Raw genomic sequence first — 72,089 nt, 5'->3', positions numbered from 1 at the left:
CTCTCCAAGCCTCCACGTGAGTCCTGCATCCAAAACAGGCCACGTGGGGACTCCTGGGAGGGGTGGGGTGGGGTGGCAGGAGCGGGGCCAGCCAGGAGTGGGATTTGGGGGTCTCCGAACTGCACAGAAACTTAGCTAGGGGCTCTCCCAAACCCCTGCGAACCCTCAGCAGCCCACTCCTGGCCTTATGGCTTTCCAGAAAGATGGTTTCTTTATCAGGGCAGAGGATCCCCTAGTAGAACAGAACCCATATGTCTTCCTTCTGATTCAAGCAGCTAAAAAGCCCAGGAGAAACCTTGATTAAAAGGAAGCATTCTTTTTGTTTGTTTGTATCTCTTTCTTCATTCTTTAAGTGAAAAAAAACAAAACAAGGCACATTCCTCAGGATCTTCTTAGACAAACAGACATCCTACTCCATCTTCATTAGATGGTTAGATGATGCAGTAAGCTTCTTTAGTCTTCAGTTCCAGTTTGCTAGGAGTTTCTTTGATAGGGGTTTCTTTGTTCACAACCAAAATTGACTTAAGTCAATAACAAAAGGTTTGATATAGTTGTCCTAGTAGTACTGTGACTCTCTTTGCTGTTCTTTGTAGCTCTGTATGAGAGATGAGAATACAGTACGACAGAATGTTTTGAATTTTTAAATCTATTTTTAAGTTATGGAATAATACTTCACACTTTATTTTTTTAAAAAATTAATTGTAATTAAGTTTAATTTTATCTTATTATGAAAAATAAAAATCAATTAATTTATTTTAATTATGGTTTTCTACCACAGATATTTTAGTATAATTTGTTAACGTTATAATCTTTCAAGAATCTTTTAACTGTGGTGGGTTGAAATCAAATCCATATATACAAATAAAAGAGTAGGGGAAAATCTGTTCAAAATTTCCCTGAATTATTCTAGATTCAGGCTTTGCCTTCAGGTGGAGCACAATCTAGTTTGTGCAATCATGATCAGCTGATCTATTTTGAAATTTATCTTTAGGACATCAGGATTTAATCTCTCGCTGTGTGATTCCTTTCTTGCCTTGTGTACTGAAAATGGTAAAGGTGATAGATTTTCATAATCAGAAAGACATTTTACTCGGGTCTGACACCAAATTATCCCATTATACTATATCTACTCTGACAGGAAATAGGTATATCGAATGTCTGATATGAGTTAAATGATCAGTTGATCATTTTAAATAGAAATGATAAGGACTGAACTTGGAGTCCATTGCATGGAAATTATATGTTCTCTCATCCTTCCTTCATGTGTTCAGAATCTGTTTCCCATTTTTTATAGCTGCATTGAAAAATCAGCATCCATGAAATAGACACTCAATTATTATCAAATTTCTTCAGTCATGCACTTTCTGTGGCACTCTCTTCAACCATTTCAAGTTGATCGTGTTTTGCTTTCTTTGATGACTATACTGGTGTAATTGCATTTCCAAAGAGTTATAGCCTGTCACAAAGGCGTTTGCCTTCCAACACTATCTATCTCAAGTATAAAATGAGAAACCATTTTTGCAGTGAAATGTGTACTAAGAATGTACTATAATAGCCCATCTCTCTAGCAAAGTTGCTAAATGTAAAAGAATTGTTAAGATTACTAGTAAACTTTTATCTGCAGCAAAATACCTTTCCTGGGTGGTCAGTGTTTTTCTCTTGCTTTATCTCATCTACAGAAAAAGTTATTGCTTCAGATTTACATGCACTGGCACCGGCTTTTCTGTTTACAACATGGAAATGAACAAGAATTAAGCTCCATGTCATAGTTTATTTACCCAGAAACGAACCAGGTAAGAGCTAACCATGTAGGGTGAGGATGTGGGGGGTGGTGGTGAACCAAAGTGTTTGTTTTAATATGGGTTTAATACTGAAAGCAACAATCCCATGTGGAGCTCTTTCTCCTTCTACTGTTATATTTAGTTAGTTACTATCCCAATGTGCTACATTTGGAATTTCAAAACTTCCAATCATCAGACTTAGAATTCAGAATCATACGACCCCAATCCATGTGAATGACTCCTGGGCTAGACTTTCTAAATGTCAGCTTTCCAGGTAATCCAGGTCAGAGAGGACTATTGGAACCCAAGTTTATTGTTATGGTACAGGGGTCTCCAAACTTGGCAACTTTAAGACTTGTGGACTTCAACTCCCAGAATTCCTCAGCCAGCTATGCTGACTGAGGAATCAGCTGGCTGAGGAATTCTGGGAGTTGAAGTCCACAAATCTTAAAGTTGCCAAGTTTGGAGACTTCTATCATGGTATAAAATAATAAGATTCCCCAGAGCCTGACAGAGTTTCTGCCTCCCTTTTCTTATGCACATCTTTCTTACTATCCTCTCATTCAGTTGACATAAGCTGGTCTAAGGTGGTAGTCACGTAACTGCCCTTGCATTCTTTTGTCAAGGAGGTCAACAGTCCCTTGGCAACCATTCTTAGGTAAATGTTTTGTCATTATAGCTACATATTGCTTCATTGGGAAGATAGTCTCACATGGAGGTTCTTTCTTTCCGTAGCAGCATATATAACAGAATACTAAATTTTTGAATTACAGAAAATAATTGGAGACCTACATAAAATGCCTTGGACTTGTGCCTGTTGTGTATGGCAAAAGTAGAAAACCTGAGGTCTGAGAGCTTTATGTGGTTCCTAACCTCATCCTTTTCCTCCTTCTAAGGAGGCATGGCGGCGCACTGATTGGAATGCATTATTGCAGGCTAATTCTGCTGACTGCCAGCAGTTCGATCCTGACTGGCTCAAGGTTGACTCAGCCTTCAATTCTTCCAAGGTTGGTAAAATGAGGACCCAGATTGTTGGGGGCAACATGCTGACCCTGTAAACCACTTAGAGAATGCTGTATATCACTGTGAACCAGTATATAAGTCTGAGTGCTATTGCCTTCTACAGTATAATTACTCAAATCATTAAAAAGTTGTGGCTCAGTTTTATATTATTTTTATGTGAAAAACACTTCAAAACTATACAGCTGGTCCTAAAACAAACTCAGCATGGATTAAAAATCAAAGAACAAACCCTAAACTCTTCCCTTCCAGCCATAGGTAATCACAGAACATTCTGATTATATCCCATATGCATGATATCATCATGCCTACTGAGGGACTCACCCTCTTTAAAGTTGTTGAGTGTTCTCCCAGCCATAAAATGTTTCCCCCCTGATGTATGAGGTTGGGGTTAAAGAGCAAGAGCAGGTCCTGCAATTTCTTCTGGGCATAACTGTTGGAACATTTAATTGTCTTCTGGGGCTGCTCAAAGTCTTCTGGACTGGGCAGCTATAATGATACATTTGCATCTTCATCATCAATCTTCTTCTTCATCATCATCCTTAGACTACCCTCCAGCAATCTGGACTTTTCTCCACATAGTGTGCTAATTAAGCCACACATCCCTGTACATGAGACAGCAGCACCCAGACATCAAGCCAAATGAAAAAAAAAAAAAATAGAATGGGTTTCTTACCTGTTTTTCTTAAACATTTAAATGTAATTTCTTTCAAAATATTTTCTTTCATAGCTAGCCAGCACATATGCTGGCCTTGGTATGACATCTTTGCAGAGTGTTTCCATGTTGAAGCTCTCCAGACATTAAGCATGTACATTTGACTTAGGGCAAGGCTCTGCTCCATGGCCTTTCTTCTGAGCAAAGCATGAGATTTATCTTACTTGGGGATTGATACTGCCAAATGACCTTTGAACCCATACTAACCCCTGGAGCCTAAAAATTAGAATTGAGCCCTCATGGGCCCACAATTTGACAGATGATCTGTTATTTTTATCTTAAGCAGAAGCAAAGGACTATAGGCAAGATGACATTTGAAAGCTAATAATTCTTGCACTCTGGGTTTGTGTGTGTGTGTTTGTATGTGTGTGTGTGTGCTATGCCCTTTATCATTGCTCTAAATCTGAACTTTCCTTTGTGTTAAATTTAGTACCCCTCTTTTTTTCCTGTAATAGACAATGGTGCTCCAAGTTCAGAGGATGCTACCAGTGGTGGGCTACCATTTACTACAGGTAGTAGCACTACCCTTTTCTCTGTCCTCTCCTTTGCATTGTTCAATTGCTCCAACTATAAAGCCTCCCCATCATGTCCTATAATTCTCCTCTAAATATAATCTCTAGTTCCCTCATATTTAAGTAAAATATAAATAGATGAGTTGTAATTTCATAATGGTGAGGAAGACCCTGCTCAGCCAGCTGTCCAGTCTGATATTAACTGTTGGATAACTTCAAAGCCTGTCTTGGCTTTTCTTATTGATCTTTGTTTTCACAACAGACTTTGACTTCACAGTCTTTCAAATAAATTAGATGTCCTTCTAATACAAGGGTCCCCAAACTTGGCAACTTTAAGACTTGTGGACTTCAATCCTATGCTGGCTGGAAAATTCTGGGAGCTGAAGTCCACAAGTCTTAAAGTTACCAAGTTTGGAGACCTCTGTTCTAATAGATCGCTATTCCTTAGGGAAAAAATAGCACCTACATTTTAATATTATGACCTATATAAAAGTTCTGAATATTGTGGGTTTATCATCCTTAGGAAATACACTTAGCAGCAGGTGATCAATATTTTTCTGCTGTTAGGTATATTTCCTAAGGATAAAACTTTCTCAAATAAATGTGTCATGATTCCAACTTCTAAAAAAATGAGACATGTAATCTGAATTGCTAACCCAAGTTACTAGAAGTAAATTCTATTAATCTGAATTGCATGCCCGAATCAACAAATAAGGGGCTGAGTTGGATGTGTTTCAAATGCTGTCATTGCATTTTGCCTGTGGGCTGACACTGGCTTCTTGAAAAACATTTGCATTCAGTGGAGGTTTTCTGTAGGCCTCTATATGAACTCCCTATATAGTACATGCTGTAGTCAAAACAAAACAGTATACAACAGGATGGGATAGGTTGGTTTTCCTGGAGCTATTTAGGATTTATGCTCCAATGTGCTAAGATAAACTATGCCTTGAATGAGTAACAATGGGATCTGGAAATACAGCAACAACTCACCTCTTCAAAGAAACTTGCTGCTGAAATAATCCTGATTATAAAAATACTTGGCAGGCAGTGATCACTTTGGGGTAGTGTATAATCCCATAAACTTCTTTTTGTTAATCTCCCTAGATCAGCACTTGAAAGGAGGCATCTTCATTGAAACCCCCTACCCCAAAGGGACGTTACCATAGAAACATCTTCCTTACTAGTTCAAGCAGCTAAAAAAACCAGGAGAAACTTTGATTCAAAGGAAACAGTAGACATTTTAATGGCCAGCTTTGTTTTCCGTAGTTTACAGTAGTTGGAAGCAATAAAAGAACACAATAAATGTTTATTTTACAGCTAACATTCCTGTTGTTCTCTCAGCACATACACTAGAGGCCACGCAGAATTTGAAGCTCAGTGTTTATTGGCACAGTATCTGAGAGAAATATAATTGACATGCAAAGGAGAAACAGGAAAAAAAATAGTCCTTTCTTGAATAAACTCCCAACCCATGATGCTAACAAGTAAAAGTAGCCTTCAACTTATGACCACAACTGAGCCCAGAATTAATATTGCTAAGTGATACATTTGTTAAGTGAGTTTTGCCCAATTTTATAACTTTTCTTGCCACATTTGTTATGTGAATCACAGTAGTTGTTAAATTAGTAACACGGTTAAGTGAATCTGGCTTCCCCATTGACTTTGCTTGTCAGAGGGTCACAAAAGGTGATCACATGACCTCAGGACACTGCAAACATCATAAATATGAACCAGCTGTCAAGCATCCAAATGTAAATCACATGACCATGGGGATGATGCGGTCATAAGTATGACAAATGGCCATAAGTCACTTTTTTCAGTGCCATCGTAACTTCAACCAATCACTAAATGAACTTTTATAAGTCAATGACTAACTATACTGAGGAAAAGAAAAGCAGCCTGAGTTAAAATAAAAAAATGAATATAGTAAACAGGTTCATATCAATCTAATTCGCATCTTTCTTCACCATTGTAGCAATACGTACGGTAGAAGTCTGAAGGCCATCTCTGAAATGGGAATGAGCGGGTGCTTTCTAACTCAGATCCATTTTCTATGCTACAGAGCAGAGCTATGCTGGCTGGAGAATTCTGGGAGTTGAAGTCCACGAGTCTTAAAGTTGCCAAATTTTGGGACTTCTGTTACAGAGTAGATAGGAAACCTCTTGAAGTATGTAAATGTGGTACAGTGATTAACGTGTTGAGTTAGAGCAGAGATGGAGAAGGATGCCCCCCTTATCACTTGTGGAGTTCAACTCCCAGAATTGTGAGAGTTGAAGTCCACAAGTCATAAAAGGGTCATCCTTCCCCACCCCCGGGGCTAGAAATAGGAAGACTCAAGCTGAAGACTATCTTCATTCACCAAAACTAAGTGACTTTGACCATCAGACTCTCTTAGCCTAACACATTCTACAAGATTGTTGTAGGAGAAAATCATGCCCACCAAGCTATGTCACGCCCACCAAACCATGCCCACAGAACCGGTAGTAAAAAAAAAAACTTAAATCCCCTAAGAGGTGAAACTGTGCTGGTATATTGCCTAAAGACTGGCTTCTCAGTTATGTCTCAGTTAAGAATAATCAGTAGAAACTTGCATGAATATTGCATGAAAAGCCTCTCACAGCCCCAGGATTGTTGTTGTCCCTAGTGCTATCAATGTAGTTTTAAAAAATGGTTATTTGAATCAGGCCAACTCCTAGTGATTTGGTGGACAAACATTTACTGTCCCACTTTTCCTTCAGTGATTACCTGTAGCTGTCCCAAAATACAGTGATATTCTTGAGTTAATCTTTGTCTATTGTCTCCCTGTTCTTCTACCTCTTTTATTGCCATGAAGTATGTGATCTTCTGCTTCCTTTTCATCACTTCAAAAAAAAAAAAAGAAGTCTTTATTTGGATTGGTTCTTCTTGCAGACCCAGTATTCTTAATCACTATCTACCAATCTATAGGTCAAGGATATTTTGTTGCTCTTTCTCAGCGACAACTTTCACAGCTGAAATTTAACTGGTAAAATATTTGCTTTAACTGGGCTAATCTTTGTGGTCAGAAATATTATTTTAATTAAATCTTTCACTGACTTCCCTTCCTCAATTTTCCAGTTTACTGTCCCTCTCTATTTTTTAACCCAAGAAAAACCCACCTACCATCTTTATTTCTTTGCTCTCAGTTGTAAGTTTAGAATCCTGGTTGACCTTGTCTTTCAATATTTAATGTTAAGCTGGATTTTTTTTACCATCCATGTTTTACTTTTGTGATTTATTGTTCATCGATTGTGCTTATATACATGCTGCTAAATTACTAGAGACTTCTGGTGATTTACAGTAATAAAAACAACCATATACAACTATACAAACAGAAAATCCCTAAAATCACCTGAAACAATAGAACACTCAACAAGAAACAATAATAGGTGTTTATACAAATGGTATCCCTCAAAGTCCCTATAAAATATTCAGTTTTAATGGCCTTCTAGAAAACCACCAGGGAAGATCATCAAGGAAAAGGAATTCTACTGTGTGGCTTGCATCACAGAAAGTGTTGCCTCTGGGTTCCTACCCATGTCACCTAATACAAACTTGTAACATGAAATTTTCCCATTAGGGATGAATGCAGAAGAAGAATCCTGCAGATACTTAATTTTTCTATGTCTTCTTTAACTTCAACTACCCAGTTGGTGTTATATTCATAATTCAAACTGTCAATGTTATCCACTTCTGATTTCTAGTTACCATCTCTTCCAGTCCTACCTTTTTGATAATACAGGTAGTCCTTGCCTCACAACCACAATGGAGCCCAAAATGTTTCTTGCTAAGACAGTTGTTAGGTGAATTTTGCTCCATTTCACAATCCTTCTTGCCACAGTTGTTAAGTGAATCACTGAGGTTGTTAAGTTAGTAACACCGTTGTTAAGTAAATCTGGCTTTTCCCTTGACTTTGGTTGTCAGAATGTAGCAAAGGTTGGTCATATGAGCTCTGGCAATTGTCATAACTACAAGTCAGTTGCTAGGTGTCTGAATTTTTATCACGTGATCCTACAATGGTCATAATTGTGAAAAACAGTCTTAAGTCACTTTTTTCAGTAGCATTGTAACTTCAAACAGTCACTATATTAACTGTTATAAGTTGAGGACTATATGTATATTTGCTATACAAATTAAACCAATGTGGGGACAATATGAATATTTATCCCATCTCTATTCTCAATTATTCTGCTTCTCCGATCTCAGTTCTTACTTGTTCATTGTTTCTCACTGTTTCTCAATCTTGGTAACTTTAAGATGTGAGGACCAACTCCCAGAATTCTCCAGCCAAGAGGCTGACTGGAGAATTCTGGGAGTTGAAATACACAGAACTTAAAGTTGCCAAAGTTGTGAAACACTGGTACAAACTATTTAAAAGAATAATCAGGGACTCTGGTGTACCTTCTCCATTTTTTGTGATGGGCGGTAACAATAATCTTGGAAGATAGGAGGAAAAGCCACAGTGTAGATAACTTACTCTAACTCCAGTTGAAGAAGTGAGGAAGGCTAAACTTTGAACAACTAATTGAAATAATCATCTAAATATGTTTCTGAATGCCTCTAAGCTTCTCATCACTTGTGAGAAGTGTAATCTTTTCATTCTAAGATCATGAGTTCCTGTGGATATGTTGAAAAATGTTGAAAAACATTTGTGATTAGGAAGCTTCTGTCAGGCTTCTATGCTGTAAGCTGATGGCTTGTTGACATTGCACTACCCTTGGATATCCAAAGTCAAGCCAGAAGAAAAAGACTAGCAATTCCCAAAATAATTTCAGCCATGTGCAAATCCTTTCACAACGTGGTACCTAACCCTTGCCTGTACCTGTCAGACATTAAAGGTATAGATAAGGTCTGGAATAGTTTGAATGTCAATTTGGGAATGATAAGAGAAATGATAGCAGAAAAGAAAAGAAAGCTCCTGCCAAACCTGCAAATTAAATTTCACGTATCAAAATACAACATTAATGTATTTGTTATTTTTAAAATGTATTTATTTATTTATATTTCCAATTTCTTAACTACTTACCTCTTTAGAAAAGGGCCTTGATGGCCTACAATTTAATCAATATATAAACAACATTATATAAAGTTAATATTCATCATTCATCATCATTCTAGCCATAATCTATCCTCTGCAGGATGAAGGCCTCTTCTGCATGTTTCCAACCAGTACGGTCCTGAGCTTTCTTTTGCCAATTGGTCCCATAATACTGGCTGATGTTGTTGATCCATCTTGTTATAGAGACCTAAAGTTAATATTAAAATGAAGATTATTTGTTTAAAACAATTATAAAATATGACATTATACGTTTTCAAAAAATTCCAAGATAGATATTTAGCAATATATTAGCAATGTTAATATAGGTTTGGACATTCTCATGGGTCCAGCCAGCCCCATGGTTGTATGGTCCCCCTGTTCTCCCATGCAAGGCTGAAGAGCTAATTTTTTCTCCCTTTACGGAAGGCCAGGAAAGTGGGGTCAACCTGTGATGACCTGAGCCTGGCACAAAGGCAACACAGTCAGATAATCAATAAGAGTCACCTTATTAGCTCTAACTTTGCCCCCAATGTCCAGGTTACCTTCTGGCTGGAGAAAAACTTTCCCAGGAACAGCCTTTGACTGCAGAGAATTAAGTCCAAAACATGGTCAATACAAACTGTAACTTTAAGTCCAATCAAGCCAAACTGAGGTAAATAGTTTGGCAGGGCAAGAGCAACAATTACACATGTGAAGGCATGGCAAAACTCACATGGTTGGGAAAACGCCAGGTTGGGAAGACGCCAGGAACACAGATAAGCAATGACAACACAGGATAAAGTCACCTTTACTCCAAGCAGCTGCCGCAGTCAGCATTCAGTTCTTATAAACTTTCATTCCCAGGTATGGTTAATGAAGGGAATCAGGGCCCTTTCCTCTCCCATAAGCCACACACAACCCACGTTGCTCTCTTCTCTGTTCCTCCCTAGGATGAAGAGGAAGTGGGTCTGGGTCTTCTTCTGAACTCGCTCTCCCTTGTTCTATCTCTCCCTTGCTCTGCCCAGCAGACTTTGCTCTTCCCCAGCCTCCTCCACAGCCAACAGAGCCACACTCCCATTCCCTGTCAGCTGTTCGTCCCGGATTCAGACTCTGACAGGGGCGTGACACCACTTCACCTTTGAGGACAAGACATTCCAAAATGCATGGGCAACCACAGAGAGGATTGTCTTCCTAGACCCTACCAGTTGAAATTCTTTGACTGATATGCTTTTCAGTTAAAAGAAAAGAAACATCCAGTAAAGCTATATGGAATGAATACAATCATTAAATACAACATAGCTCTTGCCATCTTGCCCAGCTGCAGCAAGGACCGGAAGAGGTTTGTTTTTTTTCATAAAAACATTCTTGCTTTTTCCAAATTAGAGTCACTTTGCTTACAGCAATTCTGAAAGTTAAATAGCAGTTACGCAAAGCACACTAAAAATCCCTTTGCACAAACTCTAACACATACTCAGATTTCAAAGAGAGCACAGACTGATAGATTAGAAATAAAAAAAGAGCAATGTGAGTCATATTAATTGTGGTGCTATCAAAAATCCATGGTCTTTAATAAGGCAGGCTGGAACAAAAACATTGTATTAGGGCTGTGCCAAATTATGAAGTGTTGCTTTGCTTTAAAAAAAAGCTCTGATATAATCAACTTTTTTTGGAGCTACCTCCTGAAGCAGCCTGTCCCTCTCTTTTTAGAAGTAATGCTGCCACTTATTATCATGTTAAGCCTCTCATTTGGCAGTACTGGAGATACCAGACAAAACATGAAGGGCAACATGAAGCACATCATCAAGAAAAGTCATGTCACCACCGCAATGAAAACAGTCTCATAAAAGCTAAGAATAACTCTTCACAAATACGGAGGTAAGTTGGGCTACTTCTGAGGAAAAGAATATCTTGATTGAGCAGGCATTTTAAATCAGGGGAGTAGGCAATAATTTGTTGGTAGAATCCATGTTTGCAGGTGAATTTTTTTTTTAAATAAAAAAATGTCATATTCTTTTTCTTTGGGAAAAAAAAAGCCCCTGCAATAACATAAAAAATAAAATAATAAGATAAAGTAAAATAGTTTTTGACTAAAGGAGTCATCTTTCTGCTGTTTAGATTTGAGATTATCAATGGAGATTTGAAAAATGGTCCTGTTTGTTTTTAGCCTTTAATGGAGAAGTGATCTGTAGAAATAAATGGGATAGGTTTTTCAAGAGCATGGAGATAAAAATTATCTTCTGCTAATTGTCACAGTTCAACAGTTTCTAAAGACATGGCAATATTACCCAGAAATCAGCCTTGCTTTGAGGAGACCAGACATATTTATCTTCTGCAGAAAAGAAAAGAAAATTACTTCGGTGTCTTTGGGTTGTTTTATCTCTGTTTGGCAATATGTGTAGAAGAGAGTTGAAGAGCAAAATTGTTTCTATCCAGTCTTCATCAATTTCAGAACAATTCTGTATAATACACATTGTAGTGAGAAAGAAAGAAAAAGTCCACAGAAACTGTTCATTTCAATTCTGATTATTAAAAGGCTACATTGAACAACATTTGGTTCATCTTAGTAAGTTATAGGAAAGTCATGTTATTTACAGGTGTATATTAATTTTTAAAAAAAACAAACAAACTTTACTCAGACGCGTTGACATCTGTAATTATTTCAGTCTAAAAAGCCTTGAGTAACCTGATTTTTGCATAAATCAGAATTGGACCACCTGGCTACATGATCAGTAAGTGTAATCTTTAAAACCTAGATACAAGTGCTTAGGACAATAGATGATAAAACATGTAATTATTAGATGGAAAGAGAGGAGATAGATGTTACAGGATTGGGATCAAAATCATTAGATGAGAATATTGTGCTGGAAGTTGACAAGGTGGAATGTGTAAGCCATTCAAGTTTTCTTACAAACTTTTCAAGAGGTGATTGAATAATGTCCTTTTCCTTTTATTTCCTTCACTCTATAATATACCTATACATGGTCAAGCCCTCTCTTCATTTCCAGAAATTGTGTGACATTGAGATCTATCTTCTCAAACTATCCCAAGGAGCACATTTTATATCTTTGGTGTGAATTTTTGTAGCTCTTGAACTAGTTCATTTTGGATCCCACCAGCAATTTGCATCTGCTGTTTTTGATTGCTTCTAACTTTATCAGATCTTAATTTAATGACTCAGTTCCGTTGGTTTGATTTGCTTTTCATCATCATTCACATCCACCCTCAGCTCTAGCTGTTCAACAAATATCACAATTTTTCTATCACCCTTTGTATATCTTAGCTTTCTTATAGTCTTCCAAGTGGGATTTTTTTTTTTTCTCATAACACAGTTAAACCTAATTGGAGAACTCACATCCAGGCTTTAGACGCATTATTGTTGATTTGGTACACAGTAAAATTTTCTGATTCTTGGTCAGATTTTTCTGATACGTGCCCTAATGTTGCTTATAGGTAGTATAACCTCTTTGTTCTATGAATTACAAGGCATGTTCAATAAGTAAAAACACAAATTTAACATTTGGATGTGCAGGACAGCCAGGATAAGTATGAATGGGATCTTATCTCTGCAGCAGTCTTCCACTTTAGGAATAAAACATTTGATGTCTTGTTCTTTTGAACGAGTTTTCAAAAAGCCCCACTGTGATTTAAGTGTTTCCATTTGAAAGGAAATGCACAGGAAGGGCAGCCCTTTTGATGCACATAAATCTAGGGAGGGTTCTGAATGATAACCAGGTAGTGGTTTCAACCTGTAATGTTTTGCTTCACGCAATATCTAATGTAGCCTTAAAACTACACTAGATAGTTTTATGATTGTCTTTTCCTCTGGAAATATACATTCTTTCTCATATTTTCTTTCAGAATAACTGTGTCTCTTTGGTCTTAAATAATTAGTAATCACCTTCATCAATATATTTTTAACAAAGCAGGATACATGTCTGTTGCTTTCATATCAGCATAGCAGCCTGACCACTCCCTCCCTTTCACCTTATGAAAAGTAGAACTTCATCTTAAATCTATTAAATAAACCACTACTAGCCATAAAGTTGATATTATGGTTACTGTACTTTCTGTTTATATATTTGCAAAGATCTATAGCCTTAGCTTGTATCACAAGTAAGCTAATTGAAATGAGGTGTTGAATTTGGACTTCTGTCCAACATGTTAGTAAATTTTCCATCTCAAGGAGTGGAATATTAAATTATTGTTATTAATTTTAAAAATACCAAATTTCTCTCTTTTATTGTTATTCATATCATAATCAATCACAATAATGGGTGAAGCCACTTCCTGTTCAAAATAAGAAAGATGTTGTCCTCTTTCATACTTTATTATTGACATGTTCTGCAGGTTGGCCCTACATTCTTGCTATGACTTGATTGCTTTTCATTCATTATTACAGTGCAATTTACATATAAAGTAACATAAGCATTGCAGGATAAAGTAAATAGCAATGGATGATTCAGAGAGGAATACTTCCATGCACAGACTATTTTGTGTTATAGACTAATGCACTTTTTATACAACATTTTAGATATGTTTAATGAAAACATTTACAAGAAGTTATAATGACAACAACTACAAATGGACATAAGATGTATTAAAAACAAGGAGAAACTGAAATAGTTCAATAATTTATCTTCCTTGGATCAAAAGTTGTTCAAGATGTCAATTCTACACCCGATATCAAATACAGGATAACCTTAAGCCACATTGCAATGGTTAACAAGAATAAGATCTGGAAAAACAGAGATACAAAAAGCAGGCTACTTAGAGCAATAGTCTTCCCTATAATGATGTATGGTTATGAAAGTTGGACACTATGAATGGGTGATCAAAGAAGAATGGAGTCCTTTGAACTGTGGCAGTGCTGTAAATTATTGAATATACCACAGACAGCCAGAACAACCAACAGAAAGGTGCTGAATTGTATAAAACCAGAAACCTCACTAGAAGCCAAAATCACAACACTTCATCTTGTTCACTTTGGCCATGTCATGCATGCAAATTCATTGGAGAAGTCAATGACGCTAGGAATGGTTAGTGGATCAACAAGAAGGGGCAAGCAAAGACCTCACTGTCTTGTTACCATGAAAGCTGGTACAAAGATGGACATCCAACATCTGAAAGAAGCTGTGCTTGACAAGGTAGCATGGAGATCACTTGTCTATAAAGTCATCAAGAGTTGGACCCAACTGAATGGTTAAAACTAATTATTATATACCTCAGATCATACATAACCCACACATTGGCTTTATTCTTTATGGGAGTATATTGTGTGGTTATATTCTTATGGAACTATTCAAGAGTTACACATTAAAATATACTTGTAGCTGATGGACGTTTCTTTTAATGCAATAACTGTGCATATTGGAAATGCACCTAAAAGTGCAACTGGGAATGATGTGATGATATCCTATACTTCCCAGCATGAATGCACAAACAAAACATAATTCTTGTAATGGATTTATGGAGACAGACATGTTTTTTTCCACATACAATATCTCTGGAAGTACTCTCTGTGGGAGCTGCATGTAGAATTAGTAGATTTACTGCTGGCTGTAGGGGTATCTATTAGACCTGGCTTTTCATGTATAGAATTTTGAATTTCATTTATTTAAAATATTTATAGCCTTCTTCACTATCCAGAGCATTTATAATATTTCGATCCCACCCACTATCCGGAGGATTTAAAATATTTATAGCCTACCCACCATGCAGAGAACTAAAGGTCTTCAAACTGCAGATAGACAATCACATTCTGTAATGTTTGCCTATACTAAGCACATTTTGCAAACAAAAGATTAGTGCATAATGCAAACGTCTGGGGTACAATCTTTCTCCCCTAACTTTTATTTTTCTGATTTTTGGAAAGTATTATTTTTTATGTGGGGAAGCAGATTAAAAGTTATTTAATTGGCATGTAATATAAAGTGGCAGAATTTATTCAATCATATTACCAGTTTATCACCTCATGTCATGTATAAATCCATGGTTTGGCTCCAGGAATATTTGCCTGAATATTTATAAATAAAACAACTATAAGCAAGCATGCATTCATCCAAAGGAAGCAACGCTTTGCATTGCTGTCTCTGGAATTAGAATTAGTAACACTAGTGGGGAGTGAGTAATAATATCTTCATTTGCAATTTATCATTTATAAATATTTCCTGAGTCTTCTTATGTGTTAGAAATGGGATATTATCATGGTGTGTTTCCAATGTAACTGGCATTCCTTCCTCTAACTTATCACAAGTTTTTATAACTAAGTAACTTAGTCTTTGCTGATGGATGACAGACACTGAATCCAAGTATCCAACTTTTTTTAAAAAAAATTAAGAACCATTTTCCTGGTTAATATGGAAGGTGACTTTTGTAGTGTCCCTGTTGATTCCTTCCCCATGGTTATCTTTGCTTAGAGAGACTACTTTTGACATAAACCTGGAAAGCACTTCAAAGCTGCATTGTTGAAACACAAATCCATCCCTTTTGTACTTTGGAACTAGGTAATGTAACAGTTGAGAGGTGAAGGGTACTGAAGCTCTTGTTTATTTCACCAGGAGTCAAGAGATGGGAAACATCTGCCACTTACACGCTATGTAAGTCTTGAAAACAAAGAAACCTCAACTGTAGTCCGGCTGAATAAGCACTGGCATAAAAGCTAACGACAGGCTGCTTATTTAAAAAGATCATAATGCAGAACAGTCATGTAGGGAGTCCAAGAGGACCTGCAAATGGAATGGAAGGGAGGAAGGAATAGAAGGGAGGACCCCGGATTGTATTTCATGATTTCTTGTTTGGGGTCAAATCTGATCTCACTTATGCCGATGTGCATTTTTCATGCAATGTCCCCCAGGAGAGGGGACCAGGCAACAGCTGCAACACCCATAGGATTCATCACAGTCTTTTGTCCTTAGTACTGTTGAAAGAAATATCCTTCTGGGTTCAGTTCCAAGTGGGGAAAGAGACACTGGAAACATGGAGGCTATTTGGAAAGATGGTTTAGTGGTGGACAGCAGGACCACCTGGCTTGGAGCTCCAAAGTGAAAAAGAAAGGATGATCACATACTTCAAGGTGAGAAGGTCAAGAAGGGAAGACCAAGATGCTGAGAGACTTTTATATAACTCTGTTGGGCCCCACCTTAGTGTTTCCTGTTCCTGAGTAAGAAATGTATCCCATTGGCTGTCAGGCTCCCAGGGGCAGCGGTCTTAGCTAACTTTGTAGGCTTTGTCTGGACCACATGGCTTCACCTGAGTGTTGGCTGATACAATCTTCATTTGCAATTTATACAAACTCTGGCCTAGGCCTTAATGGTCCTTTAGCAAAGGTGGGGGGGCTGAGTTTCTGCTTCTCTGAGTTTCTACTTTACTCTTTTTAGGGGAAATATTCTGCCTTTTTAATATTTCCCAGAATATTTCATTTTTCTAGGAGAGGGGTGGGTGCTAACTTCCTATAGTACTACACTGATGTTCAGAAGATGAGTTTAGATAAAATCAAATATTTTCAAATGAATATTTATGACTACAAATACATGCAAACATAAAATGTGATCGCTGTGTAGCCTTTAATTCGTATGAAGCGGTCAGTTTGAAAAATACCCAGCTGTTTATTATTTCCTTTACTACAAGGTCAAATTCAAAATGTGAAGTGAAAAACTGTTTTTTTAAAAAAATTATTTATTACTTTACTTCACTCTGGGCCTTACTTTCATAGTTTTGTGAAGTATGTTTCTGCTAAATATCAAGCTCACAAGCTTCTTAGAAGAACTAATAGATATAATAAAATAAAAGAATAAAAGAATAAAAGAAAGAGATTCTGAGTTCCTTACCCATCATCTCTATTTTTCTATTAGGGTCTAAATCAACTGTTTCTCAACTTGGGAAATTTTATGATGTGTGGACTTAATTTTTGGGCATTATTAATAATTCCCAGCATAGAGTTAAAAAGTTTACACATCTTAAAGTTGCTGATCTAAGTAACAGTGGCCTAAGTTATGGTCTATATGTGTTTGTATATGTGTGAGAGAGATTGAGAGACAGGGAGAAAGACAGAAATAGATAAGGCAATTGGTTGTTTGAAGGATCCAGTGATAAATAGTAGTCTGAAAAAGGAGCACCCTATAAATCTAATGCAGGAATGCCACTTCTTTTAGGAGAGCTTTTATTATATACTACTTCTTTGCAAGTAGACAGATTTATAACAAAGGCATATCCAAAGGAAATAAACTTTTAAACTATGGTAAACTAGGAAATTAAACCTCATGAAGCTATAGCTGGACTTCTCATTTATAAAAAAGGTGAGCATCTAATCATATTCTTTTTCAGAATTTTTGCAGAGAGAAAAAACATTCGAGAACTTTATCTGGAATCATCCTCAAAGCTTAACCTCTGATATGCTTGGATTTGAAGGAGCTAATTTTGCAGGTTTTGCCCATTTGTCAGATATTCTAAACAATTAATATACAGAGTACTTGGCCTTCAAAGGAGTGAACATTTGAAGGCCAAACGATGAAATTAAGGACCATTGCAAATAAGTCTTAGGGTTATACTATACTTTTAAATAAAATCATAACACGGGGCATTTTCTCTATCTGATAGATTGAGGATTATTGTAAACATGGTGCAATTTGCACATATCATTCATACTGACATTACTTACTAATTCCTAAATTTTTAAATTAATGGTATGATTTCAACAATCATAGAAAGGTTGTGGCAAGGAAGATTGTTAGATATCAGCATGGATATTTGATCAAAGAGGATGCTATTGTTGCCTGCTATGCAAAATAACAGGGGCACAATTGATCTTCACATTTCACCTGAAGTTTTTCCTATTTGAATTCGGCTTCTTTAGGGCAATTAGATCATCTGAATGGGTTCCGGTTCAAGTTATATTTTAATATGCCACCCACAATATTATTAAAATATCCTGTCTCTTAAGTCTGGGGTCATTTATGGTAAAGGAAAATACTTAGCCACATGCTTTACAATTGGTCTTGCCATCTAAACATTTATTGGAATTTTGTGATGCTGAGAAATTCAGAAGGAACAAAATAGACTGGAGAAAAATATTTCTTCCTGAATTGTATCCATTTACCTTTGTACTTAAAAATACTATTAGGAACAGTGCCCTTTATCCACTTTCCCTCTTGCAAGAATAGAATAGAATAGAATAGAATAGAATAGAATAGAATAGAATAGAATAGAATAGAATAGAACAGAACAGAATAGCAGAGTTGGAAGGGATCTTTGACGTCTTCTAGTCCAACCCCTGCTCAGCCAGGAAACCCTATACAATTTCAGACAATCTCTTTTTTAAAAAATCCCAGTGTTGGATAATTCACAACTACTGGAGGCAAGTTATTCCACTGGTTAATTGTTCTGTCAGGAAATTTCTTCTTCGTTCTAGGTTGCTTCTATCATTGGTTAGTTTCCATCCATTGCTTCTTGTCCTGCCCATCCATTATAACAATAGTTATAATGCTCTAAATAGACCCTCCCAGTGCTACTTTGTGTTCCATTTTTGATAGTTCTCATTTAGGAATGGCCCTGGTGAAGAACAAGGTGAAGAACAAGGAGCTTTAAGTAGGAGATAAGAGGTTAGAAAGCTCTGTTTTCCAGTTATAGAAGTCCATTTGCCAATTGTATGCGATGGGGATCCAGAAATTGTTAAGGGAACAAATCATATAAAGTGAAACTGTATTCTAGCTGTAACTACAATCCAGAGAGGGATGATGGGAAATATTCTGCTCATAGATATGAATTAATAGGTAGGAACAAAACAGAAATAGAGAAAAAGAGATTGAACTATTCAGAGATCCAAGAATGATTAAGAAAAATAATGGTTTGGTGAGTATATTCTTGGAAAAAAGTTTGTTTTGAATATGTAATTTAAGCATAAATCTATCTGTATGTTCCCATGGCAATAGAATAAATCTAAAAGTATGCTTGTTTTGATTCCTTAAGATGGAATATTGAAAGACTTAATGAAGGTGATAAAAGGATTTTTTCTGACTGTGTCAGAGTGGAGAATAAACATGGAAGAAAAGGACAGAATGAATGAAATGATAATGATAGTAGAAAGCAAATAGCACAGCCTGTATAAAAAGTATGAAAAGAATGATTAATTTCACTGGAGAATAGAAAGTATAATTGAAGAGAATAAAAAGCATTGTTATCCAAGTTGCCACATAAATACAGTATATGGAGTTATACTAATAAGAAAGTATAAACCATGGGTGAGGAAAATGAACATTAAAATATATTTGCTGCAAAGAAAAAAAGGAGGATAAAAGATATTGCATAATATGTAGACAGAGAAGAAGGCAGTTGTACAGAATTAGTTAAAAAGTATGGAAACTGCAGAACAATTGTAATATAATTAAACACATTTTGTAAAGGATTGAAGAAATCTAAACAAAAAGCCTCACAAAGTGAATGCAATTCAGAATAAAAAGAGTAGAATTGCTCCAAGATAAAACTAAAATAAAATAATGCTAGAAAAAAAGTATTTTAGAGATTTGGAGGGTCAATATGAGAATGACAGTGGTATGTCAAAGAGGGACATTGAAATGAATACTACAAAAATTAGTACACAAGGGGGAAATGATGAAAAATATCAGAAATCCTGTGAGAATGTTGAAAAACAAATTGAAGACTATAGGTGCAGAAAGTATAATGCGAAATTAAAATATGGAAGTGTTTGCTTAGAGCTGCACATACTGTTAAATATAGTGCCTGATGATTAAAAAGATGCTGTTCCAGTTGCTCTATTTAAAGGATAGATAGTGAAAGTAAAGACCAAAAACTACATGTTTGTTAAATGTGCCTAGCAGAATTCTAATTTAAAAAGTTAAAGGGGACCCCAAAGCTGGCTGGAGAATTCTGGGAATTGAAGCCCACAAGTCTTAAAGTTGCCAAGTTTGGAAACCTCTGGAAAATGAAAGCAAGCATAATTTGTCATGTGCAATGATGGTTTATGCCAGGCTGGGAGCTGTGAGAACAGATTTTTTTTTTTTTACTGAAAGATGGCTTTCAAATATGAGAAAATTTATTGTACCCTTTGTTAATTTAAGGAAAGCATAAAATAAATAATCTTGAACTAAGGAATTTTGTATGTGTAGTTGAAGCAGGTTGCAGAATTCAATAATAGTAGTATAGGATGGAAGCAAAGCATGCTTGAGAGTTAAGTGAAATGCTTAGTAAATAGCTGAACCTTCACTAAGTAGTAAGATAAGGGTGTATGAAATCCCTGTGGTTGTTTAATGTATTTATACACAAAGGTATGCAGAATTTGTCTGGAAAGATTAGAGGTGGTTTGGCTGGATTGTGAATAAAACTGTACTTTTGTGCACTGATAATATTGTGTCTTGGCTAAGAACTGGAATGATTTTAGCAAAAATTAAGTAGTGTAAGCTAAAAGAAGTACAGATCTGAAAATTAATGCATCAAAATATCTATATATTTTGATGCATTAATTTTCAGATCTGTAGCTGTGTTGAATAGATAAAATGGAGTGGAAATTTCAAATTATACAGTGGATATTTCAAATTATACATCAATTGCAAAAAAAAAAAATCGAACAAGTAGATGAATGTTATACTTAATAATGTTTACTAAAGATGAGAGATTGATGAAAAATTAAGAATACCAAATACTGGTATAAAAGTAGTGCACAGTATTGTGTTCTGTGGGGAGAAATAAATAATTGCCACATCATTGAGAAATGGGTTGTTATATGTAAATGACAGATGGGTAAGTTCCACAGTATGGGAATAAGTTACTTATGAAATGTTTGTGGTGAAAGAAGAAAGAATAGAATTAAGAAAGAATGGCGATGGGATGAATGTGAATTGAAAACAAACATGACTGATCACTTCAAAAGCAGTACATTATGTGGTTTCATCATGTAGAAAGAATAAATGAAGATCAAATTGCAACATGAATATGAGAGGGGTAAGGTCGAGAGGTGCAGGAAGATTGGAAAAAAATATGGTTGTGGTGTTGTTGATAGGAAACCCTTGAAAAGAAAGAGAAAAGAGCAATTTAAATAACAAAAGGCAGCACTGCATATACATTGGTATTTTAAACAAACTATTAGAATTTTAAAACAGAATAAAAACTAACAAGAACTAATTCGTTTAGAATAAAGAAAGAAAGAAAAAAGAGCGCAGAAATCAAAGGAAACAAAAAAGATTATGAAGAAGTGACTTCCCACTTTCTTTTACAGCAGTTATAAGTAAGAATATAAATTGCTCTATGATTATAGCATTGCTAACATTTTTCTATAATCTTTTTTAATCATCAAACTGGTATATGAATAGAGAATAATATTGGTGTCCATTATTTTTATTAGGCTTTTTATTTCATTTCATTCAATGATATTTTTTACTCTTTTTATATAATCTGGATATTGTTGTTTAGGTGGAAAAAGAATATTATATGTACTGATATATGGAGACAGGGTATCTTTAGGATGTAGTAAAAAAAATCAAAATGGCAATGAGATCAAAGTTCAACTTTTTCCTGTTCAACATATATATATATATATATATATATATTTGTGTGTGTGCAACAGGCAGAATTTTGATTGTGTCATCATGGCCACCATTGGTCTCCAAATTTAATGATTAAATAAAAATTAAATCTTGGCATTTTTGAACATACATTGTAGAAATGTCTACATGTATATTTGATGTTATGGACTGAATCCTAGGTAAATAACTACAGTATCTTTATTGCATTTGGGCAAGTTAAAATGAAAATGCTGGCAAATCCTTTCAGTATTCACTACATAACAAAAATAAAATAAAATGTAAAAGACTGGGAGATGTTTATGCTAAGATCTGCAGAACCTTATGTTTTATACTGCCAATATAATCAGAGTCTTGAATGATGAAAAAAAAAATCCAACCAATAAAATAAAACATAATCTCTCTAATACTGGTAATACAGAATAAAATATCCCACCCTTGCCATCCATATACTGTATAAAAAAAACATATTAAAAAGGGAACAGTGGAGAGTTTGAGCATATCTAGTCACCACTGAACTTTGAAAGCCTGCTTAGATAAAATTCTCAACTAAAATTTTATGTCTTAAAATATGAACAATATTTTATCATTTAGACAAGGTCTAGGGATCATAAAAAATAGTGGGCTACCTTTTAGCAGTAACCAGGTTGTGATTGCTAAAAATGGGAGGGACAACAAAGAAGCAATGACTGTAGTGAAAGTGCCGGGGGTATCTGTTAGGAATTATAGTCACCTAACAGTTGGGTTGGCTATTTCCCTATTGCCTTTTGCCTGATCCTCGTTCTGCTTGGATTGCTGTGAGTCTTGCAAACTGTTAGCAAACTCCGGTTACTGAACTTTGTTTATGATACTAAACTTCGTTTTTGGATTATCCCTGGGCTGATTGTATTGAATACTACCTGCTTTAACCATGTATGATTTGGACTGTTTGTTGGACTTTGTTTACCCATTTACAGGAAATAAAACCTTCATTTTACTATTCAGTGTATCTGTATGCTGGTTGTGTGTTATTCCTCACCACTCTCACTACATTTCCCTGAGTGCACTCATTCTCCTAACGGGGAATACCTCAACACTATCCATGGAGATGGGGTATAAACCAGAGAGTTTGCAATTATAATCTTGATTTTTTTTTTATAAGCTCTCTTCCAGTGGACATTCTTGAGAAAACCAATAATGGAAAATGGGCTATGATGCTACAGTGATGAAGTTAGGATTTTTAATTTTTCACCAGCTTTATTTGCGGGGGGCAAACATAGATTTGACTTAATCTTTGTTTTACATTATGCCTATTTGGGCCCTAAAGTTTATCCCCGTCCATTCTCAAAAAACAAAGGATATTGTGACACATTTCAGCAGTTGGGTCACAGGACTAACTGAAAATTAATAACTAATAACTGGTTATTCATCCAATTCCACTGAGGAAGAAGAAAAATTAATACAAGATTCCCACAAAAATATTTTTATGGTGGTATTGTTCCTATTTCAAAAGAAATGACTGTTAGTTTATAGCTTGATTTCATATTCTGGGAATCAAAATTTATCTCTAGAAAATTAGCTAAATTAATGAAGCAAAAGTAGTCCAAAAAAAAAAAAAGGTAGACTGGATCTATTTTGGCCCCAAATGCTTTGTTGTGTTAAATCTGGAACACTCCTTTTATATGAGCTTGGCGGGCGGGGGGAATCTGCTCAAAACAAACCTTTTTCTGTATTTTGAAGATGTATGTACTTTAAATGCAAGCTGCCACTCTGTTCAGATCTGTAAAAGTCAATTGACATTGCATGTCAAACACTTACGCATGTGGGTGCAAAAATCAACAGTGTTTTCAGCCCTGAATGATATATACGTATTTCCTCAAAATCAGTAAACTGTGTCATTCACAATAAGGTGTTTCAGGAAAGAGCATATCTGCACAATTCACACAGGGTATGATTTACAAGTGACACTGGAGGTTTAAATAGTTTTAATTCATGGCTTCAGAGTTTTAGGGAGAGAATAAACCTTGAGAGGACATTAATTTTTACACTGAAATTACCAATTACATCATACGTGGATGTTTGAATATACTTCCCTTGGGTGTTGGCTATCCATTTAGGACATATTTTAACTTTAGTACTCAAAATTAAATTTATGAAACAAAAATGACACTTTAGAAAAGATATTTTTAAGGCCATAAGTATTTTGAGGTAATATTTTGAGATAACTTTGATTTATGACCTATCACTTTGTTGTTGTATATGTGTACACTGAGAACTTATGCACCAGAGACACATTCCTTGTGTGTCCAATCACACTTGGCCAATAAAAAAATCTGTTCTGCATTCTATTCTATTCTATTCTATTCTATTCTATTCTATTCTATTCTATTCTATTCTATTCTATTCTATTCTATTCTATTCTATTCTATTCTATTCTATTCTACTCTACTCTACTCTACTCTACTCTACTCTACTCATCTGTGACATCATAACAGATAGCTTTGAAATAGTCTAAATCTGTGGTGGTGAACCTATGGCAGGCGTGCCGGAAGTGGCACACAGAGCCATGACTGCCGGCACATGAGCACTCGCCCAGAAAAGGTCTACTGCGCATGTGCGTGCGCTGCCCGCCTGACAGCTGATTGTCAGGTATCTGGTGTTCAGGGGTGTGGTGGCACTCAGGAAACAATCATGCTTGCGCAGAAACATGCAGCATGTGCAGGAGGGTTGTGCATGCATATGCAGTAGTGCACAGCACAGGTTGTGCACAGGAGGCATAGGGGGCACGCACATTGCCTTCTCGGTGATGGCACGTGAACACGAGCAGGCAAGCAATTATTGCCACGGAAGCCCAAAAAGGTTAGCCACCACTGGTCTAACTCATCTGGTTGTATGAAATTGAAATGCCTTATTAAACTTGTCTTTCCCATCCCCTGACCTTTTGGCTAATAACAAATGCAGTGTATTAAACTTGTATTGCAAATTCATAACTATATTTGTGTGTGCATAGGTTCAAGATAGCTTTATCAACCATGATGACTTTTGCTCCATCCTGTGCGTCAGTTGCAGATACTGGTTGACCCGATTCTTCCTTTTGCCTGAAAGACAAATGGTGAGAACACATCAGATATTATCTCCTGTGAATATTCTTAGCAGAAAAGAATAGAAAATGTTGAACTGGAAATGAACTATGATTTCTTCTTAGGTGTCACAACCCTTTCCTTGAAAACTCCCTTTCAAAGGAAAATAACTTGTTTTCAAGATATTCGGGAGTATGTTATTAACCAAACCAAACCAGTCTATTTTGTGTGATAGAAAAATAATAATTATATAACCATTATAATTAATTTAACTGAGAATTAATCTAAGCTAAATTAATTATGGTTAATATAAGAAGCATTGATATCAGTTATTTGAAATATTTCATCAAGGCTCTATTCACTAGTAAGGTTTAATTAAGTGGTTTCTTATCTTGTACTGAAATGATTTAGAAATGTAGAAAAAATCAGGACAGTTTGCTGTGTTTTCATAAACAGCTATTTATTTGAATGCATCACAACTCCACTAAGAGCCTTAATTTGATTCAAATTATCATTGGTCCAACAATTTTGAAACCCAAGTATAGTTTAAGCTGCTGATAAAACCTTCAAGAATGTTAAAGTAACAGGCTACCATTCTTTGCAGGTGCAAAGAAGAAGGACCAATTAATTAACAAGTCAAAACCAACTGTAACTGATTATTTTTATTAATTATTAATTATAATTATTAATATAGATGTTATTAATCAAGTTGAACAATATAACCTATTCAGTGATAATTCCTATTTTTGTTTCAGGGCAAACATAACATGAGCCCTTTTGAATGATTGTCAATAAGCTATAATCATTCAGGGCAGCTGTTTCAATTTAGTTCCATTCATGACCAGTGGGCTTTATCATGTCTTGAAATTTTGCACCCTAAATGGTTATTACTTTATGTATATATATATGTATATATCTCCCATGACAACCACCCCCTGCAGGACTCCACTCTGCCAGGCCTACCTAATCTGATGTACCTAATCGAGAGGTGGGCTTCAAAAATTTTAGCAAAATTTGTATAAGATGTTTTACAGGTGGCATTTTCCCCCGACAAGAATAGCAAGAATGTTCAAGAATAAATCCGAAAAATGTTGGAAATGTCATCAGACACCCGGCTCATATTACCATATGTGGTGGACTTGTGCAGATGCTAAAAAATACTGGACTAAAATCCACACGTGGTTGGAAAAAATGTCAAAAAAGCACATAGACTTGAAACCAGAGATATTTTTATTGGGAATTTTACCTGAAATATATAGTAAAGACTTGAAATACCTGATTGTAAATGTATTAACAGTGGCTAGGATTATATTTTCTAAATACTAGAAAAATGAGAAAATACCATCACAGGAGGAAATCATTAAGAAAATATTGGAATGTGCTGAAATGAGTAGATTGAAATTTGAAATTAGAGAACAAGAGGATAAACAATTTTATAAAATTTGGGATCTATTCTATCAATGGTTAGACAATAAAATACAGTAATGAAATATGTAGACTCTTAGAAAATAATAAATATATAAAGATGTACTTCTTTCTTATTATATCTACAAAATGATTTTAGGATAGATTTGGGATGATAATATGAACTGTTATAAAACAAACTAAGTAAATTATGATTATCATGTAAAACATGAATGATTAAAAGTATAGTCAAATGATTGATTAATAATGATACTAAGGTATTTAATTTTTGATTGAAAATATGAGATTATATGCAATGTAATTGTAATTGAAGACTACGAAATGGAAGCACAAAACAATTTGTAAACCAACCGGCATGCTGTATGTACACATATGGAAGATGGCTTGATGTTTTTATGTTTTTATGTTTTGTTTGTTTATGTTTGTTTTTAAAAATCAATAAAAATTTATTTTAAAAAAAATAGCAAAAGGTTCTCTGTCTGGTCGCTAGGTGGGTGTGGCCATGGTGGTTGTAGCCTAGTTGGCCCCCTGCACCACAGCCCGGGGGACATTTTTGCCCTCCCCAAGCTCCGGGGGCTTTCCTCTAGCCTCTGGGAAGGTGAAAATGGCCTACTTGGGCTCTGGAGGTGCTCTGGAAGCCAGAAATGGGCCCATTTCAGACCTTCCCAAATTTCTGGGAGGCCTATTTTTCATCCTCCCTGAACCTCCATATGCACCCTGCACTTACCTGCATCCAAAATGGACCACGTGGGGATTCCTGGGAGGGGAGGGGCAGGGTGTGCCAGGAGTGAGATTTGGGGGTGCTTGAACTGCACAGAATCTTAGCTAGGGGCTCTCCCAAACCCCCACCAACTCCCAGCAGCCCACCCCTGACCTAATCCATATGCTGGAAAAAAACCAACAAATAGACAATTCCTTATTTGCTGTTTGTGTTGCCCTTGAACAAAGGAAAGTAGCAATTGTTGGGTTGAGAAGAGATTAGTATAGTAAAGAGAACTTCTGAGCACTGATGTAGGGACATATTTAGTAATAGTAAGACTATTAAGCACATTTCAATTTCTGTTACTACTTAAAAAGTGAATATTATTATAATTTAAACATCACCAGCTAGCCAGATTTATAATTGATATAATCTCCATTATAATAATTATATAATTTAAATAAAGGCAGAATCTGAAAAGATTCATGGGGGGTTCAGACTAATTCAGTTCCACTGAATTCTGAATAAGACATGCTGATGTAACACAGTATTACTATTCCTGTTATTGTAATAATAATTGGGCAGACAAAAGCTAAATAGTTCTGAACTATTCTAGGCTCCCGTGCTCTGAAACAGAATCTATCATTTTTAAACAGTCACAAGAAAAATTTTAGTCATAACATTTTGTATGCTTCTCAAGATGATCAGGAGCATTAGTATGTTCTGGGTATATTATACAATTAAAATGTAATATATAAGTGCTCTTCCAATACAAACCTACATGTTGTGCAGTGTACAATCTGGTTGATGTAGTAATACCAACTTCCTCCCTCACCCAAGTCACACAATCTCATTTTGTCTTAAAAGCAAAAAAACACCACAACAATATGATATGCAGGTTGAAAGGCAAACACTCTGTACTTATTGTACGTATTATCTGAAAATGTATTTGCGTGCATATGTAACAAAATGCTTATAAATTTTATGAAATGAGAAATGCCACTGTTATTTCTTTTTTGATTAGGCAGGGATAGGTTTGCCTTGTAAATTGAATTCCAACAAATTGGGAAATGCACAAGCTGTAACTAAAAGCTATTTAGTTTATGAAGTGTGAAAAATAAATAAATAAATAAATAAATAAATAAATAAAAGACTCAAACTTCTCCCTCCCTGCTTTTAATCTCCTTGCAAAACAAGCTTTTTCAGTTCCCAAAAAGAAATTCATAGACCATTGAGACAAGCTGTTTAGAAATATTTTCATGTAATCATAGCTTAACTTTACGATGGACAGATAAATTTCAGCGCAAGTTCTTTCCTGATCAATGGCACTTTTAAAATGTCAGATTGGGAGTTATAGGAGTTGTAATCCAATGCATATGTAAAGCTGAAATAATGATTATAGGAATATTTATTTATTTATTTCTGTGGTATCCCAAGCAATTGTCATTGCATAAATGAATTTTTAAAACTTCATATTTTGCAGCTATCACAAGAATTATCACATTTCTGCACTGTGAATAGTGCATACTAACAATGAGTTCAGTTAGACTACAGTAGTAGACTGTTTAATACTGTCACCAGGAGAATTCTAAACCAATTATCGTAATCTAAGTAACCTTGTCTTGTGCTTAAACCTCAGTATGAAAATTGAGTAGCTTTTGCTTGGACACAAAAAGGTGAAAAGGTGAAAAAGAGAATGAATGGCTTTCATTTAGCTGAATCAAACTACAAAAGTCAACTATGATTTTCAATGAAATCAGACATATCGATTCATAATTAGACACACCATGATCTGTGGTTTATTCAATAATATTGAAATATAATATGTAATTTTCCAAATATTTTACCTCATACTGATATGATGCTATGAGCATCTTAATTGTTTACTATATTGGAGTTTAAGTATATGTTCAAATAATGAAAATTCATAGTTCATCTAACCCAGACAAAATACTTGGGCTGTTTTATCATTACAAAATTGTGTTGAAGAAATAACAAAGACATTACAATTAAAAGTGTCTTTGCTCAGACAGTTTATAAATATGTTGCAGACAGTCATTTCATACTATTATGCAAGCCTAGAGATTGTATTTTATTATTATGACTTGCCCCAAGTTGTTTTTAAGATTGGCAGCCATAAACATAATTTTGAATGAATTAATTAAAAAATGTACACCTAAAATAGCATCTCCATTCATGCAAACTTTCAATATTCTCATGTTCTATCTACTTCTGTAACTGAGGAATATCGGGATATTTGCTAATTATATTAACCAACAAATGCTGCCTTGCAGCCAACTATTGAAGCCCAATAAAAAAAAATGTTTTTTAAAAAATTTGACTGCAAATTTTTATCCTATGGGATAAATAAGGTGGACTTGCCCAGGTATGGTTTGAAGATTCCCCTTATCTGCTGTTATTTTAAAAAGATTTATATTTCCTTGCAGATGGGAACAAGTTATAAAAAAATAAACCTTCACAGGCACACTTTTTCTCCCCAAATCAGATTGCCTGTAAGGAGATATGGATTAATTGTCCCTCAACCATTGCAAACAGTCAACCCCGAAGCAATGGAGTCCACCAGTGGTCATTCAGAAAGGAAGTTGTTGCAACTAGTTAGAGCACCATAAGCTGACTGTATTTTTTTTTTTAAAGTCATTCAGTTCTGTTGTGTTTTGCTTTGCTTTTCCATACCAGGATATTGTAACCTGCTGAAACATAATAAAACATCAAAATGTTATTGACGGTAGTACAAAAATGATAAGCCAGTCTTCCAATCTGCTGCCCTTAAATAAAAAATAAAGGTGGACAGGGAAATAGGAATGAATGAGTTCACTGTTGTCACACAGAAGTGTTTTCAAAAGGAACTTTCATAGTTAATCTTTGAATGGGCTGGAATGCTGGAAAGAACTAAGATCAATGGAGGGATTTAACTTGGTGGCTGGTAGAAATGAATTGGCAAAGATTTAGAGAGCCATGAGAGAATGGGAAGGGGAAAATATGGGGAAATGTTAATTCACCCTGTGCCCTCCCGGAAAGGAAAGTGTTTTAGAGTATTTGGATATTTTCACTAAAGGAAATGCAAGCAACAGAGAAGCTTTAATCGTTTAGGTGCTATGTGAATGGCATGCAAAGCTAGGGTTAAATAAGCACTCGATTTATTTATATATTTACTGCTGTAACCTACTTTTTGGGAAGGGCTACTCTGTTGCTCTAAAACCTAATAGCAAGTTTATCACATCTGAAAAATTATTTCACGAATCAAACTTTAGATAGAGAATGAAATATTGTATTCAGGAATAACCAACAGAGGTTATGGAAGTACCAGAGCAAGAATGAGCCTACACAGGAATAGCACTTAGTACTTAGGCTAATATACTTTTTCACAGTGTTTAACAGCCTGCTCTAAGTGGTTTACAAAGTCAGCATATTGCCCCCAACAATCGGGTCTTCATTTTACTGACCTCAGAAGGATGAGAATTTTTCACACTTACAACCTTTGTAGCAGCTCCATGATCAAAATTCAGAAGTTTGGCAACAGGCTCATACTTATGACCGTTGCTGTGTCCCAAGGTCATGTGATCACCTTTGGCAAACTTTTGACAAGCAAAATCAATGGGGGAGCTAGATGCACTTAACACAATTGTGATACTAACTTAATCAACTGCAGTGATTCACTTAACAACTGTGGCAAGAAAGAGTGTAAAATAGGGCAAAACTCACTTAACAAATGTCTCAATTAACAACAGAAATGTTGAACTCATTCGTGGTCATAAGTCAAGGACTGCCAGTAGTTGTCAGCCCTTCAAGGTAGACCAAATTTGAACAGCCAAGACATGATTATTATATATACCTTTATTGTAGAATTAGAATAACAGACCATGCAGCTCTGAATATGTCTCCTCCCTTCTTCTCCTTCTCTTTCTCATTCTTCGTGAATTTCCACAGATGCAAGGTCAGGTTTTCAGATCATTGAACACCACTTTGCGCGGTCAGCTGAGTCTCCGGGGGGCAGGCACATGGTTTTCTTTGTTGATGGTGTCTTGCCATCTCTGTTTTGGACACTTGTGAGGTCATCGGCCATTGACTTCTAATTGGTAGGCTGGTTGAAGATGTTGGTCTCTCGACATTTCCATACCAGTGGAACTGGCCTTCTCTCATCTTCTCTGTAATTGGTGCTGTGATGATCCAGGGTGGGATAAAAAAGCAACAAAGTCACAAAAACAGGTGAAGTCCTTTTAATTCCTTCAACTTGGCTTCAAAGGTCCAAATATCATTGACTAGAGAAAAATCTCTCCCATAAACAGTTGTGAAAAGGAAGAACTTCCGTTCAAATTCAAAATACATATAAATTATAAATAGAAAAAAACAACACAAACCACACTGATCAATTAAGGAGACCAGGCAGGATAAGGGCTTGAAGATGTCCACAGATATCGAAATACACACACTGGGAAGGACGCCAGAACTCAGATAAGAACGAACTGACAAGAAATATTTTCATGCTTTGCTTCCAGCACTGGCCCATGCGCAGTTTGTCCTTTTAAATAGTCCTCACAGCTGCAGCCCATGAAGGGGATCAAGGCCCTTTTCTCCCCCCCCTGTAGACCACGCCATTCACGTTTCTCCCTTATCTACTCCTCCCTGCGTGCCCTAGGATGAAGAGGGGATGGGCCTGGGTCTTCCTCTGAATGCCCAGCTGGCCTGTGCCTTTCCCCAGTTTCCTCCAGAACCTCCGGAGCCACACTCCCACTCCCTGTCAGCTGTTCCTCCTCTCCTTCAGAGTCAGATTCTACCGGGCATGACAGGTGCCACACAAAAATGCTGTCAAATGGTGTCATTTGTGATACGGTGAAGAAGGGAAATGCCTGATACCCAACATCCAATATGTCTCCTTCCTTCCCTGTGTATATCCTAAAAAAGACTTTACTAGAGAATCAAATCCTCTCAGAGAGAAGTCACTAGAAAATGCCTGTGTGGGAAGGCATTTTTGAAAGTGTCTGCATGCTCACACATGCACCAGGGAAGATACTGCTAACAAAAGTCTACAATCCCCTAATGCTGAGCAGCAAGAGAATTGTACCATTTTTTAAAAATAGGATTTAAACTTACTTTTAGTTCAGAGTAAAAGCACTATACCAGAGGGAACTATACCAGCGAATTGTATTTCAGTGTTTTATTTGTGTAAAGCAGTTTGGATAATAATCACATAATAAAACTGTTTCCTGTTCTCAGCCAAAGGTGGCTTATTTTATTTATTTTGCCCTTTCTAGGGAGAGGTTGGGAAAGAATTTCCTTTCAGCCCCAAACAGGGTGGAGGCATTGCTTTGAGACCAAGTTTGTTAAATTAAAAAACAAAACAAAACACCTTGTATATGAGATTGACAGACTCGGTTTCAAATACAGCCTAAGTGTTATAGAGAGACTATTTCTACACTTAGATTTTTTTTCTTTATAGGAAGACAAATTATCATACATATAATGTAAATGGATGCATGTCTTAAACTAATCATTCTATAGATAGGGTTAAATTAACCACAGAAGATATTAAAAAGTATGAATAAAATCATGACAGAGTTTATTAGTTGGGAATTGGAATATCATATGCATTTAATTTATTTCAATGTTAAATGAGAGACAAAGAAAGTAAACTGTGGTTCATGTTTCTTTCAGAATAATACAATCATTTAAGTAAAACTCAGATGGTTCAGTGGCTGATCTTATCAATACTGCCCACTGGATACAAAAATATCCAAAGAAACTTAAGGGAATATAAACAATCAAGGGGGAAATTAATCCAATAAATCTTTTTTTCCATCCTTAACCTTCAATTTCTCAATAAAGTTTATTAAAGATTGTGTTTCAAAGCTGTATATTTTCAGGTGTGGATTTCTATGTTCCTTCAACATTAATCTCCTTAAAATAATGAGAATGTTCAAAGATTTCAAACTCAAAATGATCAATTTTCAGAAAGTAATTCTTCTGGAAAAAATAGACCACATCCTTACTTAAATATGATATGGGAGTAAATTAAAACGTAGCTTAAGAAATGCACTTCTCATTCCTTAACTGACTCACAGGGATTTATAGGAAACTGACTTTCACTGGGATGAATGAGAAACAATATTTTTACCACTCCATTTAAAACCAGGCACATGGGCAGGGCAACTATGAACAATATATAAAACAAACTCTGGATAAACTTGGCTTTAGTGTTCAATTTTCAATTTAACTTCTCAATTTAACTTTATAGGTACAAAACTGATAATTATAGATATAACCAAAGTCTTTGTCCTCAAACTGATCTATTTCTTGTCCATAGAATAGGAAGCATTGGATATTATTATAAGGTTAAGCATAATTATCTTCATACATTACACCAACTGGATTCTAGATAATTGGAGAGATGACTTGTACACAGTATGTTTTATTATAGCTGTTTTGTTAGCCAGCTAGACTCTGTTTGTTGTTGCGGCAGAATATAAATTTACTTAATAAATAAATAATGTCTTGACACCGTGAAGATAAAATAAGTCTGTGTGCAAAGAACCAAGGGCAGGCTTCATCATTAATGTGACTTGATTTTAATTAAGCTAAGTTAGGGAAAATATTCAAAACATGCCTTCCAGAATTCTTTCCTATCCCTTCATAACAGCTTCTTTCTGAGTCAGATGACTGAGAAGAGGGAAGAGGGGAGAGAGTAATATTTATAAAAACAATAATTTAATGTAATAGTAAGAAAGTCCTGGTATATTTGGCCAGTGAAATCTTTAGGCATACCCAAGAACATCTCTGAAGCATGTTTTTGCAGCTTGTATAATAGGTAGAATAACTAGGAACAAACCATTCCAGAGGCAAGTGGGTAACACTGAGAAGGCTTGAGCATGGGGTCTCTGTAGATGGCATTCCCTTGCATCTGAGATGCTCAGCAAACTTTCTTTAGTAAGACAGGCAGATTTAACTCAGAGAAAGAGGTCTTGGAGATATCTGGGTCCCAAAACATGTAGGGTTTTAAAATTGAAAGCAGCACTTTAAACTGTAGTCCAAAGCTGACTCAAATTTGACATCAGTGTTTCCCAGAGAATGGATTAAGTTCATTCAAAGTTTTTATCAATGTCTTGAAATTTGCTTGAATATGTTATCGGAGTTGGTTGAAAAGTAAAGTGTTGCAGCCATTTGGAGGGTTGTATGAGAAACAGGGAATGCATTTTCTTTTGATCCCAGAACAAAGCAACCGTATTTCCAAACTAACTTCTTCCAACACAACAAAATTTAAAACAACATACTTTGTTTTCCGGAAGAACAAAAGTAGAGATGTTGAGAACAAGCAAGGTAGTGCTAACTCCTATCAGACACCCAACTTGCATAAAAAACTGTAAATGGGTTGATTTTGAAATTATTTTTAAAAAAACAATAAAGCACCCCTTAGGATAAAACCAAATCAGTAACTGATTGATTGACAGGATTCCCACTTTTTCAATTTTTAAATATGTTCAAGAAATCTCCTGAAGCACTTAGCCAATGACAGAAAACAAATAGCCAATCTCTTAATGATGTTTTTTTCTGTAAGTCCCAATTATAGTAATAATACCAGCTCAGGCCTATCATACCTCAACTGTCTTTCTTGGAAAGAAAAGATCAGCTTGTGAAACGATACTTTTGCTGCTGTGGCTTTTTTTTTTAACTGCTTCCAAACACTTAAAATTAACACATTGGAGTCATAGCCAAAGGTACTATCTATCTATAACTTTTGCGTTACTGGCAAAAGGATTAACAATTTTTAGAATGTCCCAGGGTCAACTGGCAAGCGAAATGCATTCTGAAAAATTCATAAATCACCAAGAACAAAGAAGAAACACATTCACGCACCCAAAGTCAACCAGAGCTCAAGCCAGTAAAGTTAGACAAATAAATAGAAACTCATCAGCATAGGATAGTCCCAAAGCATCATGGAGTCCTCAGCATAACTCTAGTAGATGCATTCTAGAAACTCTACAGCAATGGGTACCCTAACTGTGCATAAGAGATCATCCCAAACTTCTGAACTTTAAAATGAATTAAGGTAACAATGTTGTACCAGTAGTCTTGCTATTTGTAATCTCAGTATAGCATTAGAAACACTGGATGAAGCATAACAATAGGTATAAACATCTGAAAAACTTTCAATATGTGCATCCTGCTGTCTTGAACAAATGAAGCTAGGCAACTATAGTCCCTTTACAACCTGTGGGCTTCAACTCCCAGAATTCCAGAGCCACTACAGGTCATAATGGGGCCACCCCTGTCGCATAATCCATTGCATCATGACCAATGGACACAAATTACATAACTCTGGCATCTGTATGATGACTTCATGATGTGTGTGATGATCATATGACTTCTACTAGAGTAACTAATAATGGAGACGCATAAGTGCAAATGCCTTAAAATATTTTTAGTTTTTTTTTTAAGGTTCAGAAATATCTTATCAAGCAGATAATGGCTTGAAATTGCAAGGGTGCTTCTCCTGTCTGAGCTGGGACAGAGGTTGATCTGTGCTATGCAACCCCTCCATTTTCCCATAGCCAAGTAAAGGGGGAGGGGAGGACAGACAGATGCATATTTAGACCTGGGGTCAAAATTTAAAAGGGCCAATTGTTTTTTAATTTAAAAAACATCCAAATTATATCATCTTTTCTTTTCATCTGCTGATATAGTTACATTTTATTAAAGCCAGAGGCTTCCAAAATTAGAAATGTCCCAAGCTTTTCTATTACTCTGAGAGGGCCTGAGCACCTGATATATGAAAATAAATTATATTCGGTGGGTGCAGCTAGAAGGTAAACTATCCTTGATCACAGAACATGTGTTCCTAAAGAAGAAAAATATATGTATATCCTGTTGTTTTGCTCCCTGGAAGTAGATTCCATCCCAGACCAAACCTGAAATTGAGATGGAACTTTCCTCGACATTAGACAAGTTTTGCCTGTTTCGTTTCTTTAAAAAAAAAAAAAAGACAGGCACACATAAAAGACTTTCTAAAATCCCTCACAAGATACTCGAAGCAGGCTGTCATCCCAAAGAGGTTTGTTTATTGACATGAATCCACACCCCACCACTCCTCCAGGCAGCTGGTTAAATCAAACTGTCCAGGCCTTGTGAACTGCCATGAAACATCAGGAACACGTGTGAGGCCTAATGCTATACTTAGAAATTTGACTTTCCCCAGTGATGGATGGCTGAAATGAAGAATGAGAAGTTTGTCCTTTGAAGAATTCATTTATCTTGATACTTGAGAATAAGACCTCAATGGCAGCCCTGGAAGATAGACACAGAAAATTCTTTCTGGAATTTTAAAGCAACAATGACATTGACAGCAAAGCATTCCTGCATGTTAGAAACACTCTTTATAGCACATACTAATTTTGTGAAAGTATTTAAACATTTCTTCACGAAAACATTATTATTATTATTATTACAAATTAAATCAAACTCAGAACTGAATTTCCCAGAGAACCTCAACCACAGGCACATTGCTGTCCAATAGTTTTATTTTTCCTTATTAGATTCTTGAATATTTGGCTTATTCAACCTTTTGAGAGGGAAAGATATAGACATGCATGCATAAATATATGTTTTCAGATGCACTTTTTAAAATTTCATTCGTAAACATTGTGTGTCTTGTCCTATTTGTGTATACACGTATGCTAACTTCATTATTTAGCTCTTCAGTATGATGTTGTAATCTGTAATACAAAGATATATATATATATTGTGATAATTCTTTTAGCTTTAAGATGCTATGTGATTTAGATGTTGCAATAACTATTGCTTCTAATATTATTAATGTTTGCTGAGCACTAAAATCAAAAACAATGTCTTTATTAAAATATTCAGGCAGGTGTTAGGCCCACCCAGAATATAACAATCATCTTTATTGATGAGCAGTATTAAACCAACCCAGGTAAACTGTCATAGCAGGGTTTTTTTTTAGCATATCCTAAATGTGTGTATGCTTTTGCTTTTCTTTCTGAGACTGGACTATCAGTTTAAGAGCCAATGAGAGTTCTCTGAACTGCAAGATGGGTGGCAATGAAGAGGTAGAAGTGTAAAACACAGCATGTCAGCTTGGCCTGGGGGCTTAGGCCCATTAGTTTGTCTTTTCCTCAGTGGTCATCTAATAAAAATGCTACCATCTAACAAAACCCCAAAGCTTGCTTCCTTCTCTCTCTCTCTCTCTCTCTCTCTCTCTCTCTCTCTCCCCTCCCTCCCCCTCCTCCCTCCCCCTCTCCCTCTCCCTTTCCCTTTCCCTCCCTCAACTATTTCAGAAGGTGAAGTGGGTCAATGGAGATCATTTCACTAATTTTGCAAGACCAGTTCTATTGGCTTCCTTCTTTCCTAAATCTATGTCTCCTCAAAATGATTAACATGAAAACCAAGATAGAGTTTTAAGAATGGATGCCTTCAGGGGTGGGATTCAATTTTTTTAACAACCGGTTCTGTGAGTGTGGCTAGGTGGGCATGGCTAGGTGGGCATGGCCATGCTAGATGGGCATGGCTTTTTTTTTTGCAGCACCCCCTCCTGCACTCCATTTTTGGGCCTCCTGGGCCTAAGGAAAGCCTCCTGTGGGGATTTTTGCTCCTAGAAGGCTTTCCTGAGGCCCAGAAAGGCAAAAAAGGAGCTTGGGGGGAGACCACACAGCACCCCCCCCCCGTGCTCCATTTTTGGGCCTTCTGGGCCTCAGGAAAGTCTCCTGGGGGGCGTTTTTGTTCCCAGAAAGCTTTTCCAAGGCACAGGAAGGCAAAACATGAAGCGTGGGGGGGGGTGCAACACTACCCCCTGCATGCCCCTTTTTGCCTCCTGGGCCTCAGGGAAGCCTCCTGGGTGAAGCAGTAAGACAGCGAGGGGGATCCTGGCACAGCTGATCATCAGAACAGCTGATTGTCGGGAGAAAAAAAAAGAAATACCTTAAGGAGTGACTGGGCGGGGGAGAATGTAGTCAGCAATGCTGGGCATGTGCGCAATGTTGCGCCTGCGTGATAAGGATTGAATGGGTATGGAGGGGAGGGGCCAACCGGGGGCATGATTTGCCGGTTCTCCGAACTGCACAGAATTGTAACAACTGGTTCTATAGAACCGGTCCGAACTGGTAGAATACTATCCCTGTGTGCCTTATGTTCGTTGGTTGGTTGCTTGCTTGTTTTTCTCTTCTTTCTTTCCTGCTTTATCTCTTCTCCCTGTAATCTTGTGGGAGTTATTTTTATTATATCTTGTCAACTAATTTTGCCTGAACTTCAGGGATAATAAATGCTGTAATCAATCTGGTTATCTTTAGGATGACAATTCAGAGATTCCTCACTAAGAATAAGTATCCAATTGTGAAACATTATTTTAATGTAAACAATACCATTAAATGCGGATTTTTGAAGGTGACTAATGGATTATATAACATTGTACCACCTCCCCCACATGCATTTTATCTCTACCTTGCTCAATTTTATTTTAACTGAATTTTAATTTAAGATCTCCATTTATTTATTTAATTATTTAATTTATATTGCCGCCTATTCACCCATGGCGAATTTTATTGTTTTAATGTTTTACATTCTATTTTAATTGAATGCTTGTAAGCCATCTAAGGTTGCCTATGACGAAATGGGTGTAATGTAAGTGTAATAAATAAATAAATAACAATCATATTGCAGTTGTTAATTTACAACTTATAATAAATACATATATTTATTATAAAATTTCTAAAGGGTTCTGCTTGGTAGAAGCATAATACTCACATCGGGGGTAATCACTTCAGAGCTTTTCTGGCAGGAAATGTTAAATCATAACCTATTATCTGCAGATTTTAAAAAGTATATAGTTTGATCATACAGTATCTAATGATTGGTCTGAAAACCTAAAATTAAAATGCTGAATTCTAATCAGACCTGAACCAGGGAACCAGTCTCATTGAGAACAAATTGTAGCAACAATAACAAGTTATAATAATCATGTTAAAGATCCACAGATATCCATGAAATTTCCCCCCCCCCCCCCCCCCCCCCCCCCCCCCCCCCCCCCCTTTTTTTCCCCCCCCCCCCCCCCCCCCCCCCCCCCCCCCCCCCCCCCCCCCCCCCCCCCCCCCCCCCCCCCCCCCCCCCCCCCCCCCCCCCCCCCCCCCCCCCCCCCCCCCCCCCCCCCCCCCCCCCCCCCCCCCCCCCCCCCCCCCCCCCCCCCCCCCCCCCCCCCCCCCCCCCCCCCCCCCCCCCCCCCCCCCCCCCCCCCCCCCCCCCCCCCCCCCCCCCCCCCCCCCCCCCCCCCCCCCCCCCCCCCCCCCCCCCCCCCCCCCCCCCCCCCCCCCCCCCCCCCCCCCCCCCCCCCCCCCCCCCCCCCCCCCCCCCCCCCCCCCCCCCCCCCCCCCCCCCCTTTTTTTTTTACAAATTTTTTTTATTTTTAACAAACCCACCTCCCCTCCCCCATAACAACCCCAACCACCCCAAAACCACCCCCCCCCCCCCCCCCCCCCCCCCCCCCCCCCCCCCCCCCCCCCCCCCCCCCCCCCCCCCCCCCCCCCCCCCCCCCCCCCCCCCCCCCCCCCCCCCCCCCCCCCCCCCCCCCCCCCCCCCCCCCCCCCCCCCCCCCCCCCCCCCCCCCCCCCCCCCCCCCCCCCCCCCCCCCCCCCCCCCCCCCCCCCCCCCCCCCCCCCCCCCCCCCCCCCCCCCCCCCCCCCCCCCCCCCCCCCCCCCCCCCCCCCCCCCCCCCCCCCCCCCCCCCCCCCCCCCCCCCCCCCCCCCCCCCCCCCCCCCCCCCCCCCCCCCCCCCCCCCCCCCCCCCCCCCCCCCCCCCCCCCCCCCCCCCCCCCCCCCCCCCCCCCCCCCCCCCCCCCCCCCCCCCCCCCCCCCCCCCCCCCCCCCCCCCCCCCCCCCCCCCCCCCCCCCCCCCCCCCCCCCCCCCCCCCCCCCCCCCCCCCCCCCCCCCCCCCCCCCCCCCCCCCCCCCCTTATGTGTTCATGTAAACCATAATTTCTTAATGTACAGTAACCTGTAAATGTACTTTACAGGATGTTTGTATATACAGTATAAGATTGATATTTACTAATCTGATGTTTACTATAATATTTAGCATAGGAATATCAGCAAACATTGCTCAAATTTGTTGGAAGAGTAGCTATCTTTAACAGAGGTGGTATTCAGTAAGTTCTGACCAGTTCTGGAGAACCGGTAGTAGAAATTTTGAGTAGTTCAGAGAACTGGCAAATACCACTTCTGACTGGAGATTTTACAGTATCCTTCCTCTGCCACATCTACCAAGCCATGCTCACAGAACCGGTAATAAAAAAAATTGAATCCCACCACTGATCTTTACTATGATATGGTCATAAATTCTAAGGACACAATAATTATTAAGGAATTAATTGTTGCCTTATAACTTTATTAGATGAACATAAGCCCTACAATAATTCAATTCATCAAGTGGGATAACCTAGGAAAAAATAAAATGTTTTAAAATCAGTGCATCTATCTATTTATCTATCATCTAGCTATAATCTAGCTATTTAGCTAGCTAGCTCTCTCTCTGTCATTTATCTATCTTCCTTTTTAAATATTTACAAGGGTCTCCATTTATTAAACCATGTAGCACATTGAAAATTGCAAAACAAAAACATCAAACAAAGCCAGCTAACATGTAGCTAGAAACTCTTATTTTTCTTTTCCAGAGTATAGAAGACTCACAGGAGGCAGACTTGGGCAGTACAATCTTAACAGCAGCTGTGCAAATATTATAATATTGTGTGCTATTATTGTGTTAAATTGCAGTCATAGACATTATGATATCTGGGCTTGTTTAACTAGAGCCAAAGGCAAGATAAGCAAAGGAAGTACAGATATTAAAACCCTGGGTCATATAACTGGGAACAGATTTAGTTTCCTCTATCAAATCTTCAGTTGAAACAAAAATAAATAAATAAATAAAGGTTTTGTGTCAACAATCATTATGCAGGGATTGCATAGATTGCAAGATTGCATAGATTGCAAGATTGACATTGGTGATGCTTTACATTTGGAAATGTGTACCATTTATTTTTTTCTGGGAAGTAGTAGACATAATGGTATCCAAGTTCACACCCTATGAGTAAATGGGCACAAATATTAAGAAGCATCCTTATCCCAATTGCGTTCTTTCAATTATGTTCACAGCAGCTGCACTGTCGGAAACAAAGTTGCTAAAAAGAATAATCCAAGTACTGTACACATGTCTGACTCTTCGTAGTACATGCAATGAATTGTGCCTTTCTTGTTTGAAAGATTCTTTCAATTAAGTCTCTTGCCACCTGTTGGTTTCCACATGAATGTGCTTTCAATAATCAACAGCAGCAATAGCTTACAGAAAGAGGTTCAAGTCCAGAGAATGAAGGGAAGATGACAATCTAATTGCAGGCCTTTTGAAGAACATTACTTATGGCATAAACAAGAGTTAATTTTTCTCCCATCTTATTTCTTTCTGAGATGGTTTGCATTTTGTTCTTCCCAACCCAAAGAAATCTTGGGAAGAAAATATGTTAAGCAGGCCGGAAAGGGGCATCTATCTATCTTTTTGTCCATCTGCTGGATAACTCTTCCAAAACTGAACAGAACTGGACCACATTTGGTATGATGTGAGAAGCCAGTGAAAGAAAGACTGTGAGATTGAAAATGAGACTCTGGAGAATATTCCAGAAAAGGTCTTCCAATACATAACTTGGAGCATAGCATATGAAGAACAGCTTGTGCAATTTTCTATTGCTTGCTGGAATATCATGCAAACAATAGTAAACAGTGAGCACATCTTTCAGTTGTAGTATCTTCTCTCTTTAGCATTTCAAAAGATCACCATTGGGATTAGTATTCAACACTTTAGGCCAAATACTCTATCTTTTCACTGGAGTTTGAGTTCCATTGCCTTCTTTCGGAGCCAGTTCATTGATGCTAACTGAAACCAGAACAAAGAAGCTGCAACAAGTTGAAAAAGAAGTATTTGAGAAAGGGAAACAAAAGTAGCATTATATCATTGATAGTGTCCCTTAAAGCCATGGAGTTAAAGGCTGCTTTCGAGAGGAAGTGGCTTTATATAAAAGGAGACCCAACTTCTATATAATTCTCTCCAGGTTTTTGGAGTGAGACAGTGTATTTGCAGCTGCAATCCAACCACACTGAGGATTCCCTGTGCTGCACAGAGTCTCTCCTTTGAGGTTACTCACTTAGTTTTCTCAATGATGTCTATTGTAGGATTCTGGGTCTCCGTTACCCCTGATGCGCTGATTTCTTAAAGTTTGACAATTTCACAGATGACGGTTATGCAAAGAGAGAAAAAAGTAATGTGGTGCGAACTTCCTAATCATTGATTTATTTCTTTTCCTGACTTCGCATGGCAGGGTTCCAAATGAGAAATTGCAAAACACGATTCCTCATTCTGAACTGATCAGCCAACTGTTTCCACAGATTGCCTTTTCTCTCCAGTTGTCTTCAATGTTCAAGGAGCGTTGGGTACATATTCCAACAGACAGCTGCCATTCATTTTCAGTGGGTTTTCAGCTGTACTTCACTCAGTTTTCCTACTTCTTAATGCTAGATGTAAATGAATGTCTAAAGGAAGATCTATACATTCCAACTTCAATTCCTTGTGACGCATGTAATGATGAACTGTGTTTGTGACAGAGATAATTTTTCTTTGAAATTTAGACACTTAAATGCACAACACGCACCAGTATCCTACATTATTTTGCTTGTGCTCTATGCCTATTTTAGGACTTCATCAGATTGAGGAAGATCTTTTCCAGATGTGTCGCACATCTTCAAATTGTCCTTTATTTCTCTTTCTCATTGCATCTGCAGTTTGCTATGAATTTCATTTAGAAGAAGAGAATCAGAGGGTGCCATTTTGTTTTCCAGAAAACTCTTTTCTGATCTGCTATTGCAATTACACAAAATTCAAAATGGCTTTTATAAAAAAAAATGTCTACTTACATTATCACTCACTGTCATTGTTGTAGGTTGGCAAGTGAATATTTTAGAAAAATATCCAAAAGTATAAACTAAATGGATCATTTATCTGACATTATTCTTTAAAATATATTATTGATTTTTAGTTTAATTATCTGTTATTCTCTGACCTGATATTTTGCCATTTTTCTTGTTCTCTTGCAAAAACACTTTACAGGAAATAGCATAATTTTGTAAATGAAATTTTCTTGCAAAAGAAATAATAAAGCTATTTGGAACTTTGGGAAGAATTGAGTCATTTCCATGCTTTAGAAGGAAATATTTGTTAATGACTGCAGAGTTTTGCAGAAAATGATTGTTTAAGATACACAAAATAGAATTTACCAAGCAAATAAGAATTTGAAAATATAGTCTTTACATTAAATTGGTATGTTCACCATTATATTTTTCTTCAGATATAGTGTATACTACCTATTTTTTCCAAATGAGAATTTAAAATACTATTTTCCCCAGCTTCCATATTGCTGATGTACTTTACTTATTTATCTTTTTGCATAAATGGCAAAATCTTTAAAATCATTTTTTAAACTCATGGTTAATTTTTCTTTGTTCAAGCAAATGGCTTTTCTTTTGATCAAACCAGTAGTTTTTTTTCAAACTTGTTGTTAGCCTTAAGGTGGTTAAATAAGCACTTTCTGAAAGTGATTAGAAAGTGAAGTTAATGAAATGCATATCCTTTTAAAGGCACTTCTGTGGTTGAAATCATGATGGCTAATCCATTTATGTCACGGATGTCCTCTGGAGCACAAGTGGCTAATCTTCTGTCCTCTCCTTATCTGGAGAGATTTTGAAGAATTGGTCTACTTCTGGTACTTCAGTTTTTGCTGTGGTTGTTGTCTCTGCTGTTTTGGAGACATGCTTGGTTCTCCATGCTTCTTTTGGAAATCTTCTAAAGATTGAAATCTAAAGGTTGGCTCATCCCTGAACTTGCAATTTGTTTCCCTGGATTGTTTCCAAAAAGAAGCTTTTGAGGCTCCTTTTTCTAGGCAGGATAGTTTCAACTACAATGTGCCATGCTTAAAGATTTATGGCTGCAATAAATATTTTAAATTTGTCGCCAAAGCAGGCTGCATAACTGGCAGCATAGACCAAGTTGTAAACAAGGGGCTTGTAGCAAGTAAGCATGTGCTGTCTGTAGGTACAATGACTGGTGCAAGTGGACTGAATGTAGCTGAAACTTATCAAACAATGCTTTTGTCTGGATGTGCACTTGAGTATACAAGCCTTAAAAAACATGTAACCAGTCTCAAATTTGTTCATGAATCTCCCTTTGAATGAGCCACAGTTGAAATCCATCCTTCATTTCAGTTATCAATTGAAAACAGAGTGAAAATGGAAATGGCAAAATGATATCAGAGTATATGTAGCTCTGGCTGCTCTCATCTCTGAAAAATATATATTGGTTATTTAAATAAATAGAAAGTTGCAGTGAGAGCTTTTAGTGGTGACTGCCCAATGTACATGATAACAGAAGAATTATGGCTATTATTAATCAATATGAAGTCTGTTCTTTGCCATTTCTCTGTACTATTCACTGTTTAAACAGTTTTAGTAGCAATTAGAAGAAAAAAGATAATGGGCTCATGGTACTTGGTCAGCCAATGCCCACTGTACAATTGTTTTCACATGGACCTGTTGTATTTCACAATTTGTACTGGATATTGAAGTAAACATTAAATATCTTTTACACAGAAAAGTAAATTTATCTGTGCATTGGCTCAGTATGCTAACATTGAAGTAATCAATAAGATTTAGTTACATTAAATTAAAATGCCTATCAATAAAGGAGAATATTTGTAGCTCGGGGTTGAAATGAGGGGTCCTTGGTTGTTTTCTTGCATACGTTTAATCACCTAACTAGATAATGTCATCAGTGCTAGATGCTGATGACTAAAACTGATGATGTTACTTAGTTTGGTGATGAAACATCTGCAAGAAAACAACCAAGTTCAGAGACCACCAAGCCTATTGCATGGCTTTGTACACCTTTTAATTTGACGTCATATTTTTGTGTCAATTTTTGAGCAACAATTTTCATTTATAGTCTTTGTAAATCATAAAGAATTTATGAAACAGCATTTTACTGAACTGGAAAATGTACCTTACCACAATTTCTAGAAGGATTCTCACAGAAATGCAGTACAACAATCTACTAAAGGTTTTGACAAAATTTGATATCCATCATAGGGAGACTTTGTATAATATAAATACACACAGTTTAGTTATTTATTATCTAGTTAGATATACAATTCAATACAGTATACTGAATGATCTTATTCTTTGTGATAAAGTACAGATAAAGCTTGTATGCTTACAGTATAGGGTCTGGAAATAAATAAATATAAATATCTATACCAGGAGTGTCAAATTCATGTCATCCCAGCGGCATCATGTGATGTATCGGGATTTTTCCTCCCTTTCACTAAACCGGGCATGGCCAGTGTGGGACGCATCCGGGCCACAGGCCGTAAGTTTGACAGCCCTAATTTATACAGTTTCTGTGTGGAAGTCAACTTTTGATGACCACATCCATATAATTTTCTTCACAACAATGTAGATTTAATTTGAATACTCCTCCCCCCCACCATTTTAGCTTATAGACCTGGTATTTCTTAGTGGGTTTCCATCCAGCTGATCCATTCCTTAGCTCAGCTTTTTTGTTTTTTTAGGCAAGCCAAATTTTCCAGATCTGTCACTAACTGTAACTCTTGTACTCATGTACATCTGGCACATCTTAATGATTATAAGTACATGATTACATTATTTGAGCAGAGAAGCGCCTTGTTCGTTCTTTGGCATTTCCAGTTATCTCTAGGAATTAACATTTCATAGGTCAAGGACTGTATTCACCCTTGTGTATCAAGTTGAGGGCTACACAAGGTCAGGAAAGAATTGTGAGGGCTCAATGGAAAATGCAGTTGGAACTCTAAGGAAGCAGAAACAGGGAACAAATTGATATTTAAATAGATTAAATAAGTACATATTCTGCCTCTTGCAGCAGTCAACGTGTTGCTTCCAACATCTTTAAAAGGATGAGAGTACAGCATATTTGTGTATCTTTGTTTCCATCATTTCAAATGGGATTTTTGAAGAAAGTTCAAAGGGTTCCTTTTTAAAAATGTAAACCATATTCCAAAACATTTCTGAATTTATTGTAAATTTGGTTTATAAAATCTAAATTAAAACCTTTCTTTGTTGTTTTCTATTCTGTCTCTGTTCTGTAACAAATAAGGTTCAGCATTCAAGGATACCTGCAAAAGATGTCTAATACAGAGACCTTGTCCAGATTTATAGAAATAGCCTATACCAGGTTATTCTTACAATTATGGCCCAACTGGGACTTAAAGCAAAATTTAGGAAAATGTCTGGCCATCTGCCATGAAGAAAGGTAAAATAACTATAACTCTTTTGATTTTCAATAGCATGTGGAATTTTCAGCACAGCTAGATTTTTATAACATGAAATAGTCCAAATTCCATAGAAATCAGTACAAAACCTTACAGTGGTTCCCAAACTTTTTCAGTCCACTGCCTCCTTGGTGCTACAAACTCATCCTCGGTGCCCCCCACCCAGGGGTGGGATTTAAATTTCTGTGAACGTGGCCTAATTTGAGGGTGTGGCTTGCTGGTCATGTGACTGGATGGGCATGGCTTGCTGGTCATGTGACTGGCTGGTGTGGCTTGCTGGCTGGGTGTGCCTTCGTGGTCACAAGACCGGGTAGGTGTGGTTTGGTGAGCATGTGATTGGGTGGGCATGGCCAGGTGACTGGCAAACCAAATACAAGTGGTCTTCACTTAATGGCTGGTTGTTTAGCAAGTCTTCTAATTTATGACTGGCCTCCCCAGAGCTACTTGACCTGTTTTTGGAGTTTTGACAGCCATGCACACACACTCTCTCTCTCCTAACCCTGCTGGAGCAAGTCATTGGACTAGAATCGGCAAAGTGTCTCTGATTAGAATCTAGTAGTGAATAGAATCTAATCAGAGATGCTTTGCTTATTCTTGTTGATATGTTTTATTTGCATTTCTTTATTTTATGTTGCTGAATTGCATTGACATGTGTGTCCCTTCTTGTGCACAGCCCAGAAGCTTTTGTGATTCTTTGCAGCAAAAATTACTGACCTCTGGCTTTGCTCTACTTTTCAAACATGCCACCACTGCTGCGTTCTAGGTGCCAGCCATGCAGGTCCAACCCATTGAACCTGCTGCACCAGAGGGACCTGCCCAAGCAAGTCTGAGCAGAGTGGTGCACCAAGTCAATAGGGTGACCCTGAGAGAGGAAAAGAGAGAGAGAGAGAAAAGAAAGAGAGAGAGAGAAAGAGAGAAGGAAAGAAAGGGAAAGGAAGAAAGGAAAAGGGACAAAGAGAGAGGGAGAGATGGAAGGAAGGGACAGAAAGAAAAAGAAATAAAGAAGGAGGGAGGGAGGAGAAAGATAATGAGATATCTATTCTAGTCTAATCACCTGCTCCAGCAGGGTTAGAAGGGAGTGTGTGTGTGTTATCCTTGTAATTTACCAGTACATTTTGGTTTTGCCTTCTTCAGAATTGGCACTGTAATACATTGGGGAAAAGTAATTTTTTAGGGTGGAGGTCTGGTCCAATGGATCCTGTTTAAATCCTCAACAAAATCTGAGAGCTTCCTGATAGTCTCTTGACCATGTTTCGTCCACAAAACCTTTAATAGAAGCCAAAGATGTTTCAATGTGGAAAACGGCCTCAGTCTAAACTAGGCCTCATTTCAATCTGATGCATCAGGTCTCTCTCTCTCTCTCTCTCTCTCTCTCTCTTTTTCTCTCGCTCTCCCTCCCTCACTTGCTCCCTCTCTCCCTCCCAATGTGCCTGTGGAGCCAGCGCCTCAAACATGGATGGATGGATGGATGGATAGAGAGAGAGAGAGACAGGTAGGTAGGTTTGAGGAAGCCCAGGGCAGGCAGCGGTGGCATGTTGGGAAAGTTTGCTCTACTTTCCCAGTGTGCCCCTGCTGCTGTGTTCGAGGCACTGCCCCCGCAGGCATGTTGGAAACTTTTCCCGATGTGCCTGTGGAGGTGGCACCTCGAATGCAGCAGCGGCGGCATGTTGGGAAAGTAGAGCAAACTTTCCCAACGTGCTGCCGCTGGCCTGCCCTGGGCTTCCTCAATCCTGCCCTGTACTGGCGAACTTGCTGTCAGGCACGGCAACTACAAAGAGGGGCGGGCTTGGCTGAGCGGGATCCTGAATATTGGGCATGTGGTTAAAGCCCTCCTTCCTCTGCCTCCCCCTAGGTGATCCACGGATGCCATTGACTGTTGCACTGGAGCAGTACAAGGGGCTTAATGGGGTGAGCCTGCGGACCCAGTGTGTCAAACGCCTCCTTGCCGCCTCTTAGCGCCCCCCTGCTGCCCCCCTTGCCTCTTAGCGCCCCCCAAGGCATCCCCCCCAGGGGGAGGTACCATCCACTTTGGGAACCACTGCCTTACAGTATATGTTTAAAAAACCCTCAATGATTTAGACATTCTTTAACTTTATTATTTTGAGACAGAATATGATAAAAATTTCAGAGTAACATCTTACAAATTATAGGCAGATTTTGGTTGTCTTTGGGCAATGGGAAGGAATGTCCAGATGATATTACTGCTTGCCTAAAGTGAAAGTGGTTTCAGAAGGTAAAGTGGAAGTATATAATTTATTTAGAAAGGTTGAATTATTGATGATAAAAAAAGAAAAATAAATATTCAATCAGTACTAATTGCAGTTTAGAATATAAATATTACAGACGTAACCTTATTTGATGTTTCACCCAAAGTTAAATATGACATTAAAAAAACTGCTGCAATTCACATTAAAGCACTAGCTATGTAGCAATAATTTCAGTCTAATTGCTTAATATTAAGATTTCCATTGTATTATTACTTAATAGGTAAATATATTTATATGTGTGTGCATTTACATATTGATAAAAAGAAATAAGAGATAAACAAAACAAATTTAATAAAAATTAAAATACCTAAAAAGTAGAGAAAAAAGAAAAAAGGAAGCAATAGTATAAACTGCTATAAAAAAGAAAAAACTATTGATTTCTGACTCACCCCTTTTTACACATTTGTTGATGTGTGATACTTCTCAAACATTCCATCTCCCTTAAAAACCATGCTGTGTTTATCATGCTTTGTGGTATGTTAATCAGTGCCTTAATATTGTATACAACCAAACAATTCTTTCCCATAATGAGGCAGCTGATACTGACAAGTCTAGCTTATGCATTGAGTATCAAACAAAAATCAAAATTTTCATGTCAAAATGTGATGAGTACTAAATTCAATGAGTTTTCAAAGCAGTTGAGTACCAAGGTACCATTGTATATCTTGCATATGCTCTAAGTTAGATCATTGAGAAAGAAAAATCACACTATTTCTCTTTGTAAACACAATATTTCTATTAATTTTTTTAATTGAGTATGAAAATTACCAACAATGGCACATTTCAAGGAGTACTACAGTGCCAATTGTGTCAATGGAAAATGAAGAATATAAAAGCCATATTGAACACATGGTCAGAATTACAAGTGTTGGTTTTGTCATTCACTGAGGCACAATGTATCCTAATTAATAATTACATCACATGCATAAAAAGATATTTATGTATTCCAAACTTTCCATATTTTCATAAATTTTCACATTACAATTTTGGGAGGAGAGAAAGCAGAATTGGTATTGTCCCTGTCAATAGTTTCAGTACAGAATAAAGTCTGTCATTTCTCCATTATAACTCGATCTTTTCTCAAGCTGGCTTTTATTTTATTTTTTAAATTTCATTTGAATGCATATTAACATATGATTGTAATTAGACACTCTATAGAGTATGAAAATGAAAACTATAGGCTCTTCCATACATTATTTGTTTGGTGATATTTCCAGTTCCATCCTCAACACATGCAAGAGACTGCTTAAAATATAAAAGTCCAGCAGTAATGGCATTTTGTAATGACCTGTAAAATTTTAATGAAACAGACAAAGAAGGAAAGTTATAATAGCTCTTTCTGCTTTAGTATGCTGTTAACAAGGAGTAAAACTAAGCTTTAAAAAATGTTAAAATGAAAAAGAAATCCAGCTTGAATTATTTTGAATTAAAAATAGAGATGATAAGATACTTAAAATCATGCTGAAAAATTGAAGTGTTAGTTGAACAAGCATGCCAAAATCTTAATCAAGCATATAAAAGTATTTGTATTGTACAGAATGCCTTTGTAGTATCCTTCCTCAGCCAAAAACAAACTCTAGCAAATTGTCAAGAGTTTTTCCAAGAACTGCATTTTACTCTTATTCTGCTATTTATGTGTCTGCCAAGCATTTAATTTTCATGGCTTTATGTACAGCAAACTCTCTATTGATTTTCTTAAGGTCAGATACCATATCTTTTGTTATTTTCAGCCAACAGTGCTGTGCCAATATAAATCAGAGAAAATCTGGTCTTTAATAGCTCCAAACGTCTGCATTCTGGAAAGGACTGAATGTTCCCAAGATGTACAAGTCTTGTGCTTCAGTCAGACTCAGCTATGGAAGATTTTATTCACTGTATTTGTCCGCATCTAATTATTTACTGACACAATGGATTAAAGTAAGAGAGCGCAATGTTTCTTTTCCATGAGAAAAAACATTTTGAGCCATAAGATATATTAGCAAGGAAAATCGGTGTGTGGAAAATGCAGGAATTAATTGCCAATAGCGTGTACACTTAAGAAATTCCTAAATGGCCCCCAGTTTGTTAATTTCTCAACCACATGGAGAAAGCCTGGAATAAAGCATGAGGCATACAAAGGGATGGTAACTTTTTGGGCCGATCAGATTAGGCCTTTGTGTGTACATATATATTTGTATCAGTGGTGGGATTCAAATTTTTTACTACCGGTTCTGTGGGTGTGGCTTGGTGGGCGTGGCATTGCTTGGTGGGCGCAGCAGGGAAGGTTACTGCAAAATCCTATTCCCTTCCCACCCCACTAACCTGCTTTCCAGCTCTGTTCTCCTGTGCAGGGAAACAAAAGAAGATCTATCCAATCAGCTGGGACTTAGGAAACAGAATAGGTGGGGGCAGAGCAAGTCAGAGGTGGTATTTGCTGGTTTTCCAAACTACTCAAAATTTCCGCTGTCGCTTCTCCAGAACTGGTCAGAACCTGCTGAATACCACCTCTGATTAGCATACATGTAAGCATATTACATGTGAATGTACTTGCAAATGCTTTTTCTAGCAGGGAATGCAGTGATTTCAAAAGCTGTCAAGGAGGAAAAAAATATTTCATGAAACAGTATTCCTTTTTCTGTTTCTTAGTGTTGCTTTTAAGCAGCAACAAACTAGAAAGAAAGATGAAGTTATGAGAATAGATGTTTTCTTTCCTTTCCCTTTTTCTTTTTGAACAAACCTGTACTATATTATTTTGCGTGGAGTTTTGTCCAATGACAGCCTGTTCCAGAAGGAAAGAGGGTTTTTTTTTATTTACAGAGTAATAATAATAAAAATTAATTAAGAAATGTGTGCCTAATGTAAAATGAGAAACTTTATTTCGAGATCTCAAGGGTTTCATGCTGCATTTTTTATTTAAAAACAATGTAAGAAACTTAACATTGCCAGTTTTGATTTTGATTAAGTAAACAACAATAGAGGAGAAGAAAAGACTGGAAAGCAATAATTAAGGGGGAATATATAAGAATACACAGTCAAAATTAGGTTAAGCCAGTTTTTTATGAAAAGAGATAATTCCGAGTAGTGATTGCAAGGACAAAGAGTATGTTTCCATTTTATTATAAAGCTGTATTCCAGGCTAATGACAAGTAGGAGTCTATAGTGCTGAAATTGTATAGAATTAATAAAAAAAAAGTATATTGTCAGAGTAGACACGCTCACCATGCTCTCTTTAAACAATGTAGCATCCATCATGTAGGGGGAAAAATGAACAATGAAGTACTTCCTTCCTGATTTATGTGGTTGACATGAGATATTTTGTATGAATTTCCTTGGGAACATTTACAAATTCATACCCTGAAACACCACCTGATAATGAGTTACACATTTGATGTATATTGCACACTCTTTTTGGCTGAGCAGGTGCAATTTTTTGAAAGGTATTTGTTGGCAGTACAGATTTTTACAATGAATCGTTCCTCTTTTGCATGCTGCAGACAATGAGAGTATGGTCATTTTAAGGCTAAAAATGCCAAAGAATAAAGTAACTATTTGTTGTCTGAGTAAAAGTCACTGAAACTGCTTAGAGGACTGGATTCAAAATTACAAACTTCTTATACAAAAAAAGAAGTTAAATGGGAAAAAAGGCAGAGATGATGGAAATATCTTGTTTCACATCAAAAAGAGCTTAACTCTAATCCCAGGATTCTCTAGATTTAGCAACCACTGACAAAAATGGAGGAGATGCTGCTAAGAGGTGAACAAATGGTCCAGTTCCATTCCAGACAATTTCATATGACCCCAATCCACATTCATTCCATAGCAGAGAAGCTGGATTTTCAGTATGATGTCTCTCAGATGCTAATGTACTTAGAGATACCTTTACTGACACTTTATCAAGATTTCCTATCCCAACTTCTTACATGAAAAAAATGTTTGATGTAAAAGAGCTATGAAGGTATAATGCTACAAAGAAAGAACCAGCCTCCAACATCATTTTGATTTCTATAAATGCCTCTGAACCCCAGTGGGTACCATAAGCTTGAAGGGTAACCTAAAGATCCTTTTTCAAGACGCAACTGGACTTTTTCCTTGAAGATATTTCGCTTCTCATCCAAGAAGCTTCTTCAGCTCTCTTGGATGAGAAGCGAAACATTGTCAAAGAAAAACAAGAAAGTCCAGTTGTTTCTTGAAAAAGCACTTTGGGGACAACTATGAGCTGCATGACTGACAATCTCCATAGACCTGAAGGTTAACCACAGTAGAATAGTATCTGGAGAGTAAATTAGAAATGTACAGCTTTTTTTCCACAAGATAATTGACAAGTAATCTGAGAATCACAACAGATATGCCCAACTGGGTCATGTATCTCAAATTACATTCTGAGCCCTATATGTTGTTCACAAATTTTTCAGCTCTCACAGTTTAGATTCCTTTCCAAGCTTCTCTTCATAGCTTTGCATGAAAGTATGACTACCTGACCTGAAAAAAATAAAGGTAGGGAAAGATTGGAAGAGTTTGGTAAATTGGTACTTTATAACTGATTATGTCCCCTGTGGGTATATTTTATTCGAACTCCTACAAGCATCTTGGGATATTTTTAGTCATTGTAACTAAAACTCCCATTACTTATTTTGTTATTGTCTTGCTGACTTGGGTGAATGAGAATTGAAACCCAAAATATCTACATAGAGTCAGCAGCCTGGCCTTCCCCATCCTAGAAATCTCATCCAGTTAAAATTTTTCTAGTAACTGCACTGCCCTCACTGACACAGTTCATCATTTGCAGACAGAATGTTTGTCGTGGTGACATGGCACTCAAAGTATTTTCAAACACACCGAGGTGGGATTTGTGTACTCTTCCAATGTTTACATATCAAACACCGCTACTAGCTGCTGTGCAATTTCCATTGGCACTACCTTTGTAAACTCTGTCAGGAGTTCTTGGTACATCTCTCACAAGACTGTCAAACTCTTGTCTCATTCTTTTCTCAAGAGAAATATTTACTGAAAAGAAGCTAAGTTCTGTTTGCTGAGAGCACAAATGACTCTTGTACAGCATCATCAAGCACAGATACGTGCACTTTTCACACAGCTTTTGACCCTTGATGTCTCATTAGGGTCAGAAATTCATAATGATTGAAGCAATCTCATACTTCATGCCAGTTGTCTGAAGAACACCTGCTGCCCTGACATAAGCAACATGAAACCCTGATTTAACCATTATTTAAGCATATTAAAGCATTGCAGCTTGTACTTATGTATGACTTTTCCCATGAAAAAAACTACGTGGGCACATTTTATTTTAGTGCAGTGAGCATATGCATAAAAAGAAAAGGAGGTATGAAATATTTTATGAATCAGCCATAAAAAACACAGTATTTTGTTTTGATTTCTCTGAGAAATCTATTGCTTCCAGAAGACCGGCAATCTTGTTGCACTGCTGTTTTTTCCTCTACTATCTCTTGCTGTTTCACAATCATGATTTTAGTTTCAAGTGACCCTAACCCTAACCCTAACCCTATATTTAAACACAGTAGTACATATCCATGAACCCAAATGTGAAGTGCAAAAGTTTAGTTTTTGGAGACACATCCTGAGGACCAGATGGGCTATTTGCTGTAACAGCCTATCTTTCTAAAGAAGAACCTCAACATTTATTTATTTGGTAAATTTACACTTGGATTTTTCTTCAAGATCTTAAGTAGCATATGCAGTACTTTATCCACTTAGATTTTCCCACAGCAACAATCCTGGTTAAGCCAGTGAGTGAGCTTCCATGGTGGAGGATGGATTTGAACCTGGGCCTCTCCACTCCTCATCCAACACTTATATACAGAAAAACAAATGCTTATATATGTCAACAGAATAACAGAGTTGGAAGGGAACTTGGGGGTGTTCTAGTCCAACAGCCTGCTCAGGCAGAAAATCCTATATACCATTTCAAACAAACAGTTATCCACTCTCTTTTTGGACAAGTAGTTAGAGCATCCACAACTTCTGGAAAGCAAATAATTCCTCTGATTTATTGTTTTAACTGTCAGGAAATCTCTCCTTAGTTCTAAGGTTGTTTTTCTCCTTGATTAGTTTCCATCCATTATTTCTTGTTCTGCCTTCAGGTGTTTTGGAGAATAGCTTGACTCCCTCTTCTTTGTGGCAGCCCTTTAGATTTTGGAACACTGCTCTCACCCCTAGTGACATACATTAAACTAGACATATCCAATTCCTGCATCTGTTTTGTTTTCTATATTAACTCTGAAAGAAGGGAAATACTTAATAATACTGTCAAAGCAATTGGGTTAATATGGGGTAGCAATCGAAGTGTTGATTCAGACCTCACTTAAAATGGGGTAGCAATTAAAATTGAGGATGAGGATCTTAGAACTTAGCATTTAGAACTGAAAATTCCTCCAGTTCACAATACACATCAGTTGACCTTTAATCAACCATATCCCTACCCAGGTACCTGATAGAGTTAGAAAGTTTAAAAAGGGATAGACTCATTTACATTTCCTTGGAATCCTTGTGAGAAATCCAGAATGAAACTTACAAAACATTGCATTAATAATTACTATTTATACAGCTGTGGACGTGAAGTCCTAGTTCCGCTCTTATGCTTCTGGTTTGGGGGGGGGGGAAATCATGGTGGCCTCACCCTCAATTTGCTTGCAGAAACACAAACGTGCTTTGCTAAGCACATTTGGAGGTCACAGTCACAGTCTTATAACTTCATCTCCATCTCACCTAGGTCTGTTACTGAAGCAGTCTGATGTCATCTGCAAGTATTTTCGTTTGAAAGTATTTCCCCCCCTCTTATCCTGACATAAAACATCCTGATGGATAATCCACAGAACAGCAAGAAGAGCCTTGGGATGGCATACTCAGAGTCAGTGATGCTAACCTTTAATTGGACCAGCAGTTTGGCTATCGGACTATCCCTTCCCATGCAATCATCAGACACAGACTTTCCTTTGCCCTTTGTTGTGGCAGAGGGGAAAAAATTGGATGCATGAATATTGATCTCATGGAAAGCTAACATGCTGTTTATCCAAGAGATTAATGTTTCAGTTAGTAAAAGTTGAACCTAAAAAGGATTTACCCCTTAAAACAGGGGTCTCCAAACTTGGCAACTTTAAGACTTGTGGACTTCAACTCCCAGAATTCTCCAGCCAGCATAGCAGAAACAGAAACATAGCTACAGATAAAGCAGATTGAAAAACAGAGCTCAAGGTTTTTTGTTTTTTTAAATGTTGTATGGATAATCTGTTAGATTCACAACCTAAGACTGGAGAAAACTTAATAATTCAATTCCTAACCAAGGACCTAAGAATTATTAAAATATGGTGTCTTTTATGGTTTGTTGCACAGTCAGCCAGATGTTTATACTGGATTGGCATTTTTTATTTACCTAATGAATCCTCCCCCAAGGACCTGGGATAGATAGATGTTGTTGTTTAAGGGTGTTAAAGATATCATCGCAAGAGGCGAGCTGTTCCAAATAAAATTCCATGAGGAATTTTAAAAGGCAGAGAAATGACAATGCAATTCTATGAACAAACCAGAATACTGTGGATCAGTAAGTGATTCCCACAAATTGCAAGCTCAGTATTTATTCATTTAATAGGAATTAGTAAATGTTTATATCCACATTTCCAAAGATAACTGAGAATTTATAATAAAAAAGGTTTGTATAAAATGCAGGGCCTTGACAATAAATGAGTACTCAGAGAAGTAACAGCGTAATTGAAACATTATGCAAGAAAAGCAGTTGACCAGACCCTGTCAACATTAGCAATGTAAATACGATTTGGCTAGCACAAAATAAAGCTTTGACATTTAGGAAAGCATCCAAATAGAGCAACTTAAGGAGTCCTCACATGCTAAGACCCTCATCTTGTGGGATAGGAAATTGGTATCTCATTATGCAATATATTTGTTGACTTCTCATGAGGCATTTATCAGGACCTTGAGTTTATGCATCAGTCCCCAAAGCCAAAACGATAAATATCACATCTCAGAAGTAAAAAAAAAAAAAAAAAGCTGCTATATCTGATGATACAGATCCAGGTGACTTTAACGACTCACTAAAAGAATGCAAATCACCAGCTATCTGCAAGGAGTATAAATCCTTCCATTCCCCACCATCCAGTCAAAGCTGAAGAAGCTTCTTGGATGAGAAGTGAAATGTCTTCAAAGAAAAACCAGAAAGACCAGTTGCCTCTTGAAAAAGCACCTTTGGGACAACCCTGGATGACTAAGAATCTCCATAGACATAAAGTTGTTTGAAAATATTTCCAAGACATAGGAATAGGACTGGCAAGAGAAGCAAAGTGAGGGAAATAGATGGTGTAACTTTAAGGATGAAACTTTCCAATCTTCACTCTGAAGTACTTGCCCTGAAACAATATATACCTCTCTTCCAGATGCCTTTTAATGATTCCAGGCACTCATGTTATAACCCCTCGCTACAGTAGAAAATGAACAAGCAAATAAAAACTCTCTGCAGATTCAAGATTTACTATCCACAATGGGAAAAGGCCAACCAGATGACATCATTTTCCTTCAGATTTGAGTTTCTGCCAAGTTTAGTAATGTAAAAATGGAGAAATCAATCTTTCTCTTTAAAAGGAGAAAAAAACCCACCCAGAACTCTTGGATTTAAGTTATTTATGTAGGTGTCAATATTTAAATAAAGTCAGCTTTGCATAATGCTAAAGGTCAAATAGCTTATTTTGTTTGCAAAAATCTGTTCAATCAGAAATTAGTTACCAGGCCTTGCGAATGAATGGTTAAAACTGAGGGAATACTTTCATTAGTCATAAAAAGAATAAATCTTGATCTGTAAGATTATTTTAAAAATCTAATTTTAAATATTTATTTGATCCACTAAAACTTAATTATCTGCTTTTTTTCCCTTAGCCTCTGCAGCAGAATGGGGAGAGAATGGGGTTTCCATTATTTACAAAGATCTATTATATAAGAGCAGATTTCAGAGTAGTTAGAAAAGAAATATTTAATTCCTATGCAGCTTTTCCAAGCTCACTTCATGAATTGCTACCTTACACCTGTAGATTGCATATGATGCTCACACAGAAATTCAAACAGAACCCAGTGGGGTTGGGGGGGGATTACTTGTCTTTTCTCTGACCCTATCCAAATTTATTTTAAGCAAGCTACAGACTACTAGTTTTCTTTTCATCTTTTCAGACCTTTCCCATTTTCTCCAAAGCTTTTAGACAGACAACATCAGGAAAATGCTTACATGCTAAGCATTAAAGAACAATTAAGTCTGGAAATACTTAAATCTTCTCCATGGGCTTTTTTTTTTTTTTTTTGGAACTAATCATCAGGCCTGAACAGAAGTTCAGAAACTCAAGCAGACTGATTAGTGGGGACATAATATTTATCCAGGGCATTCTTCAATGAAGGGGAACATGTAGTTTTATATTCTCTTTTTTCCCTTAATGACAACCTCTGCTACATTTCACAGAACTGAAATGTTCCTCTGAGGTAAGAAAATGGGAAATAGCCTAAAATCAGGAAGCTGGTAATCACAGGAAAACTAGACCACACGCCTTAGGAGTGTAAATAAAAAGGAAAGAAATATTTCTGTGAAAGGAACATTAGGAGAAATATGGACATCCTTTGAGTTCTTTAAATATTCAGCCTGAACAGGAATTTAAAGACATGAAACCATGTATATCTGCTCCACCATTTCTGGCTCTAGCTTCACTGATGAGTAACAAAACTGAAGGAAGGGGTCTCTCTTTACATTTGCCTTAATGTGAATAAAAGTCTCTGTGGAAATGGGGCCCCTATTTGAAAAAAAAACTTTAATTCAAAAGAACATGAATAGGACCCCACTCAGAGCTATGTAAGGGAGTTAGGGAGCAGGCCCTATGCCCCTTAACTATGTTCAAATAAATACTCTATTCAGGCTGAACACAGGCATTTATGTTTCCCTTCATAATGAACTGTGACCTTGGGTTCCTGCAGCTGCTTTTTATGATGGTTAAAATCAGCACTGCCAGATAGTTGGAGTGTTGGCAATTCGGATACAGTGTACCTGAAAATTCTTATGCTTTCAGATTCTAGGAATCAGAGATGCAAATAGGAACTGCTTGTTACAGCCAAAGCTGACTTTCAAAGGATATATTATTTGTTTGGAATAATAGTGCTAGTATGTTGGTCTTAGTAGGTCGTCCCCCCCCACAAATATCTGACCCCTTCATTAAAAGTAAGAAACATTAATAATCAAATAAAAATCAAATGCGTGGATTTTTAAAGATTTTTTTTGGACGAAAATTAACAATTCATTACATATCAGCTACTAGAGAAGACAAATAATTAAAACCGTATAATCCTCTAATTCCTAGCTGTTATCTACCCAGGAGCAAAGCACCTGTTTCAAGACAATAATGAATAGCCCCTTGCCTCTCTAAATTGGGACTGTAGTTAACAGTGAAGAACAGTGAAGGTACATTGGATTTATCAGCAGTGAAGAGACCTGCTGCAATCAGCTGTCCATTGACTAAATTGCCTAAGAGGAAAATGAATGCTAGAAAATCCAAGATTTGGCTGTAGTTCTAATCAGGTAATTATATGCCTTTATCAGGGGTGGGATTCAAATGTTTAATAACCGGTTCTGTGGGTGTGGCTTAGGTGGTAGGTGTGGCTTGGTGGTCATGTGACTAGGTGGACATGGCTTGGTGGTCATGTCATTGGCTGGGCATAGCCAACTCAATATCACTCACATTGAGGCACGCATCTCCTTGCCTGGCCTCTCATGACTGTGGGGATGCTACAACAGTCATAAGTAGGAAAAATGGTCATAAGTCACTTTTTTCAGTGCCATTGTAACTTTGAATGGTCACTCCACACAAGCAAAGAACCAGCAAAGGAGGGGAAAAAAAACTCCAGAGAAGTTCCTGAGACAGGAAGTCTAGTCCTGCCAAGAATGTAATAAGGGTTAATGGAGAGGCAGTTTCTGTAAGCACACCAGAATGTTTCCTTCCTGCCTTCCTTATAGGATTAGGCCAGTAATTTCTTCTAACAACCGGTTCTCCAAACTGTTTAGAATGTTAACAACTGGTTCTAGCGAATAGGTGCGAACTGGTAGAATCCCACCCCTGGTCTTTATCCAGAAATGATAAGAGCAAGGACAAGATCATCTAATATTTTGATCACTTTTTAATTTTTTAAAAAATGTTATGCCCTTTTTTTTGCAAGTCTTAATGATTCAAGATAACTCTGCAAAATTCTCCAATCCTGTTATCCAGACTCTTGATATGTTGGATATTTTGTTAGGGGAAATATAGTGTGAGAAGAGTTCAAATTGCTTGTAAATGTATTTTTATAGTATCAGAACAGAGTTATAGGATCTTCCTTGGATTTTAACCATTAATGACTTCGAGTCAATTAAACCTTCAGTCACAGAACAAAAGTTACATATAAACATGTATAGAAACATATAGTGACATATAGAGAAAAGTTACATATAGACATGTAGAGAAAAGACATATATACTCACCTTCATTTGTCGAGAAAAGTTATAGCGCCTGGAATCCAGGTTTGTTAAATAAGAAGCAATTCAGCTAACATACCAATTACCCAATAGTTTTCTGTTATGGTAAACCTGCTGCGTAAGCTGCCAGAAATTATTCATTTATTCTTCATCATGGCAACTGTTTTGTTTACGATAGATAGATAGATAGATAGATAGATAGATAGATAGATAGATAAATAGATAGATAGATAGATAGATAGATAGATAGATAGATAGATAGATAGATAGATAGACAAATGTAGCTAGACACAAAATGTGCAACTTAGAAACAGTATGTAGTTTCAAGAGTTTAAAGTTCAAGTAAAGTACAGGTTATATATTATGTTAGCGAATGAAAACAATGATAAACAACACAGAAATAAAATGAGCTCCAAACTCTAGGCACCCTTTATTCCTCCACACCATTGCTATTTACTACAGATTACATATAGGCAGAGGTGGGCTGCACGTACTGTAACAACCGGTTCGCCTAGTGCAGAACCAAAAATATGAGCACGCATGCACACGCCCCGCTTGCGCATGGCTGTAAAACCACCGGGATTTCCTGCGCACGGCAGCTGCAGTGAGTAGATTGGGCGAGGTGTGGAAAGCAGTTGGGCTGCATGGGCGGGGTGAGAGAGCAAGATATATAGTACGGGATAGCACCAGGGCAGGTGGGCGGGCCCAGCCCGTGTTCAGAACTACTGGTAAGGGCATGCCAGTCCAACCAGCAGCAGCCCACCACTGTATATAGGTGTCCACCAAATTGGGTGGGTGCATATAGCAATACATGCATGAAATCATATTGCAAAAGTCATAGGTTATAGACTCACATCACATGATGGGACTCAAGTATGTGAAGGCAGCATTTGCATAATATGCTGTGGATCTTAAAAGTGTTTTTGATGCAACTTGATAAAGGTGTTTTGAATTACAAAAATAACTCAGGGTCTCAAAAACTTATGCTACAAAATTTCCAGAACTGCAATAGGCAGAAGAGACTTCTATATACGTACAATGCATCAGCATAAGCCTCTTCCAAACGACATAAATGTCCATAGAAGCAGGTATAGTGGAGCAGGTGTAGTGAAATGCTCACTCAAAGATATGATAGTATATTAATATTAATATTTTGGGAGTGAGACAAATTTGATATTATTTGCATAGACACAATTAATTAGCAGGCCCAACAAACTAAACAACTGCACAGGGCCATAAAGCTAGAGTATTTCTTCTGCCTGAAATAGTACCTTTAAGAGTATGAGACAATTCATTAGGAACAGATCAGGATAGAGTTTGGAAAGTGCAAGTATGGTTGCTTGACAGAGGAGACACTTTTCAGAGTCATGATATTTATGCTAACGTTATGTGCCAACGGTTTTTAAATGCCCTGATGTGGCAACAAAACATATTTGCTCCTCCTATTCCAATTATAAAAGCCAATTTGATTTCTTTTATTTCAGATAGCTTTAGGTCACGGGGTTACAACTCTTGAAGAAAAACAGGCAATGTTATGTTCTTCCCTATGTTTCCTTTCCAGCCAGATTTGCTACAGAAGCTCTGCAGCCTAAGTAAATGTATTGGTTCAAGGATGGCTTTATGTGCTAATTCTCAAGATTAAAAAATTATATATTCCATGAGAGTCTGGTCTGAGGGGGAAAATGGTGGTGACATTCCAAATCTGGATTAAAAAATATTATTACAATTGATGTACCATATTGCCCTTGCTTGAACTTTCATGGCTAACTCTATTTGGCTCTGCATTGGCTCTCCAACTAAAACATGTAATATGGTCAGAAATATGTTTTGCCTAGTTAACAAAAATGCTGAAGAGGAACTACAGGAATGTTCTCAGCTATGTTTTTTCTGATTGGAGAACTGGAAATATGCAAAAGAATCAATGTGATTGCTGTGCTAGTGTATATGTTTTGGCCTCACTGGCTGGCTTTTATAAATATTTGAAATCTAGTAAATGATCCATTAGCCAGCAGTGTTCCTTCATTATGAATCATTCCTGGATACAATTCAATGATTTCTGCTATCCAAGCCTAATGACTATGAACATAATTTGCCAGGGAGTCCCCTTTTATAAGCACACTGAAATGAATGGAAGAACCAAAGCAATCCCAATAATTGTGCAGCTTATTTCCGAGAAAATCTGAAGCTATTGAATAGAATATGCATTGAATAGAAGATTGGGTCTAGTTTGGGTCCATTCCTTTTTGGAAGCATATTGAGAAACCAGAGCCCATCAAGAAAAAGGCAATGAAGATGAAAAGGGAGAAAAAAATCTAAAGCATAGAACATCTAAGCAGAAGGACAAAGTAGTTGTATTGTGCCTGAAAGTTATTTTGGCAAAGATGCAGCAGAATTGTTCAGAATTGTTCTGGAAGACATATAATGAAAAGGGGCTATAAATTACATAGAATTAGATTTCAGTGAAAAGGGGGTGTTATGCTCAGTGGTTAAAGATGCTGAGCTGTTCAAGACCCAAGCACTGTGCAATGTGGTGAGCATGCAAATGTAAGTAGATAAATGGGTACCACTTTGGTGGGAAGGTAATAGCATTCCATGCACCTTAGTGTATAATCATACTGGTATAGTGTTTAAATAAAGGGTGAGTGGCCATCTTTTGGGGTTAATGTAGCAGGGATTCCTGAAGGGTCAGAAGGTTGATATAATGTATAATGAATTTTTGCACAACTTTCCCAGATATATTAATTTTTCTATGCATCTTACCTTATTCTCTGCAATGCTATCTTGCATATACTATTTGGATTTGAAACACTAAATATCTGGGTACCAGTATATGGTTGCTTCTGGATTCTATATCTTGGTAAATTGAGTGTTAAGACTGTACCGATAAGCAGTGTTTTTTAATTCTTAATACGAAGACTAGAGACACTCTTTTATGTGATTTTAAAACAGTGTTAAAGAAGCATAACATTTTTCACAGACACTGGAGTACTTTTGCTTCTTTAGTTAATTTTATCTTTTGCTGTCCATAATGCAATTGCCCATTCTAATTCTTCTTACACTGAAATGAAAAACCCTCCATTTGGCAATGTTTTTCTGTTTGAAATTATGTGACACAGTTTGGATCCATTTCATTCACTGAGAGTTTCAAATATATTGAAAGGGTGCAGAAAAATAATCACTAAAATGATTATTAATGGTTGGAACAAAATAAATGATTGATATCAGATTCTACTATATCTATTTTAGCATTAGAAAGGACAACATCTTTCAGGAACTATGATCAAGTATTTTAGGGGCAAATAGTCTTTTGCTTTCTACATTCAAAACTAATCAAGATTTGTGCTTTAATGACTGAGGGAAGAAAATGATATGGCAGCCATTTTTTGTCAAACTATTATTTCACTATCTTTGGGAAACTGGTAGTTAATTTTTCTTTTACTCTCATGATAAAAACAATATATTCCATCTTACTTGAAGGCAGCAGGATAATTAGGTGTGAAAGGAAGGTAGTTTGTGTGATCCATAGTCTTCTTATTTGACACACTGTTGCCACCCACTTGAAATTTCCATCTAAGACAACTATCTCACTTGGCCTGGTAATCTTTCTGCTAAACCCTGATATGGCATTTGGTCGAGCATCAGCCTACACAAAACAAGGCCAACCTGTAGCTTGTTTCAGATGTCCACTACAAAATAAAAAAATAAAACATGAAGTCAACTTTTGTCAACTACATTTGCCTCTTTTAATTCCTTTTCTTGTAAACATTTCTGACATCTGACTTGACATTATTTTAAAAAACACAATCTGGTTGCTGGTATTATTGAAATATTTTCTTAATTTTTGTTTTAAAATCACCAATCATGTGTCACTCTTATTCTAACTCTCCACAGCATACATCAAGCTGTTCATGCCACCTTTTGTTTAAGTGACTAGTTGCCTTTTTCTACTTATTATTTTTTCCCAAGTTAATGCTAAATTGGAAAACTATATCGCTTCAGGCCTATCTTATCCTTTTGCTAGTTAATAACATCTTGTTTTGCTTCAATTTTTGCTGTGGTGGTAGGAAAAAAACAAATAAAATGTTCTTGTAATAATCTTTAATCTTAAACTGCTTCTATTTTTCACTGCCTGTTAGGGTTCCAGTCTCACTTCATACTGACGTGCTCTGTAGATCTGTTTCAAAGATGTGTACTTGACTAGAATGCTTAATAATCTTAATCTGGAGACTCTGAAGATTTTATAAACAAGCATATTCAACTGAAGATAAAGGATTGTTTGTGAGGAAGGAAAACTGAAAAACTGGAGAGCAGCATTCTGCTCATATGGCCAAGAAGTTTAGTCTGTGATAGAGGATGAACATCAAGATGCATTAGGAGAGTACTGAACAAAAATGACCAGGGAAGTTTGGAATTTACATTCACTGAATGGAAGCTTTTTAAAAGAGAGGCAAAAGGAAAGGAAAGGAAAGAGGGAAGCAGATGTCAAGGGTGGTTTTAGTATAAGATTATTTCCTGTCTCTGGGAAGATTATAAGAAGAGGTGTTTCCTGTGGTTCTGTCATTCTAAGAGGTACAGACAGCTTCAGATAGATATATGTCTTTTACTCATTTTAAGACACCCTAAGTATATAGCAACCTAGGCTGCAAACATATGGTAAACTTAATAAACATTAATCTCTCCAAATGTATGTTGGGATTTATCCAAACTGTATTGAATACACTGTACCTACTGAGGTCAAGGGGAAAAAAAAAAGCCCTATTCAATTCTTTTACCATCTTCCTTCTTTAACCCTCCCAAATCCCACTTGCACTTTTGTTTTAAATTGTTGTGACACTATTCATATGTTTTACGCCCATATGACAGCATTCAGCTGGATCCCATGACTCATAGCGTCTAGTTCTACGCGGGGGGAGGGGGGGCTTAAAGGTGCAATATTATTTTGCATCCACTCTGATTAACTCCTTCATAAGTATCTTTTTATGTCCTTTACACTTTAAATGACACCAGTGAATGAGAGGAGTATAGCTCAGTATTATGGCAAATAGGACCAGGATTCTTCTGGTATCAGAATAATTCTTCAGATTAGGAAGGGCAATCTTTAGAAAGTTTGAGCCTTTTTCAGAAATAAGTTATCCGATGTACATATTTGCCTATATACAAACTCAGGCCTGTTGTCTTTTGACAAATAGGTTTATTGCTGCGCCTGTTCATCTTATGCTTTTCATCTGACATTCTGAAGTCAATGTATGTTCATGAACAAAACTATGATCTCATTCTTCAGGCTGTAGTGTTAGGTTAGTTGGTGATCTAGCTTGGTTTCAATTATTATGCCATTTCTAGTTAATTATTAGTTGTTTGTCGATTGATGAACTTTATTATGTGCAAACTTGTGAACTATGAGATTCTATTCCATGTTGAAAAGTTCTACATCCTTATAATTACTATATTATATTATATATTACATATATATTATGTTATTATTATTTCCCTTAGTTAAGAATTCCCTTAAATTTATGCAGAATCCCTTGGCAAGATTATTGGAGCACTAGAATTAAATGCATAAAATTAAGTTGCATATTTATACAGAAAAAAATACAGTTTTAGGAGCATCATCAATAAATACCTAAAATATAATCAATTTTCTTCATTCTGATTGGATCCCACCTGCTTTCATGCATCCCCTGGATTACACTCATAATAGGAGAATAATGTAAAAGTATGCCTATGCTTTTAATAAGCAAGTAGCATTTTTGAAGTTTTATCTGTTTTAGGTACAGCCTATGCTCGCACATTGCCTGAAACTATGATGCATTTTAAATGAAATATATTTAAATATGTTCTCACTTGTTTCTTGAGCTGAACTGTTTGCTATTTTTCTGGATTCGGTTCAAGATGCCAGCTATCGGCTTTAAAGCCCTACATGGTGAGGGGCCAGGTTATTTGTGGGACTGCTTATTCCTGAAAGTATCTACCTGTTCCACCTGCTCCAGGTCCCTTTCCTTAAATTTTGCCATCTCGTAGAACCTAGAAAATATGCCTTTTCCATAGCACATCTGGTCTTAAAAAAAAAAAAAAAAAACTTTCTCTGGTCTGCCCATACTCTCTTAGCCTTGCAGAAGGACACAAAGAGTTGGCTCTTTCCCTTAGCATGGAATTGGCTGACATAGGAACCTAGATGTGGTTCTGTTAGATGTATCTGAGAAGGATGGCTGAGGTGCTAGATTTTTGCCCATTGTTTTTTTGATTTTGTTCCTTATGATGATCAGTCATATAATACCTAAATAAATAAATATCAGCGAACATCACCCACTATTCTGCATATGCTCCTCATTCCTCACTCCTCTTTCACTGAAGTTATTTTAGCAGCATGGTATGAGTTAACACAGAGTAACATGTTTCTGAATTAAATATGATCAGCAGATGGCTTCTTCAAAGTTTTGAAACATATTAAAATATATATAAGCTGTGCAAATTACAGACAAGCAGTAGCATATCTATGTTTTGAAATGAAATGGGTTTTTAAGATTCTGCCATTCATTTTCTGAAAACTGTATTGCAAAATTAAAACTATTAATTTAAGTCTAATCTGAAATTTAGTTCAGGTGAAATAGACAATTCCTACCATGCCATGGTTTTCTCCAACAGTCATACTGAGATTTTCAGTTCCCACTGCCTTGAAATTAATTTAGCCAAGAGCGAGCTTATTCATCCTGATCATTCTTGTTTTTGTCCCATTTCTGTTATTTTTTGTGTTGCCAGCATTGCTGGTAGTAAAAGATTTGGAAATTTTAATAGGTAAGATGTTAGAGAGCAAATGAAAGTATACAACAGAGGTCTCCAAACTTGGCAACTTTAAGACTTGTGGACTTCAACTCCCAGAATGCTCCAGCCAGCTAATTCTAAGAGTTGAAGTCCACAAGTCTTAAAGTTGCCAAGTTTGGGGACTCCTAGTATAAGATATCATCAAGAGAGTAAAAGAATAGAAATGGAAATGGGCTGGCCATATAGGAAAAAGAACTGATGGCAGGTGGACCAAGGTAGTCACCGAAAGGATCCAAATTGATAAAAAAGTGTCCACAATAGAGACCTTAAACAAGATAAATGGATGACATCAGCAAGTATTGCAGGCCCAATTGACAAAAGAAAGCTCAGGACCGCATTGGTTGGAAACATACAGAAGAGGCCTTCATCCTGCAGTGGATAATCAATGGCTAGAATGATGATGGTGGTGGTGGTGATGAATAGGTAAGGTATAATTGTAGAAAGATTTTCTATAAAGCCTTTCATCAATAAAAACACAAGAGCTTGCAACTTACATTTTCTGGATATCTGGATAATTCTGCCATTTCTTCCTACTCATATAGCCAAGCAGGCAATTTATGCCTTGCTCGGAGTCTCATTTGGACTATTGTTTGCTATACTTCGATTCAGGTCCAGGATAGCATGGTCCACATTGTCCTGGACCTTTCCCAATTTAGTCCTATTTCTTCCTTCCACCAGCCTTTGTACCGGCAGGATCTTTGGGAATGCTACCAATTCAAACTGCTGACGCTGATTTTTCTGGGTCACGCATTCAGGAACATTCTGTTATTTGAATAGTTTGATTGTAATTCGCATTCCTGTGTGATCAGCTCAGTCAGGAATCTCAGAATAGCAATCTCACATTATTCTTCAATCTAGCTCCTGCTTTCCAAATCAACTTTCCCTTTAATTCTGTTTGGGAGCTCATCTGTGCTTTAAAAAGGCCCTTTAGATACTTCTTTTTCAAGATTTTAATGAAGTTGGAAGGACAATTTTTTTAAAAAAAGATTAGGATCCTAATCCCAATGCCAGTTTCAATTATGGCAGGAATGGGATTAATTAATATTTATAAAATTTATCATTTTATATTGTGCTGTGATTTTATTGTTATCTTCTTGTATTGCTCTAGACAAATAAAAATAATACAATGGCATAAGGTTTGGCCAAAATATATTTGGCTAGTTTAAATACTTTAATGTATTTTCCAAGATTGGAAAGCCATTTTTCCAGATGGAAGTTACTGAGGTGTTTTTGATACATGGAACATATAAAAAAATCAAAGTAATCCCAAGGATTTTTTTCTGAGAAACAATTAAAAAAACAACAACCTAATAGTATAATGGCAATTCAAGCAGGAAAAAAATCAAAGCTTAATATGGTTGCTGATACTCAAGAACACCTATGAAGACAATTTGACCTTTAGACATATTATAATTGCAGTTTTGTTACATGCAATTACAACGAAATCTTGTTTGGACCTGAAAGAAGCTCCTGACCTAGGGATATATAGTTCAGAATAAATCAAGTATATTTTAGGAATTATTCTCATAATTATTATATTTTTATATAAGCATAAAATTAACATCAGAGAGTCAGGTTAATGTAGTGGTTAAGACATCAGGCTAGAAACTGGGAGATTAACTTCTAGTCAGACCTTGTGCACAAAGCCAACTGGATGATCTTGGGCCAGTCACTTTCTCTCAGTCCTAGGAAGGATGTAATGGCAAACCATGTCTGAAAAACCTTGCCAAAAAAACTTCAGGGATTTGTCCTGGCAATCTCCAGGAATTGGACATGACTGAACAGGGGAAAAAAACACATTATGTTATCTAACATTCTACTTCCAATCATTTACCCATTCTTTTCGGAATTATGTAATATTTCTCACCAACACCATCCCGCATTCTTCAGGAAAAGGAAGAAGAAAAAAAGGATCCTGGAAACACAGTGTACAAATTGTGTTTATAGACAACAAACTATTTGCATAAACAACAGTTATCTGAACCCTTTATTTTGCATATACAAATTTGTTTTATTTGGGTTTGAAGATAAACAGCCTTATTTATAAATGAATAGCATCTGGGGATGATGGGAAACCATGTTTTCGTAAATGCATAACTGGAGATTGACTATTTTGAAAACAATTCATTCTTTGACCAATGTTAATTTCTTTTTAAATAAACCACCCTGTGTTTTTCACCTTGTAGGAATAGACTAGTCAGATAAAGAACAATCTAGTTTGATATTTATTTTATTTGGGGGCTGACCAACTCTAACCTATCCTATGAGCCTTGGTGGCACAGTGGTTAGAGTGCAGTACTACAGGCTACTTCTGCTGCTTACCAGCTGCCTGCAATTTGGCAGTTCAAATCCCACCAGGCTCAAGGTTGACTCAGCCTTCCATCCTTCCGAGGTGAGTAAAATGAGGACCCAAATTGTTGGGGGCAATAGGTTGACTCTGTAAACCTCTTAGACAGGGATGTAAAGCACTGTGAAGCAGTATATAAATCTAAGTGCTAAGTGCTTTTGCTATAAGTCTTTATGCTTTGTGGGTAGCTCCTTTCCAATATCAGTTCAGCAACAAATCATCTTACTCAACAATTGGAAAATGAAACGTTTTGAATTTTTATTACATTCTGCTTCAGGCATAAGTAGTGATTAAAGGACTGCTCAATTTCTCTTGAAGTATCTTGCTGTTCCCAAGACATACACTTGAATGTGTTGTGAGTACTATAAATCTTGTATGCTACTAATAATCTATGTCTTATCATCTAATGGAAAAGCTTATTTTTTCCAGTATATTTGCAATGCACTTAAGTCCCTTTCTCCTTTTTCTATAGAGCAAATAGAGTTAGCATTATTTTTGTTGCATAGTACTGTTTTTTCTGGATGGTTGAAAATTAAATATTCAACACCTTATCAGCAGGCTACTTTATCGTTTTCTAACATATCAGGTCTGCAGGTCTATAGACTGAATCAGAAAAAAATAATAATTCTGCTTCTGATGATTCAGCCTACGTGAGGTGCTGACTCCTACTACATCTTTAGCTAATAGTCAATCAGATTCATTCCAAAGCTCAAAGATCAATATGTGATTCATTTTGCATCCAGGAAATGCAGATTAACTTTGGTATGGGATTTATTCCAAAATTCCTTTTCAGAAACCTCCCATTTTTTGACCTAAATTCCAACTGGATGCCTCCCTTTTAGAAGAAAATGCATACTGATTTTAGTGAGAAAGAAGGGTTGAAGAGGTTGAAGAAATGAAAAAGAGATTATTTGAGCCCTTTCATCTGTATGTGTCATTATGTTTAATATGCTGGTCTAGGTTAAATCAATTCTTAATTCTTGTCTAAAGAATTATGTCAGTTGAAGAAAAAGCCATAAAAATATCCCTGGATGAAACAGATTGATTGTTTAGTTTTAGCTATAAAGTTCATCCATTTTAGACTTCCCTAACCTTGCTCCTTTCAGATATGTTGATCAGCACAGATAGCAACAGATTGGGGAAAACACCACAGCAATTTCAACATATTCTTCATGTTCCCTTTGTCTAATCATCCATGCTGGATAACATGTAGCTTTTCATATGCTGTTGAACAGCAATTTTCAATAGTCCTAATTGCTCAGTTGTGACAGATGTTTAGTCAACTATTGTCCTTCTTCAGGATTATCATCAGGGATACACACAACACACACACACACACACACACACACATTCATCCAGCTAACTCTGTGCTTCTCATATATATATATATATATATATATATATATATATATATATATATATATATATATATATATATATATATATATATATATATATAAATAGAGAGAGATATATATATATATATATGAGAGAGAGAGAGAGAGAGAGAAATTCCTAAGTAATAGAGCTACACAATGCTTTGAATATGATTACAAAAAGTGTTTTGAAGTCTGTGTGGATCTGAACATATCATCTGCTGCAACTCTTTAAAGCAACCATGACATTTTCAAGGCTCATGAGGCAACTGCAGAGAATCAGCTGCATAATCTAAAGAAAAGATGCAGCTGCTTTAAAGAGTTTCAGGCAGATTCTATGTTCATGCTGTCTTGGACTCCAAAACACCTTTCTAAAATTATTTTTAAAACATTATTTCTGAATTAATTATCCAACCTTACAAGGACCTAATAACTAGCAATAGACCCCTAAATATGTTATATTAAGATTCAGTTATTTCTGAACAACTCCTGCCATTGCTCATACTGACTGGAACTGCTGACTTGCATGGCAGAAGCATCTTAAGGGCTTTGGGTTCTTCATATACAATGTAAAGTGTTAACAAATGTGAATCAAAGGAAGTGAAAAATGCTAATTTTAATAGAAACAGAGAAGTAATTCTCTAACCCAGAGAGGATCATCAGAATTGTAGACCTCCTTTAGCACTGAAATCAGCTCTGTCTATGGAACTCAATATTTAACTGGCCTGCCTAAAAGGCTAGATTTCCTTTCAATATTTAGATAAACTTTAGTTCAACTTCTCTTCCAGCAGTTTAGAGCATAACTGTTTGGAAACAGAACCAAGTAGAGTACCAAGAATATCTGAAAATAGATATCAAGCAAACAGGAATAATATAAAGCTTGATTTTCAAAAGAGTGTGTGCAGTAATAATTCGGGGCTGCATTAAATTACAGAAATTGAGAAAAGCTGTGTCCTAGTTTTTTTTCCTGTTTCTTTTTTTACTCCTCCACGCAACATATTTTTTCATTTCAAGGATCTTTTTCAAGGCCCTTCCAACTGCTTTTTATAATAGAAAGCATGCATGTCTTATTGCTACGTTTTCTTTAAAAATTCTTTGCAAAACTGTTCTGCTCTATTAACAAGATTGAAAGGATACTGAAATGCCATATATTCATAAGCACAGCATTTCCAGAGACAGTGGGAATTAGGTGGAAAGGACAGATAAATTTTAAAAAAACTGAAAATTGTTTGGAATTATGTAAACCAGAAATATTTTTTTAAGAAAGAGGAAAAGAGATGAAGAAATGAAAAATAAGTTAGTTGAAGCTTTTCTAATGAATAACTGACAAAAGATGTTAAATGTTTTTAACATTCAAACATCTGAAATTCTGCAATTTAATATACCCCATTGAATCATTTTCCAAAGATTTTATAAATCTTACATTTATGCTTGCACATAGGTTTGGGCAATACTTTATAATTTGTATGAATTAAAAATAATTCTACAATAGTATGTTGCTTGCCTAGAGGACTGATGGCAAGAGAAACCCTATCAGGAATTAAGTCCAGATTGTGTTGATCTTTATCCTTATTGCCAACAA

The 72,089-nt window shown here is 36.9% G+C and overlaps 1 long non-coding RNA gene across 1 annotated transcript; it reads right to left on the bottom strand.

The window, feature by feature from the left end:
* Positions 1 to 35,828: 35,828 nt before the first annotated feature.
* Positions 35,829 to 67,475, bottom strand: LOC148131219 (uncharacterized). The gene is made up of 2 exons (XR_015748331.1): positions 67,279 to 67,475; positions 35,829 to 36,074 (listed from the first exon to the last, which is right to left on the bottom strand). It is a non-coding gene; the product is annotated as an uncharacterized LOC148131219 (long non-coding RNA).
* Positions 67,476 to 72,089: the final 4,614 nt, after the last annotated feature.

The sequence above is a fragment of the Notechis scutatus genome, chromosome 3 (assembly GCF_049901735.1).
Source record: "Notechis scutatus isolate UNSWTSFEM ecotype Mainland chromosome 3, rNotScu1.2, whole genome shotgun sequence".
Lineage (NCBI taxonomy): Eukaryota > Metazoa > Chordata > Lepidosauria > Squamata > Elapidae > Notechis > Notechis scutatus.
The sequence above is the reverse complement of the archived record's forward strand: the minus strand, read 5'-3'. Positions and strand labels throughout refer to the sequence as shown.